General features: G+C 46.6%; 1 protein-coding gene and 1 pseudogene across 1 annotated transcript; both read left to right on the forward strand.

Annotated features, from left to right (window-relative positions):
• The first annotated feature begins 3137 nt into the window (after positions 1-3137).
• Positions 3138-3340, forward strand: LOC138780717 (U2 spliceosomal RNA; annotated as a pseudogene).
• A 1560-nt stretch (positions 3341-4900) lies between these two features.
• On the forward strand, positions 4901-44425 carry WHAMM (WASP homolog associated with actin, golgi membranes and microtubules). Its single transcript, XM_069983576.1, has 10 exons — positions 4901-5532; positions 23760-23933; positions 25045-25195; positions 28082-28251; positions 29915-30080; positions 32740-32918; positions 33351-33437; positions 33564-33659; positions 33794-34229; positions 42546-44425. The coding sequence occupies exons 1-10, from the start codon at positions 4978-4980 to the stop codon at positions 42824-42826; spliced, it is 2295 nt and encodes a 764-aa protein (XP_069839677.1). The 5' UTR covers positions 4901-4977; the 3' UTR covers positions 42827-44425.
• Positions 44426-55718: the final 11293 nt, after the last annotated feature.

Here is a 55718-nt window from a genome sequence, read left to right on the forward strand (position 1 = left end):
CTCCACCAACTATACATTACAGGTATACAGGACCTCCCTCAACTATACACTATAGGTATACAGCCCCCCCAACTATGCACTACAGATATGCGAGACCCCTAAAAACTATACATTGTGGGTATACAGAACCCCTCCAACTATGCACTACAGGTATACACTAATTCCACTGATTAACTCAGATGAAACAATACCTTTAGCTTGGCCTCCTGGGCACCTTAGAACAAATCTAATTAACACACTGACACTTTATACCCGGGCAGCGCCGAGTACATTTTCTAGTCTATATCATAAAAATCAAAGTCTGTCTGTCTGTCTGTCCTTCTGTCTGTCTGTCTGTCCTCTATAGACTTCCAAACGCCTGAACCGTTTGACCCCAAATTTGGCACACAGATACATTGGGTGCCCGGGAAGGTTATTGTGAAGGTCCCGTCCCTGCCAGATGTACAGGAGGGGAGGGGGAGGGGAAAGAGAGGCGCCCCATAGAGATGAATGGGAAAATCTCCTCACTGCAAACACAGGTGATATAATTAGCTGCAGCAGACATGGCAGTTGGAGCCTTAGCAACCAATAGGATTACTGCTTTCATTTTCACAGGGAGCAATGGTTGCTAGGGCAGCTGCCTCACAACATCCACAGTAATAACTGGTAGACCCCCTACTCCATCTATACATTACATGTATATACAGGACCCCCTACTCCATCTATACAGTACATGTATATAGGACCCCCTACTCCATCTATACAGTACATGTATATACAGGACCCCCTACTCCATCCATACAGTACATGTATATACAGGGCACAACAGGTATACCAAACTGTGACTGGGTAACACTGCTACACCAGACCTGACCAATACCGCCATACTGTGCTGGATAACACTGTCATACCAGACCTGACCAATACCGCCATACTGTGACTGGATAACACTGTCATACCAGACCTGACCAATACCGCCATACTGTGACTGGATAACACTGCCAGACCTGACCAATACCGCCATACTGTGACTGGATAACACCTCCATACCAGACCTGACCAATACCACCATACTGTGACTGGATAACACCTCCATACCAGACCTGACCAATACCGCCACACCAGACCTGACCAATACCGCCATACTGTGACTGGATAACACTGCCACACCAGACCTGACCAATACCGCCATACTGTGACTGGATAACACTGTCATACCAGACCTGACTAATACCGCCATACTGTGACTGGATAACACTGTCATATAAGACCTGACCAATACCGCCATACTGTGAATGGATAACACCGCCACACCAGACCTGACCAATACCGCTATACTGTGCTGGATAACACTGTCATACCAGACCTGACCAATACCACCATACTGTGACTGGATAACACTGCTATACTAGACCTGACCAATACCGCCATACTGTGCTGGATAACACTGTCATACCAGACCTGACCAATACCGCCATACTGTGACTGGATAACACTGCCATACCAGACCTGACCAATACCGGCAAACTGTGACTGGGTAACACCGCCACACCAGTCCTGACCAATACCACCATACTGTGACTGGATAACACCATCATATCATACCTGACCAATACTGCCATACTGTGACTGGATAACACCGCTATACCAGACCTGACCAATACCACCATACCGTGACTGGATAACACCGCCACACGAGACCTGACCAATACCGCCATACTGTGACTGGATAACACCCCCATACCAGACATGACCAATACCGACACACTGTGACTGAATAACACTGCCATATGGGTAAATACAACCCTGCAGGTATACAGGACACTAGAGGTATACAGGACCCCAAAACTATACACTACAAGTGCACGGGACCTCCACAAAACTATATACTACAGGTATACAGGACCCCAAACTTTACACTACAGGTATGCAGGACCCCAAAACTATATACTACAGGTATACAGGACCTCCACCAACTATATACTTCAGGTATACAGTACCTCCACCAACTATATACTACAGGTATACAGGACCCCAAACTTTACACTACAGGTATACAGGACCCCAAAACTATACACTACAGGTATACAGGAACTCCACCAACTATATACTACAGGTATATAGGACCCCAAACTATACACTACAGGTATACAGGACCTCAAAACCATACACTACAGGTATACAGGACCTACACCAACTCTATAATACAGGTATACAGCACCTTCACCAACTCTATACTACAAGTATACAGGACCCCAAATATATTACAGGTATACAGGAACTCCACCAGCTATATACTACAGGTATATAGGACCCCAAACTATACACTACAGGTATACAGGACCTCCACCAACTCTATACTATAGTTATACAGGACTCTCAAACTATTTACTACAGTTATAAAGGACGCCCAAAATATATACTACAGGTATACAAGACCTCCACCAATTATACACTACAGGTATCCAGGACCCTCAAACTATAAACTACAGGTATACAAGACCTCCACCAACTATACATTACAGGTATACAGAACCAACTATATACTACAGGTATACAGGACCCCCAAACTATACAGTACAGGTATACAGGACCTTCACCAACTGTACACTGCAGGTATACAGGACCTCCCTCAACTATACACTATAGGTATACAGCCCCCCCAACTATGCACTACAGATATGCAAGACCCCTAAAAACTATACATTGTGGGTATTCAGAACCTCTCCAACTATGCACTACAGGTATACACTAATTCCACTGATTAACTCAGATGAAACAATACCTTTGGCTTGGCCTCCTGGGCACCTTAGAACAAATCTAATTAACACACTGACACTTTATACCCGGGCAGCGCCGGGTACATTTTCTTGTAAGAGATAAAGATGAAGAAAGTTATCTGTGATGTTTATCACTCTCTCCATTTAGGTCTGGGAGACCTTTGTAAATTAAAAAAAACTATTAGAATCAACATAGCTACACTTTCTAGACAACACAGCTCCTTAATATTGTAACTTTAATGACAGTCAACATAGCTGACATAAACATCTGATATAATGTGAATAATCTGCCATAATGGGAAGAGGCAACATAGTCCAATAAAACACAGCGTTATTGAAGCATCTTGTAAAAGCATGTCATAATAAAATCAACCATAGATCGCTTCTCAGCCTTCTTTAGGCTTAGATCATGTGTAGCATCTGTTCTTATCAGTTTGTTTTTTTTAAACGATATTTTATTAGTGGCTTATGTAATATTTGAACATACATATTGAAAATTCATTACATATTCAAAAAGAAAGTCGCTCACAGGCAACAAAGGATTGTATGTTTACAATATCATACAGATACTATGAGCCTTTGTAATAACCTTAAAAGACATATTATCATATACAATACAACATAGTCTTACCAAAAACATAGGTAGAAAAACAGTAACCTATAATATCACCTTAAAACATGGTATAGATGTCAGATATTCAAATATGCTACCAATAGAATGGAGAGAATTGTCTTTTGTTCTTATCAGTTTGCGATATAATACTTTTCCTATCGGGGGACAATATATTAAAGGAGCAGTCCGGCCAAGTACACTTTTTTTTTTTTTTTTTTTTTTTAAAGGCAGGGAACATACCAACCAGTCCTTACTTACCTCTCCCTGTATCTGCCATCCGCCATGCGACTGGCCCTGGGACCCCCGCTGGAATACATTTTCCCTCGAGTTGGGGGAAAATGCCCATCTTAGCTGATGTAGTGGCCGCTTAGCCAATCCGTGACTGCAGTGGTGTTGCTGCCCCACTCACTGACTGGCAGGGGTACTAGAGTGGTGATCCGGCGCTGAAGAGGCATGGGGAGAGGTGAGTTGAGATTATTTGCACATTCATAGAAACATGGAACCTACAGACAGGTAAGCACTGTAGTTGAGTCTTTCCCCACCTGGCATCATGTATAAATATGATGCCGGGAGCAGGAAAGTGGTTGAATCTTTGTGGCACTGTAATGAAGCAGCGGTTTGGCTAGTAGAAGGACAATTCCCCCCACACAGTCTTCCCCAGGAATAGCATACCTGCTGATCCCCCTCCCTTGCATCCTTCCCTGAGAATAAAATCATTGATCCGACCACGGTGAGTGCCAGCTTTCTTCTGTTCACAATGTTTGGATTCTTCTGTCTGCAATGAGTACCGCCGGGATCTACTAATATTACTAGTAACAGGATTCCACTGGATCCACGGGATCCCGGCTGGAGTGTATACTATGTGTATACGCTCCGGACGGGATTCCATAGGCAGCAATGGCAGGTATATTTTCGTATAGATCACGGCCGTTGTACGAAGATATACGTTGTGTGAACATAGCCTAATTACCAGTTTCCATATTCTTCTGGTTTCTGTGTGGACTCAGGACAATATGTTCCAATATGTCTATAATAAGGCTGATGGCAAGATGGCTGATGGTTACAGACTGGCAGGGGATTGAAAACAGCTTTATTTACAATCAGTTGTCCCAAAGACATAGGACACAGGCTGAGAAACAGTACAATAAATAACAGTGTGGGAACATCACACACAGTACATGGCTCACACTATCCACATGCCGCACTACTGCAACATTTATAGGTCTATTCAGTAATTACATGCACCACACTGGGAAATAGTTTAAATATATTAGTCCCTTAAATCAGCCAATTAGAAAACAGATTTCATTTTTGAGAGTGAAAGCAGCGTCCTGATTGGCTGCCATGTGAAGCTCCGCCCCTATTCTGATGAACCTTTCACTGTTTACCTGCTGCGGGTTGTGTATGTATCACTGCAGGGTCACATGACTACACCCCGTGATAGCGGCTCTTACGTCACTCCTCTTGTCTTCTATTACAGGCAGGGGCCAATGAGAAGTGAGGAGGAAAGTCCCGGCCGCCTCGGTCGCTGAGCTCGGGGGTCCCGTGTATGGTTCGGGGCGGGGGCTGTCAGTCCGGAGGTGACAGCCGTGTGCCGGGCCGGCTATGGAGGACAGGATGGACAGTCTGGAGGGCTGGGTGGCGGTGCGGCCCAATCTCTTCCTGGAGCCGGAGCCCTATAAGATGGGCTTCATCGTGGCCTGGAACCAGGTGGACTACAAGTTCGCGGTGACCTGCCACAACCGGACCGCGCAGCGGAGGAAGCGGCGGGAGGGGGAGGACGGGGAGCGGAGCAGCTGGGCCGGCCTCTACACCGTGCAGGACCTGGAGCACATCCACCGGCAGCTGAGCTCCGTGTGCAGCCGCCTGGAGCCCTGCTTCCCCGGCCTCCCGGCCCAGCACCCCGCCGGCAGCCTGTGGACTCTGCTCTTCCCCGATGCCCCGTCCTGGGAGGGCAGCGCCGAGGAGCAGGACGCCGTGTGCCGGGCGCTGGAGAGCTACCTGGGCGCCGCCATAGAGGAGTGCGGCCGCCAGATCGTGCTGGACGTGCTCTTCCCGGAGGACGAGGAGGACGCGGAGAAATACTTCGAGAACCTGCACGAATTCCGCAAGAAGAGCCTGGAGGAGCGGGTGTGCCGGGCCAAGGAGAGCCTGAGGACGGTGCGGTGTGGGGGACGGGGAGACCGGGCATGGGGAAGGGGAGCCTGGAGGAGGGAGTATGCCGGGCCAAGGAGAGCCTGAGGACGGTGCGGTCTGAGGGACGGGGAGACCGGGCATGGGAAAGGGGAGCCTGGAGGAGGGAGTATGCAGGGCCAAGGAGAGCCTGAGGACGGTGCGGTCTGGGGGACGGGGAGACCGGCCCTGGGGAGCCTGGAGGAGGGAGTATGCAGGGCCAAGGAGAGCCTGAGGACGGTGCGGTCTGGGGGACGGGGAGACCGGGCATGGGGAGCCTGGAGGAGGGAGTATGCAGGGCCAAGGAGAGCCTGAGGACGGTGCGGTCTGGGGGACGGGGAGACCGGGCATGGGGAAGGGGAGCCTGGAGGAGGGAGTATGCAGGGCCAAGGAGAGCCTGAGGACGGTGCAGTCTGGGGGACGGGGAGACCGGGCATGGGGAAGGGGAGCCTGGAGGAGGGAGTATGCAGGGCCAAGGAGAGCCTGAGGACGGTGCGGTCTGAGGGACGGGGAGACCGGGCATGGGGAAGGGTAGCCTGGAGGAGGGAGTATGCAGGGCCAAGGAGAGCCTGAGGACGGTGCGGTCTGAGGGACGGGGAGACCGGGCATGGGGAAGGGGAGCCTGGAGGAGGGAGTATGCAGGGCCAAGGAGAGCCTGAGGACGGTGCGGTCCGAGGGACGGGGAGACCGGGCATGGGGAGCCTGGAGGAGGGAGTATGCAGGGCCAAGGAGAGCCTGAGGACGGTGCGGTCTGGAAGATGGAGATCGGGCATGGGGAAGGGGAGCCTGGAGGAGGGAGTATGCAGGGCCAAGGAGAGCCTGAGGACGGTGCGGTCTGGGGGACGGGGAGACCAGGCATGGGGAAGGGGAGCCTGGAGGAGGGAGTATGCAGGGCCAAGGAGAGCCTGAGGACGGTGCGGTCTGAGGGACGGGGAGACCAGGCATGGGGAAGGGGAGCCTGGAGGAGGGAGTATGCAGGGCCAAGGAGAGCCTGAGGACGGTGCGGTCTGAGGGACGGGGAGACCGGGCATGGGGAAGGGGAGCCTGGAGGAGGGAGTATGCAGGGCCAAGGAGAGCCTGAGGACGGTGCGGTCTGAGGGACGGGGAGACCGGGCATGGGGAAGGGGAGCCTGGAGGAGGGAGTATGCAGGGCCAAGGAGAGCCTGAGGACGGTGCGGTCTGGGGAGAGGGAGACCGGGCATGGGGAAGGGGAGCCTGGAGGAGGGCGTATGCAGGGCCAAGGAGAGCCTGAGGACGGTGCAGTCTGGGGGACGGGGAGACCAGGCATGGGGAAGGGGAGCCTGGAGGAGGGAGTATGCAGGGCCAAGGAGAGCCTGAGGACGGTGCGGTCTGAGGGACGGGGAGACCGGACATGGGAAAGGGGAGCCTGGAGGAGGGAGTATGCAGGGCCAAGGAGAGCCTGAGGACGGTGCGGTCTGAGGGACGGGGAGACCGGGCATGGGGAAGGGGAGCCTGGAGGAGGGAGTATGCAGGGCCAAGGAGAGCCTGAGGACGGTGCGGTCTGGGGGACGGGGAGACCGGGCATGGGGAAGGGGAGCCTGGAGGAGGGAGTATGCAGGGCCAAGGAGAGCCTGAGGACGGTGCGGTCTGAGGGACGGGGAGACCGGGCATGGGGAAGGGTAGCCTGGAGGAGGGAGTATGCAGGGCCAAGGAGAGCCTGAGGACGGTGCGGTCTGAGGGACGGGGAGACCGGGCATGGGGAAGGGGAGCCTGGAGGAGGGAGTATGCAGGGCCAAGGAGAGCCTGAGGACGGTGCGGTCTGAGGGACGGGGAGACCGGGCATGGGGAAGGGGAGCCTGGAGGAGGGAGTATGCAGGGCCAAGGAGAGCCTGAGGACGGTGCGGTCTGGGGAGAGGGAGACCGGGCATGGGGAAGGGGAGCCTGGAGGAGGGCGTATGCAGGGCCAAGGAGAGCCTGAGGACGGTGCGGTCTGGGGGACGGGGAGACCAGGCATGGGGAAGGGGAGCCTGGAGGAGGGAGTATGCAGGGCCAAGGAGAGCCTGAGGACGGTGCGGTCTGAGGGACGGGGAGACCGGGCATGGGAAAGGGGAGCCTGGAGGAGGGAGTATGCAGGGCCAAGGAGAGCCTGAGGACGGTGCGGTCTGAGGGACGGGGAGACCGGGCATGGGGAAGGGGAGCCTGGAGGAGGGAGTATGCAGGGCCAAGGAGAGCCTGAGGACGGTGCGGTCTGGGGGACGGGGAGACCAGGCATGGGGAAGGGGAGCCTGGAGGAGGGAGTATGCAGGGCCAAGGAGAGCCTGAGGACGGTGCGGTCTGTGGGACGGGGAGACCGGGCATGGGGAAGGGTAGCCTGGAGGAGGGAGTATGCAGGGCCAAGGAGAGCCTGAGGACGGTGCGGTCTGAGGGACGGGGAGACCGGGCATGGGGAAGGGGAGCCTGGAGGAGGGAGTATGCAGGGCCAAGGAGAGCCTGAGGACGGTGCGGTCCGAGGGACGGGGAGACCGGGCATGGGGAGCCTGGAGGAGGGAGTATGCAGGGCCAAGGAGAGCCTGAGGACGGTGCGGTCTGGAAGATGGAGATCGGGCATGGGGAAGGGGAGCCTGGAGGAGGGAGTATGCAGGGCCAAGGAGAGCCTGAGGACGGTGCGGTCTGGGGGACGGGGAGACCAGGCATGGGGAAGGGGAGCCTGGAGGAGGGAGTATGCAGGGCCAAGGAGAGCCTGAGGACGGTGCGGTCTGGGGGACGGGGAGACCAGGCATGGGGAAGGGGAGCCTGGAGGAGGGAGTATGCAGGGCCAAGGAGAGCCTGAGGACGGTGCGGTCTGAGGGACGGGGAGACCGGGCATGGGGAAGGGGAGCCTGGAGGAGGGAGTATGCAGGGCCAAGGAGAGCCTGAGGACGGTGCGGTCTGTGGGACGGGGAGACCTGGCATGGGGAAGGGGAGCCTGGAGGAGGGAGTATGCAGGGCCAAGGAGAGCCTGAGGACGGTGCGGTCCGAGGGACGGGGAGACCGGGCATGGGGAGCCTGGAGGAGGGAGTATGCAGGGCCAAGGAGAGCCTGAGGACGGTGCGGTCTGGAAGATGGAGATCGGGCATGGGGAAGGGGAGCCTGGAGGAGGGAGTATGCAGGGCCAAGGAGAGCCTGAGGAAAGTGCGGTCTGGGGGACGGGGAGACCGGGCATGGGGAAGGGGAGCCTGGAGGAGGGAGTATGCAGGGCCAAGGAGAGCCTGAGGACGGTGCGGTCTGAGGGACGGGGAGACCGGGCATGGGGAAGGGGAGCCTGGAGGAGGGAGTATGCAGGGCCAAGGAGAGCCTGAGGACGGTGCGGTCTGAGGGACGGGGAGACCGGGCATGGGGAAGGGGAGCCTGGAGGAGAAAGTATGCAGGGGCAAGGAGAGCCTGAGGACGGTGCGGTCTGGGGAGAGGGAGACCGGGCATGGGGAAGGGGAGCCTGGAGGAGGGCGTATGCAGGGCCAAGGAGAGCCTGAGGACGGTGCGGTCTGGGGGACGGGGAGACCGGGCATGGGGAGCCTGGAGGAGGGAGTATGCAGGGCCAAGGAGAGCCTGAGGACGGTGCGGTCTGAGGGACGGGGAGACCGGGCATGGGGAAGGGGAGCCTGGAGGAGGGAGTATGCCGGGCCAAGGAGAGCCTGAGGATGGTGCAGTCTGAGGGACGGGGAGACCGGGCATGGGGAAGGGGAGCCTGGAGGAGGGAGTATGCCGGGCCAAGGAGAGCCTGAGGACGGTGCGGTCTGAGGGACGGGGAGACCGGGCATGGGGACGGGGAGCCTGGAGGAGGGAGTATGCAGGGCCAAGGAGAGCCTGAGGACGGTGCGGTCTGGGGGACGGAGCATGGGGAAGGGGAGCCTGGAGGAGGGAGTATGCAGGGCCAAGGAAAGCCTGAGGACGGTGCGGTCTGGGAGACGGAGCATGGGGAAGGGGAGCCTGGAGGAGGGAGTATTCAGGGCCAAGGAGAGCCTGAGGGACGGGGCATGGGGAGAGGGATACCTGGAGGAGGGAGTATGCAGGGCCAAGGAGAGCCTGAGGACGGTGCGGTCTGGGGGACGGAGCATGGGGAAGGGGAGCCTGGAGGAGGGAGTATGCAGGGCCAAGGAGAGCCTGGGGACGGAGCATGGGGAAGGGGAACCTGGAGGAGGGAGTATGCAGGGCCAAGGAGAGCCTGACGACGGTGCGGTCTGGGGGACGGGGAGACCGAGCATGGGGTAGGGGTGCCTGGAGGAGGGAGTATGCAGGGCCAAGGAGAGCCTGAGGATGGTGCGGTCTGGGGGACGGGGAGACTGGGCATGGAGAAGGGGAGCCTGGAGGAGGGAGTATGCAGGCCAAGGAGAGCCTGAGGACGGTGCGGTCTGGGGGACGGGGAGACCGGGCATGGGGAAGGGGAGCCTGGAGGAGGGAGTATGCAGGGCCAAGGAGAGCCTGAGGATGGTGCGGTCTGGGGGACGGGAGACCGGGCATGGGGAGCCTGGAGGAGGGAGTATGCAGGGCCAAGGAGAGCCTGAGGACTGTGCGGTCTGAGGGACGGGGAGACCGGGCATGGGGAAGGGGAGCCTGGAGGAGGGAGTATGCCGGGCCAAGGAGAGCCTGAGGATGGTGCAGTCTGAGGGACGGGGAGACCGGGCATGGGGAAGGGGAGCCTGGAGGAGGGAGTATGCAGGGCCAAGGAGAGCCTGAGGGATGGGGCATGGGGAGAGGGATACCTGGAGGGGGGAGTATGCAGGGCCAAGGAGAGCCTGAGGACGGTGCGGTCTGGGGGACGGGGAGACCGGGCATGGAGAAGGGGAGCCTGGAGGAGGGAGTATGCAGGGCCAAGGAGAGCCTGAGGACGGTGCGGTCTGGGGGACGGGGAGACCGGGCATGGGGAAGGGGAGCCTGGAGGAGGGAGTATGCAGGGCCAAGGAGAGCCTGAGGACTGTGCGGTCTGGGGAGAGAGAGACCGGGCATGGGGAAGGGGAGCCTGGAGGAGGGAGTATGCCGGGCCAAGGAGAGCCTGAGGATGGTGCGGTCTGGGGGACGGGGAGACTGGGCATGGGGAGCCTGGAGGAGGGAGTATGCAGGGCCAAGGAGAGCCTGAGGACGGTGCGGTCTGGGGGACGGGGAGACCGGGCATGGGGAAGGGGAGCCTGGAGGAGGGAGTATTCAGGGCCAAGGAGAGCCTGAGGACGGTGCAGTCTGGGGGACCGAGCATGGGGAAGGGGAGCCTGGAGGAGGGAGTATGCAGGGCCAAGGAGAGCCTGAGGACGGTGCGGTCTGGGGGACGGGGAGACCGGGCATGGAGAAGGGGAGCCTGGAGGAGGGAGTATGCAGGGCCAAGGAGAGCCTGAGGACGGTGCGGACTGGGGGACGGGGAGCCTGGAGGAGGGAGTATGCAGGGCCAAGGAGAGCCTGAGGACGGTGCGGTCTGGGGGACGGGGAGACCGGGCATGGGGAAGCGGAGCCTGGAGGAGGGAGTATGCAGGGCCAAGGAGAGCCCGAGGATGGTGCGCTCTGGGGGACGGGACATGGGGGAGGGGAGCCTGGAGGAGGGAGTATGCAGGGCCAAGGAGAGCCTGAGGATGGTGCGGTCTGGGGGACGGGACATGGGGAAGGGGAGCCTGGAGGAGGGAGTATGCAGGGCCAAGGAGAGCCAGTGTCTTCCAGGAAGGATGGGGGAGGGGCCATGGGGAAGGGGATCCCCTGGCCCCTCTATGATCTTAAGAATGGGGACCTGACTCTTCCTGTACAATTGTGTGGGACTGGTGCAACATTTTTAGTGGCTAGGATTCCGCAGGTAATGTCCTGTAGGTTTCGTTAAAACAGTAGCATGTATATTACTAGCTCCAACACTTTACAAAAGCAGATCAAGTAAATCAAGCATTAGTGTGAGTACTCTCTTCCCACCAATCCCCTGCTGATGCCGCTCCTGTTGGCGCTTTCTTTACTCAATCCCAATACACTTGCTGAGCAGGCATGAAGTCGCTTAGTGTCTCACAAATGGGAGGACACCCCTCACATTGTTGTAAATATTTTATCTTTTCATGGGACAGCACTGAGGATATAACAGTGTAAATTCGATGAGCCCTCGAAATAACAACCCACAGCCGTTAAGGTCTAAACCACTGGCAACAATTGTGTGTACACCCCTAAGTAAAAATGGCTAAAGTGTCAATATTTTTTGTGGCCACCATTATCTTCCAGCGCTGCCTTAAGGGGCCATTCACCAATCTGCAATATATGATCCGTGCAGGGACTGTATACTGCGGACCAGGCCTTGGAAATCCCAGCATCATAATCATTCATTATGACGCCGGGAGCTTTCAAACTGTTTTAATCTTTGTGTTACAGTTCTGTCACAGTAGCGCAAATATTTAACCCCTTAAGCATCCATGCCGTATGGGTACGTCATGGAATCCTGTCACTTAAGGACCCATGTCATACGGCATGGGTCAAAAGCATTGGTCAAAGCATGTGGGGACCGGCTGCTATATGCAGCCATGTCCTCACTGGTAATGATGGTCTGCCGCACTTACATTAGTGGCAGGAGCTGTGCTCCTGCCACTGACCGATTTGGACTCCGGCAGCGTGACTGCGGGGCTTCTTATCGTTGTATCTGACTGGCGGAGGTCTCTAACATCCTCCGGCAGTCAGATCGGCGATCAATGTATAGAGTCTGCACAGGCAGGCTCTATGCAATGATCGCAGATTACAATGATCAATGCTATGCCATGGCATAGCAAAGATCAGTGTAAGAAATCCAATGTAAAATGTTAGTCTCCTAAGGGGACATAAAAAGTGTAAAAAAAAAAAAAAAAATAGTTTTAAAAAAAGACACCATAGCCCCTCCCCCAATAAAAGTTAAAATCACCCCCATTTCCCATTTTATAAATAAAACACATAAAAATAAATAAACATCATATATACCATCGCTTGCATAATTCTTATTCTATATTTTTCTGATCTAATAAAATAAATCAATATTGTTCCCGCGCGGTAAACGGCGTGAACAAAAAGCGGTAAAAAACGCCAGGATTGATTATTTTTATTACATTTTATTTAAAATGAATAAAAATTGATCAATACATCTCATCTACACAAATATGGTATTAATAAAAACTGGAGATCATGGCGCAAAAAATTACGCCCCATACGTGAAAAAATAGAAATGATATTCACCTCAATAGGGCCATTGTATTCACACCTATTCACGCCAAAAGAAGTTTTACTGTTAATAAAAATAGTAAAACATCAGAAAAGCTATATAACCTGCATATCGCTGTATTCAGACTGACCTATAGAATAAAGATAAATTGTCAGTTTTACAGTAAAGTGCATGACGTAAACACGGAACCCCCCCCACAATTTGCAGAATTGTATTTTTTCCCCCAATTTCACCCCATAAATGATATTTTGGGGGTTCCGTCATACATGGTATGGTAGACCAAAAGGCGCCTTTACAAAGTAAACCTGTTCCTGAAGAAAAACAAGCCCTTACGTGGCCCTGTAGCTGGAAAAATAAGAGTTGTGGTTCTTAGAAGACAAGTAGGAAAAAACGCAAACGTTAAATTGAAAATTGTCCCGGTCCTTAAGGCCATTCTGGGCTCTGTCCTTAAAGGGGCACTCCAGCAATCTTTTTCTTTTCTTTTTTTTAAATCAACTGGTTTCAGAAAGTTATACTGATTTATAAATTACTTCCATTTTAAAACTCTTCCGGTACTTATCAGCTGCTGTATGTTCTGCAGAAAGTGGTTTATTCTTTTTAGTCTGACACCGTGCTCTCTGCTGACATGTCTGTCTGAGACGGGACTTGTCCAGTACAGTAGCAAATCCCCATAGAAAATCTCTCCTCCTGTCTCGGACAGAGATGTCAGCAGAGAGAACTGTGTCAGACTGGAAAAAAAAACACCTCTTCCTGCAGGGCATACAGCAGCTGATAAGTATGATTTTTAAATAGAAGTCAATTACAAATCTATATAACTTTCTGATACCAGTTGATTTAACAGTTTTGTAGCTTCTGGCATCGTTATTCATTATGATTCTGAGGTCTGGTCCATGTATGGACTGTATATTGCAGACGTGGGAATGGCCCCTTAATCTTTTTGCCATGGAGTTTAGTAGAGCTTCACAGGTGGCTGCTGGAATTTCTTGTACTTTTCCATGATACAATGATCACTTATCTCATGGAGACCAGCTAAAGAAGACACTGTAGGCTGCTAGTAAAAGCGTGTAACACAGTAAAGACCTAGGTGCATTGCCCCCTCAGAAATACCGATATGCAAAAATAATCGGTGGAGCCTCATCCCATGTCTGGCGACTCCTAAATGAGGCTCCACTGACTCTTTTTGCATACTTCATGATGACATCACAGAGCTGGGGGGTGTTAAAGACCTTGTGCCCCTCCATTTTCAGTTTGAGGATGGTTCACAGATGCTCAATAGGGATTAAAGTGTCACTGTCGTTCAAATTTTTTTTGCAGAAATCAATAGTCCAGGCGATTTTAAGAAACTTTGTAATTGGGTTTATTAGCCAAAAAATGCATTTTTATATTAAAAAAGCAGTTTGAAGCTTTCCCCCTGTCTTCATGGTTTTCTTATGGAGAGGGGAGAGATGAGGCACCAAAACAGAACAACAAAGAGTTAATTTACAGCTACATCACCAGCTATCTCCTCTGAGGTCAGCACTGACCTCTCTGACCTCTGAATAGGGGCTTTCAGTGGCTGTGTAATCCTTTGTTCTCTGCTATTGGCTAATCTCCCTCCTCCCCCTCTGCTCTCCATAGCTCAGACAGGATTCCTCTGATGTAAAACAGTTGAGATTTCCTGAGTCTGAGCAGTGGATGACAGAAAGGAGAGGAGGGGGAGACCTGGGAAAAGGCTTTTTACATGCAGATAATGTCATATTTGCCTAATAAACCCAATTACAAAGTTTCTTAAAATTGCCTGTACTATTGATTTCTATAAAAAATAAAACGACAGTGACTCTTTAAGTCTGGAGACATGCTTGGCCGGTCCAGCAGTTTCTTAAGCAAGGTAATGGTGGTCTTAGAGGTGTGTTTGGGGTGGTTATCATGCTGGAATACTGCCCTGTGGTTCCTGAAAGGAGAGGATTATGCTCTTGCTATAGTGTCACTCAGAACATGTTGGCATTCATGCTTTACTCAATGATTTGTAGTTCCCCAGAGCCGGCAGCAGTCATGCAGCCCAAAGCATGACACTTCCTCCCACCACCATGCTTGACTGTAGACAAGACACACTTCTCTTTGAACTCCTCAACTGGTTGCCGCCACAAACACTTGACACCTTCTGAACCCAGTGGCCCAGATTTATGGGTGTAAAATATATAGAGGGGAAAACTGCCTACAGCAGCCAATCACAGCTCAGCTTTCATTTTACCAGAGCTGTAAGCTGAGCTGTGATTGGTCGTTATGGGCAGTTTACACCAGGGTATATTTTACACCCTTTCATGAATCTCCTTCAATAAGTTTATTTTAGTCTCATCAGACCACAGGACATGGTTCTAGTAATCCATATCCTTAGTCTGCTTGTCTTCAGTAGGTTTTCTTGTGCTTCATCTATACTGACTGCTAAGGAGCATGGTGATGAGTTGGGCAGGCGCAGCATTCTTGTAACTTCAATTTGTAATAGTTTGGGGGCCAGATTGGAGGACCTCGTGGGCCTGGTGCGGCCCGTGTACCGGACGTTCCCCACCCCTGACCTAGGCCATCATTATGTAGAACAACAGTTCTTTTTTTCAGAGTCCCAGAGAGTTCTTTGCCATGAGGTGCCATGTTAAACTTCCAGTGCTGGTATAAGGGTGCGTTTACACAGAAAGATTTATCTGACAGATTTTGGAAGCCAAAGCCAGGAATGGATTTGAAAAGAGGATAGATCCCAGTCTTTCCTTTATGACCTGATCCCTGTTTATAGTCTGTTCCTGGTTTTGGCTTCAAAGATCTGTCAGATAAATCTGTCTGTGTAAACGCACCATTAGGGCGGGTTCACACTACGGAATTCTCGGGGAAAATGTCCGCGAAATTCCGTCAGCTGTCCGCCCGCACATCTGGGCGCCTTTCCGACGGCCCCATAGACACCATTCTATGGGCCGGCGTATTCCGCTATATGCTGAAAGAAGTGTCAAGTCACTTCTTTCAGCGGATCGTGGAATACGCCGGCCCATAGAATGGTGTCTATGGAGCCGGCGGAAAAGCTCGTGCCCATGCGGGCGGACAGCTGACGGAATACCGCGGACATTGTCCGCGAGAATTCCGTAGTGTGAACCCGCCCTAAGAGAGTGTGAGAGTGATAACACCAAATTTAACACACCTGTGCCCCATTCACACCTGACACATGACATCGGGGCTCACTTTTGTTACCAGGGGTTTAGACATGAATGGCTGTGTATTGTTAATTTGAGGGCACACCTAATTTTACACGGTTATACACACTGTACACTGACTCCTTTACATTGTATCACAGTGTCATATCCTCAGTGTTGTCCCGTGAAAAGTTAGAATTAGATATTTACAAAAATGTCAGGGGTGTGAGATACTGTGTGTTGTCTTCATAAAACACTATGACATCGCCAGCTATTTTTACGTACACTTTGGTTTATGGGTAGCTTCACACATACCGGATTGCAGTAGATTTAATGTATTTACATACTCACAGCTGATTTTTAATTCCGCTGCGAGAAAAGCCCAGCTAACCCAGCGATGCTCAGCTAATATGTTACCTGGCCGTGCTTCCGCTTGCTTTTCAGCCTCCCAGCTCCCTGGTGTCCCGCTCAGTCAATCAGTGCCCTGCCCCGCCGCAGTCACTGATTGGCTGAACAGTACTGGGTTTGGTGGGAAGGGACTTTACATTATTGCAGTGGAATGAAAAATCAGCTGCAAGTATGTAAAGCCATAGAAAATTACTTTACCAGAAATCGCTGTAGATTTTGCTATGAAACTCGCATCGTGAAATTCGCTGTGATGTGTGAAACTACCCTATATGTGTTTGTATTGCGCTTGGTTGCACCCACAACTGCTCTGCCCCTTTCCACAATGCAGTTCTATCTGTAAGCACTCATTTGATGGAAATTTACCACAAAGTCTAGATTTTTAGTTGCATTGTATAAAGTATAGCACACAGTCCCTTAACCCTTTGCCTCCGCAGCCTGTTTTGGCCTTAATGACCAAGCAAATTTTTTATAATCTGACCAGTCTCTCTTTATATCATTATAACTCTGCAATGCTTTAACATATGCTTGCGATTCTTGGATTGTTTTCTCGTGACACATTGTAATTAATGTTATTGTATTTGATTGCCCAATATATTTAGTGTTTGTTGGGAAAAAAATGCAAAATGTAAAAAAATTAAAAAAAAAATTGCATTAGTATGACTTTGAAATTTTCTACTTCTAAAAAAGTTAGTCATACCACAAATATTAGTTACCATGTCACATTAGTAATTTGTCTAGTATGTGCTGGCATGATTTGGTAAACATTTTTTACTTTCTTAGGATGTTACAAAGCTTACAAGTTTATGAGCAATTTTCAAATTTTCGTGAAAATTTCCAAAATCTATTTTTTTAGGGACCAGTTCATTTGTGAAGTGAATTGGAGCAGCCTGTTTGGTATGAACCCTAAAATGTCACCCCATATTAAAAACTGCACCCCTTAAAGATTTTATCGAGAGGTATAGTGAGCATTTTGACCTCACAGGTGTTTGAGAAAAGCGTTTCTTATTAGGACATACAAATAATTATCTTTTTCCATTAGTATTTTCTTTTAGTTTAAAATTTCATATTTTCACAAAGAACAAAGGCAAAAATGAACCCCGAAATTTGTAACACAAGTTCTCCTGAGTACAACAACACCCCATATGTGGGCGTAAACCGCTGTTTGGTCCATGGCAGGGCTCGGAAGGGAAGGAGCGTCCTTTTGCATTTTCAGTGCAGATTTTCATGGAGCCATTTCTGGGTGCAACATGCGCTTGCCGAGTTCACCCCCACATGTGACCCCATTTTGTAAATTACACCCCTCAATGTAATCATCAAGGGGTGTAGTAAGTATAAGGACTCCACTGTTTGAGGAAAGTATCTAGCAGTGGACAATGAAAATGAACATTTAATTTTTTTTCCCAGTAACATTCATTTTTGGCTTGCAATTTAATTTTCACAAGAAAGACAGGGAAATAAGCCATCAAAAAACTTAATACGGTTTTATAGAACAGGTCGCTACGAATGCGGCAATACCAAATATGTATTTTTTTCCTGTTTTTTTTTTTATAATAATACATGCCTTTATTGGGGAAGGATCAAATGGTCACTTTTTATGTTCTAACACTTTATTTTTTTTTTATTTTTACACTTTATTTTATTTGAATTTTTTTCACTTTATTTTTTTGTTCTTCTAGGGGACTTAACACTGCCATTGTTAGATCGCTAGTATAGCACATAGCAGTACATTAGTACTGCTATGTGCTATACCTGTCAGTTTTACACTGACAGCCTGTGAGAGGGAGCCTGCAGCTGGGGGCCAAGTGCACAGCTCAGGCACACATCAGGACCCTGCAATTCCTAGTATGACACATAGCAGTATATCAGTACTGCTATGTACTATACCTGCACTGACAGGTATAGCACATAGCAGTGCTGATGTACTGCTATGTGTCATACTAGGGATCGGAGGGTCCTGATGTGTGCATTAGAGTTGACAGGAGGAGGAGCTTCCCCTGTCACCCATCGGGACCCCCGCAGTGCGATTGCGGGGTCCCGATGTGCTCCTGTTCAATCATGGCCCCCATTCTACTTATGCCAAACATTTACCCTCATACAGTATGTGGCCCCCGTTGTGTGTGCAATCAGGTTAAGAAAAGAAGGGGCTCCCCCTGTCACTCATCGGGACCCCTGCAGTGCGATCGCGGGGTCTCGATGTGTCCCTGAGCCTCCTGATTCATGGCACAAGCAACTGCTGCTACAGAAGCCTGTGAGATCGCGCCGCAGGCTCTGGCAGGCTGTCGGTTTTACACTGACACTTAGCCTGTGAGACAAATCCTGCGGCGCGATCTCACAGGCTTCTGTAGCAGCAGTTGCTTGTGCCATGAATCAGGAGGCTCAGGGACACATCGAGACCCCGCGATCGCACTGCAGGGGTCCCGATGAGTGACAGGGGGAGCCCCTTCTTTTCTTAACCTGATTGCACACACAACGGAGGCCACATACTGTATGGGGGTAAATGTTTGGCATAAGGAGACCAGATGGGGGGGGGGGGGGGCAAAGGGCGGCATGATTTAGTACATACCAAGCTCAGGAACACATCGGGACCCCGCGATCGCACTGCGAGGGTCCCGATGAGTGACAGGGGATCCCTCTCCTCCTGTCAACCTTATAGATTCTGTGGTCAGTACTGACCACGGCATCTATAGGGTTAAACAGACTGGCGGGGCTTGGGTTTGTCTCCTGGCTGTTGTCAGGAGACCCTAGGTCCTGTAGGCGGCCGGGAGCAGTACACATCACCGCGCGATTTTGCGTGGTGCATGTTTACATTCATGACGTCCTGGGACGTCATAATGCGTTAAGTACTGGCTTTTCATGACGTCCCAGGACGTCATATTGGGGCAAGGGGTTAAAGATAGTAGGCGTGACCTGGGCCGGCCAAGTTAGCTGTCACTTTAACCAGGTGCACATGGTTATCACTAGAGATAAACCTGTTTTCTTGTTTTGTTTCTCTTTAAAGCAACTCTGTACCCACAATCGGCCCCCCCCCCCCCCCCCCAAACCACTTGTACCGTCAGCTGCTTTAATCCAAGGTCTGTCCTGGGGTCCGTTCAGCAGAGGATTCAGTTTTTGTCATAAAAAAATACTTTTATACTTGCAGCCCTGTGTCAAATTGGTGTGGCCTAGAGTACCCATGCCCTAGGATTGCACCACCCCCTCCCCGCCCTCTTCATCATTAGGAATGCCACTGGCATGTTTTCTACTATTCATCACCTGTGTGAGCAGTGTTCAGACAAATGAGGAATAGAAGAAATTCTGCCAGGGCCATTCCTAATGGTAAAAAAGGTGGGAAGGAGGGATGGGGAGGCGGTGCAAGGTTAGGGCATAGACACTTAAGGGCCACGGCAATTTGACACAGGGCTGCAAGTGTAAAAGTTGTTTGTTAGGACAATAACTGCATCACCTGCCGAATGGACCCCAGGACAGATCTTGCATTAAAGCAGCTATCCGAAGGTACAAGTGGTTTGGGGAGGGCAGATTGTGGGTACAGAGTCACTTTAGTCTTTACCCCTGCTGCAGGCTGGCAGAAATACATACCAATGATGATTGGTGTCCCACGGCGGGGCTTTGTTCCAGTCCTACAGCACCGATCGGATCCCGCTGCTGCCCACTTGACTGTTTCAGCTCTGCAGCTCAGGAGGCCGGAAGTCAGGGTCTCCAGTACATCTCTTTGAGAGCGCTCAAATACAGATGCATTGAATAGACCTGTAGAAAAAAAGAGGGGTCAGAAAAGCTGCGACTTCTAGGGATGAGTGAACCGGCTGAGGTTCAGGTTCGTATGAACCTAAACTATCGGCTTCTGGTTCCCGCTGTCTTCCCGCTCCGTGGAGAGGGTGGATACAACCTTGACGACCTCCTGGAAAACTGGGATATAGCCATAGGCTGTATCCCAGTTTTTTAGGCGGTCCTCAGGCTGTATCCACCCGCTCCACGGAGCGGGAATCAGAAGCCGATAGTTTAGGTTCATACGAACCCGAACCTCAGCCGATTCGCTCATCCATAGCGACTTCACCGCCAGCGGGATCCAAGCGGCGCCGTAGGACCGAAACGAAGCCTCGCCGCTGGACACCGTTCATCATTGGTAAGTATTTGTGCCAGCCTGCAGCCGGGGAATAAATGGCATTTATGCAGAACAGTTTCTATCATGTTTTCTATCCTAAAAAGTGGACTTTTGCACATTATGAGAACTAACAATTCAGTATTGAACTGTAGTAGCAAATACACAAAGTACAATATGTTCTGTACATCTACTGTACCACAAGTACAAAGTACCTTACAGTCTTGTATAGGTAGTGTACTGTATATGTAACACTGGTAGAGTACATTACATGTAGTGTAAAGGTATACTAGTATCTTACAGTCTTGTACAGTACATGTAACACAGGTAGAGTTCAGTACAGTACATGTAGTGTAAAGGTATACCAGTACCTTACAGTCTTGTACAGTAAATGTAGTGTAAAGGTATACCAGTACCTTTGTCTTTTACAGGTAGAGTACAGTACATGTAGTGTTAGGTATACCAGTACCTTTGTCTTGTACAGGTAGAGTACAGTACATGTAGTGTAAAGGTATACCAGTACCTTTGTCTTGTACAGGTAGAGTACAGTACATGTAGTGTTAGGTATACCAGTACCTTAGTCTTGTACAGGTAGAGTACAGTACATGTAGTGTTAGGTATACCAGTACCTTACAGTCTTGTACAGTAAATGTAGTGTAAAGGTACTGGTATACCTAACACTACATGTACTGTACGCTACCTGTACAAGACTAAGGTACTGGTATACCTAACACTACATGTACTGTACTCTACCTGTACAAGACTAAGGTACTGGTATACCTAACACTACATGTACTGTACGCTACCTGTACAAGACTTAGGTACTGGTATACCTAACACTACATGCACTGTACTCTACCTGTACAAGACTAAGGTACTGGTATACCTAACACTACATGTACTGTACTCTACCTGTACAAGACTAAGGTACTGGTATACCTAACACTACATGTAGTGTTAGGTATACCAGTACCTTAGTCTTGTACAGGTAGAGTACAGTACATGTAGTGTTAGGTATACCAGTACCTTAGTCTTGTACAGGTAGAGTACAGTACATGTAGTGTTAGGTATACCAGTACCTTAGTCTTGTACAGGTAGCGTACAGTACATGTAGTGTTAGGTATACCAGTACCTTAGTCTTGTACAGTTAGAGTACAGTACATGTAGTGTTAGGTATACCAGTACCTTAGTCTTGTACAGGTAGAGTACAGTACATGTAGTGTTAGGTATACCAGTACCTTAGTCTTGTACAGGTAGAGTACAGTACATGTAGTGTTAGGTATACCAGTACCTTAGTCTTGTACAGGTAGAGTACAGTGCATGTAGTGTTAGGTATACCAGTACCTTAGTCTTGTACAGGTAGCATACAGTACATGTAGTGTTAGGTATACCAGTACCTTAGTCTTGTACAGGTAGAGTACAGTACATGTAGTGTTAGGTATACCAGTACCTTAGTCTTGTACAGGTAGAGTACAGTACATGTAGTGTTAGGTATACCAGTACCTTAGTCTTGTACAGGTAGAGTACAGTGCATGTAGTGTTAGGTATACCAGTACCTTAGTCTTGTACAGGTAGAGTACAGTGCATGTAGTGTTAGGTATACCAGTACCTTAGTCTTGTACAGGTAGAGTACAGTGCATGTAGTGTTAGGTATACCAGTACCTTAGTCTTGTACAGGTAGCATACAGTACATGTAGTATTAGGTATACCAGTACCTTAGTCTTGTACAGGTAGCGTACAGTACATGTAGTGTTAGGTATACCAGTACCTTAGTCTTGTACAGGTAGAGTACAGTACATGTAGTGTTAGGTATACCAGTACCTTAGTCTTGTACAGGTAGAGTACAGTACATGTAGTGTTAGGTATACCAGTACCTTAGTCTTGTACAGGTAGAGTACAGTACATGTAGTGTTAGGTATACCAGTACCTTAGTCTTGTACAGGTAGAGTACAGTGCATGTAGTGTTAGGTATACCAGTACCTTAGTCTTGTACAGGTAGAGCACAGTGCATGTAGTGTTAGGTATACCAGTACCTTAGTCTTGTACAGGTAGAGTACAGTACATGTAGTGTTAAGTATACCAGTACCTTAGTCTTGTACAGGTAGAGTACAGTACATGTAGTGTTAGGTATACCAGTACCTTAGTCTTGTACAGGTAGAGTACAGTACATGCAGTGTTAGGTATACCAGTACCTTAGTCTTGTACAGGTAGAGTACAGTGCATGTAGTGTTAGGTATACCAGTACCTTAGTCTTGTACAGGTAGAGTACAGTACATGTAGTGTTAGGTATACCAGTACCTTAGTCTTGTACAGGTAGCGTACAGTACATGTAGTGTTAGGTATACCAGTACCTTAGTCTTGTACAGGTAGAGTACAGTACATGTAGTGTTAGGTATACCAGTACCTTAGTCTTGTACAGGTAGAGTACAGTGCATGTAGTGTTAGGTATACCAGTACCTTAGTCTTGTACAGGTAGAGAACAGTACATGTAGTGTTAGGTATACCAGTACCTTAGTCTTGTACAGGTAGAGTACAGTACATGTAGTGTTAGGTATACCAGTACCTTAGTCTTGTACAGGTAGAGTACAGTACATGTAGTGTTAGGTATACCAGTACCTTAGTCTTGTACAGGTAGAGTTCAGTGCATGTAGTGTTAGGTATACCAGTACCTTAGTCTTGTACAGGTAGAGTACAGTGCATGTAGTGTTAGGTATACCAGTACCTTAGTCTTGTACAGGTAGAGTACAGTGCATGTAGTGTTAGGTATACCAGTACCTTAGTCTTGTACAGGTAGAGTACAGTACATGTAGTGTTAGGTATACCAGTACCTTAGTCTTGTACAGGTAGAGTACAGTACATGTAGTGTTAGGTATACCAGTACCTTAGTCTTGTACAGGTAGAGTACAGTACATGTAGTGTTAGGTATACCAGTACCTTAGTCTTGTACAGGTAGCATACAGTACATGTAACACAGAATAATGCAGTACAGTACATGGAGTGTACTGTACCGCTAAAGGCAATACTAGACAGTCTTTACAGCCAGACAGTGCACGCATAGCAGTACAGTGATGGCCTTGGATACATATGTTCTGTACTAGTTATAAGCGCTATAGATTTTAGTAATGTCTGTGGCGTTGTTAGTTGAATGTGATTTCCAGATGACCCAGGGAAGAACATTGTAAACTAGAATATTGTAACGAGGCCATCACTATGTATAGCTGCCGGGTTTTTCTCTATGGGAGTAAAAACAAAAACACTTTTTGATGACCGCAAGATCCAACCGTGTAAACTTGTTGCCTTCCCAGATGAGTTATACTAAAGTCTTTCTGTGTAGCACAACCCTTACAACATTCCCTGTTATGACGCAGAATCCAATAGGCATAAGTTGCTCCAGTATTTATTTTCTTTTCCTTTTTTTTAGATTCTTCATCAGCACAAAAACGCAGATAAAATGATCTCTTTACTTAAAGTTTATGAGGAAGAAGATGAAGCTTTTATGGAATTAGTTACCGTGGCAACCCAATTCCACCAATACTTGCTGCAGCCTTTCAGGGATATGAGGGAGCTTGCAATATTATACAAGCTGGAAATACTGGTAGGGAATTACTTCTTTTATCTGTTTTTAAGCTTTTTCTATTGGAAATCCTCAAGGGCTTTGTTTACACAGTACTTTGAACCAATTATAGTCAAAGTGATTTATACTCGCAATTGTATCAGTCCAAATGCAGCCGCGGCTTATTGAATTTCAAATCTACAATGCACATTTACTCTTATCTAAGACAATCCCATCATCTTAGTGACGTGGTCTGAGAGACAGATGCTGCGTCACCGAGACTAATGCTTTTAGCAAAACCCCAGGGATTACAGAATATCATTCGGCTTATTTACCACAAGTGTCAGTGTTACGTTACACCTAGTCTGTGTCTAATTTTACTTTTATTCTGATCTAAAATGATAGAACATGTTATTGCCGCTTGTATTAGAGCGCAAATTCTAAATATGGCATCCATTATGCCAGCTGTGTTCTAATTTCTGAGATAATGGATGTCCCATTGGAAAATTGTCACAAATTATGCAAAAGTAAACGCATAAAATACCTGTTCTTACTCAGACAAGGTAATCATCTGAGCTATCATCACGATTAGTGGAGGGGATTACACACCAGCTCACAAAATGGACAAGTGGAAGAGAAATCTTGGAGGGCAGCTCACCCAGGCTGGATAGAGAAGAGTAGATATAAGGAGAATTACATGGGCTTTGTACAAGTATAGAAAATAAACAGAGCTCATACAGCAAAAAGTAATGTTTTTAATAACTGCCTATGAAAAATATATATGCAATATATATTTATTCACTATTCTAAGTACAATGCAAAAATAAAAAATGCTTTATAGAGGTATCCATGACTTATGTTTTGTTGAGCGAGCAGTTGGAAGAGTTTCATAGTGGTTACCATAGTATACTAACACACTTCAAGCTTCTCGTGGTCTATATCGGTTGGTTATGCCATCATTTATGGTCACTGGGGATCTGATGGGTTCTTGACAGACCAGAGAATGAAGGAGCCGCAGCCCTGTGTTTGCAGATAATGTCAGAAGTATTTGTCATCCATGGGCTCCAGTGTTAAAATGTATTTTTGGCATAGAATACTTTTGTTTATGTACAACTTGGCATAAATTTGTATTTATTTATTTTTTTGTCTGCAGAAGTCATTGGAAATTGATGATTTAGGCCCAAAACGCATAGAGGCTTTGAAAAAGGAGGCTGATAAATGGAATACAACTGCAGAAGAGGCTGAGCGCTCTATACAGAATATCACTGTGAATTATTTCAAGGAGACTTCAAAAGCACTGGCTGGTAGGAAAAGAGTAGTGGGTTCAAAAATAAACTATTTGAGGGAGATTTATCAAACATGGTGTAAAGTGAAACTGGCTCTGTTGCCCCTAGCAACCAATCAGATTCCACCTTTCATTTTCCAAAGAATCTGTGAGGAATGAAAAGTGGAATCTGGTTGCTAGCGGCAACTGAGTCAGTTTCACTTTACACCATGGTTGATAAATCTCCTCTTATGTCTACAAACAATTGAACGTGGTCGAGTTGTTATTGAAATTTATGTTGGTTTTAAAGTGGTTTTCTTGCACAATTAAAATAAATTTGTATGCATAAAATGCAGTACTCACCTCACCTTCTGCTGCTGCTATTCCAGTGCTTGTGTTTCTGCTGATCCCTACAATTTTACACAAAAACATTGATAAATTCTCACTGAAGTCTGCATAGCAATTATGTAATAAAAAGTGTCATGTACACATAGCATAATAGACAGGAATAGTGCTACTACTCACGTGTACACACACACCAGCTTATCCTGAAAAGTCATCTTATAAAAGCAGTAGGCTTTAAAGGAAAAGTCTGGGTTCTGACTTTTTTTTTTTTTTTTCTTCTCTTCAAAAGAGCATGACGTGTCATGCCTACTCAACCAGTCAGCAGCCAATGTAAGACACTGATACGGCCGCTGACTGGCTCAGTGGGCCTGACACGTCACAACCCAGGTCCCCAGTCAGGCCAGGAAGAGGCCAGAGGACCCCAGCACGGGGTTCGAGGAGTTAGGTACATGTTGTTATGTTCAGCCACCTCCTCCCAGACTCTTTTGTTCAAAAAAAAAAAAAAAAAGGTCAGAGGCCCGACTTCTCCCTTAAATGTCAGCTTATTTTCAGCTCTAAGGGTTACAGAGTTTTTTTTTCTTTGCCACTCCTTTCTCTTAAAATACTGATGACAGTGAGGACCGATGACCTAGTTGGCTGTGGGTTTGTTGTTCACATATTTCATTGCACCTATATAGCCAACAGATTTAGCACAGTGCCTATGATTGTGACATTTTTACCCGTTGTGCCACTCACTATTGTAGGGAATGTTAGGGTGGCTTCACACAAAAACTTCAGGAAAAAAAACTGCTGTGATTTTTGCTGTATAAAAAGCATGTGAGCAAGCCAGTACTGAAAACATGAGTCCTGGACATGCAGGAGTCAATGTGTTGCCTGGAGTCTTTCTTTAGATTACTGATAGGAGTCCATTTTAATGCTTACACAACAGATAATGTAATAGCATCCAAGGTGTGTTTAGATGGGTTCTGATTAGACATGGTCCGAACCCTCCGAGGTTCGGGTTCATATGAACCCGAACGCTCGGCATCAGATTCCCGCTGTCTGGCTATGGCTATATCCCAGTTTTCCAGGCGGTCCTCCCGCTGGATCCGCCCGCTGCATGGAGCGGGCAGACAGCGGGAATCATTACCGAGAGTTTGGGTTCGTATGAACCCGAACCGAACTCTGTTCGGACCATCCCTAGTTCTGATAAAACGTTTGTGATTTATTTTTTATTTTTTTTTGTGCAATGTGGAAGTACTCCATTTCCACACTGAAAAAAAAATCCTCATGGATTATAAATTTTGCTGTAGATTTTATGTGGCATATTTGTTAAAAATTTGGCTGCAAACTTTCACTTGTAAGTACAGATGAGCGAATTTACAGTAGGAATGAATTGAATCAGTTCGCTCCTATTTGCATTCTGCTCATCAGGCTGCGGGCTTTGAAGTCTGCTCCATTCTGTGCCGCTCTTTCCTGGGTGCTGGCTGCATCCAGTCCTGGGAAACTTCTCCCAGTTTCCCAGGACTGGATCCATCTTTTCCCAGCTCCTTGGGAGGAGCAGCACAGAGTGGAACAGACTTTAAAGCCTGCAGCCTGATGAGCAGAATGCAGATAGGAGCGAACTGATTCGATTCATTCCTACTGTAAATTCACTCATCACTACAATACAATTTTTTATTGCAAAAGTAGCTGCCACCAACATGATTGGCATGCTGCAGGAAAGTAGGCACAGGAGGCGGGTCACCTGTCAAAATCCGGTCTACCTGCTCCTGTACCAAGTATACAGTGTGCTTCACACTTCACTTAACATTTTCTGGGTTTAGTGTAGAGCGCCTGTGACGTGTGTGATAACTAGGGTGGATTTCTAGAGGGATTTGCACTGAATTTGTATTTAGTCACTGCCCCATGGGCTCTTTTCTTTGCAAAAGGAAGCACAGTAATGCCATATGCTGCCTCCATATGCATTGAAGTAATAATATCTAAATTATATGGCATCTGATGGAACATATTGAATCCATAGAAAATACTTTATATGCTATTACATAAAATCAAAGGCAAAGAGAACAGTAGGATGCCATGTTACCACTATGTGCATACTGTACTCGTGCATGAATACAGGACACTGTTCCCATCTTTAGGGTAGCATGTTTGTTGCCCTTTATTTCCCCATTAGAATTGCGGGCATTATAATGCAGTTAATGCTATGAGAATGCTAAATTCTTCTCTTAGGCATTTATGGATCATCTTGATATTACCAAGATGGCAGATCTAGAAATACAGGCAGTCCTAATATGAGCAAATAAAGCTTTACTGATTCAAGGTGGCTGGCCCTCTGTATTGTAGTCTATGCGTTCATGACTTCTTCTGTAACTCTCATAGACTTTATTGGAAAGGGATGCATACAACTGTGGTCACCTCCAGTAAATTTTGCGGGGAAAAGCACCTTTTTTAAGTGCATATGAATTATATGACCCCTTTCTTACCAATAAGTGATACCTCCATTCTGTGGTTATTCCATAAAGATGGCTATAAGACATTGTTAAACAGTGTTAAGCCTTGTGTGTTCCAGTAATAGTGATAATCTGTATCTTTATAACAGCAATGCAAAAACACATGGAGTTGGATGGAAAGAGATTTGGACAAGCTACTTGGGCTTCAGCAATACCTAGACTGGAGAGGATCAAGTCCATGTTGGCTAAGGAAAGCCTTCAGCATATGAGATCTAAGGAGCTGTGTTTGAAGCAGAAGAGGGCAGATATCAAGCAAAGTGTAAGCTCTTTTAGAAGTATTTTTGTAGATTTTCTTATAGATTCCTTCCCTGTCAGGGATGAAAAGATAAATGATGGTGCTTGCTAATCCGATCTTAGCATATTACTGAGGAGAAATGATACTTCTCGTCTGCCATTCCTCCTGTATGCCTCTCACAGGGCTTGATACGAGTTGGTGACTATCTGCGAGTTTAGACTTTTATCTTGTGGCTAGTACAGAACATAAGGGACATATGATGTAAAAGTGGTTGTGCAGAAAGCATTCTGCTCCCCAACACTCACTTCCTGCTTTTCCACGTCTCAGAGATAGGAGGGGTCAGGTGTATATCTGGTGAAAGCACTCATACTCAACATCACCAGTTTTGTGCTTGTGCCATCTGCTGCTTACCACGTAACCCCTTTTAACTAACATCCTGCAGAACACAATTTTAACTCCTTAGTGACCAAGCGGTTTAAATGGTCATAGCACTTGCATTTCTTCGCCTCCAGACCCAGGAGCTCATACTTTTTGTGATACCAATTGTGTTTTGCAATGACAGACTTAATTTCTATAAAACATGCTACAAAAAAAAAAAAAAGTTTTGCAGTAAAATTGAAAGAAAAGCAATTTTTATTACTTTTTCTTCAACACTAATTTGTCTCCCTAGGGGACTCCTATGACCAATACACTGATTGTTCATAGGGATCAATGCAGTTCATATGTACTGCATTCATCTATATATTCTGGGATCCATTACTAAGGGCTACTGAAGGCTCGGGATCAGCGTTGTTACGTTGCTGAGGCCCGGCCCAGTAGGTATAACAGATCGGCTTCTCAGGATCGCTTTTTAACGGGATGTAAATGCTGCTGTCAGTTTTGACCGTGGCATTTAATGGCTGATTGGCCACGCCGACTAATAGCCATGGTCCCCACCTGCTTTCAGCCGCGGCATGGTACAGAGAGGGTCACGTTATAAGCCCTCTCTGTACCCCCTTAGGGACGAAGTACCAGGTACATCATGGCTCCTTAAGGGGTTAAATGCATATGAGTGATTCTGGCTATGGCTATTAGCTATGTGTTTCATTTTCAGAAATAAGGTAAAAGGTAGTTAAAATTTAGCAGGAAAAAATATAAACTTAATTTTTAAACTGTAACAGTAATTGCTAGAGGTAATGTAAGAAGATTGAAGGTGTTACCAAGTGTAGCAGTGCCTTACTGTCCAGTTTTAAGTAAAAGTGATGTACCAGATATATTAAGAGGCACAAGCTATGAACTGGAGTACTGTAGGTCACTGACTTAATTTATTATGCCACTTCTGGTGTAATTCATATACCTATTACCTGTAGAAGAAGCAGACAGAAGAAGAGCGGAGAAGAATGGCACAGTGTACTATATTTGTAATAGATTTTGTGTGGTGTATAAATTATATCCCAGGAGCGTTTGAGTGATAAGAGGAACTATGTACTCTGCTGCAATTGTGTTTATTGTTCAGTATATAAAAAACAGACTATATGGACATTGCATGATGACCTGGCCCTCTCCTCTGCAAGTGGTGGTTATGGTAACTCCGTCCCTATGTATAGTGTTGGAGTATTCTTAGAATGAAATATCATTGCACTGTGCACCATTCAGAACAGAATGACATTTAGAAAGAGAAAGTCACAGTCTACACTTGATCCCACAGATGGAAAATCTGAGTAATACTGATGGGGCTGTTACATGGCTGGATCGGCTGGAGTTGCAGTTCTACGAGACACAGCTAGAACTATATGATGTTCAATTTGAGATCCTGAAACATGAAGAAATGTTGCTAATAACTGAACTAAACACGTTACGAAGGCAAATGAAAGGTAATTCTGGTCTCCACTCTTCTAATGTGAGCTAGCATGTTTGTACTGTAAATAGCAGTGGTAAACAATTATGCCATGTATAGTGGCAAAACATATGCTTCTGGCATATGTTACACACATTATACACTATCAATATGTTCAGTGTGTTCTTTTGTTAAGGGTATGTAACACAGAGTGAACTTCTCAACATAGGGTAAAATATTTACCCCCCCCCCCCTCCTCAACACACACACATTTTGGCATAAGTATGTCAAGGGCATAAGTTGTTTGGGTACCTTGGCATACATTTTTTTGCCAAGGTTATACCATGGGTATTGCCACCATCCTTCTGCTCTCTGTTATCATGTTTGGGGGGAAAAAACAAAACTTCTGGCAGTTAACCCTTCACATGCTGTGATCAAACCTGATTTCAACTTTGTACAAGCCTTATTTCCAGATCATTTTCCTCCATCCTCAGCGCCATTTTCTGTAAATTCTCACTTCATTATTTACGTAGAATTAGGCATTTTGATGCACTGGGGGTGGGACTATTACCCTCAATTCACTAAGCCGCCCCATGTCATGAATATAGGGGCGGCATTCTATAGTGACCTTAATCTGAAGAGTGCTTGACAAATAGTCAAGGAAAGGCGTGGGCCAGCAGGGCAGATCGGTGTGGAGGGGATGGAAGTCCCGCCCCCAGTGCACCAAGAAACCTAATTTGCGTATTTAATAACATGATGCTCAACCAAAATGAAGAATGAAGAAAATGACCCTGTTCTCAACTTCTTCTGCCCTGTGGAAACATAACTCCAGGTTAGAGTCTTCTATATGCAAGGATAATAGTGGGGTTTTCGAATAGGGTGTATTTTATATGAGAGGCCCTTCTGAGGTCTGAATGTGGGATATATTATACACAGGACCCCTGATACTGGGGTCCTAGTATGGGGTATGATATCTACCTCATAATCAGCCCCCTGTAAAATGTCTCCCTTAGTTAGACCACAGAATCAGACACAGTAATAAGTAATCAGACCCCCAGTCTCTGCCCCCTTGTGTAATACATACCCAAGTATAGGTAAGCATGTATAATATATGGGGTTAATGAAGAAGTTCACCGGCACTACTCCTATATTATGGTATGCGTATAGTTAGGGGGACGTATAATGGGCTGATGCCGATCAGCAACAGAGGTGCTCCTCATAAGCAAAAGACACATACATCTACACAGTAAGTAAGTAGAAAAAAAGCTGAGGGCACTCACTCGTGTGTTGCAAAATTTCTTTATTCCAAGGTCAAATTAAAAAGCTCCATCAGACACATCTTGCTAGAGCAGACGCCATACCGTTTCACAGCGTGGTTATGATGGTCAAACGCATGAAATGGACCATGTATAATATATAGTACAACATTTTGCACTAGTATACACATACTAGCATGCACACACACAGTCACATACAGAGTTACCCACTTCACTGCAATCTTTCTATTTCCTCTCCAATTAATCCAGCTTTTTCTCTGAATATTGAGGACCTTTGAATGACATGATCACACGTCTTGCTTTTGCAATAAGAATGTGGACATAAGCTGCATAATACATTTGTGTTTGTTGGGTGGCCGCATATCATATTTCTGTCCCTACATATATTGAGGGCTGACCTGTAGAGGGCCCCCCTCCCTTCTCACTGTCAGGCAGCTCTTCACACTGATCTAAACACATAGGGTTGTCAGGCAGGGGAGCCAGCTCACTCCCCAGGCCCAGCCAGCACTCCATTGCTTGTGCAGTGTTGTCGCCACTTTAGGAGCGGAGCCGTGGCTGGTAACTGAGGCCTAGGGCATACAACAGTGGGAATAGAAAAATGGAAAAAGAAAAGAATCCAACTTCTACAAGGATAAATATATTCTATACATTGAGAATACGCTTTTATTTTGGGTCGTTGGTAAATAATTAGGTCGTCTGGTGGAATAATTTATTTCTTATTTTTGTGTGTCCCTCTAAAATTAAAGGGAACCAAGCACTCCAAAAATGCTGGGAAGTTATATTTACGGTGTAATGAAGCCCCTGTATTGTTTCCAATCGTGTAACTGACACCTATGAGCTTTGCACATGGCCCCCGAAAACAAAGTTTGTAAATATCCAGTAACGTATGTAAATTACCCTCACCTGGTCATGTGGGCGTTCCTCAGCGCTGACCTTGTCACCGATGGCGTGTTTGAGTTAGCTGTAATCCTACCTCTCTGGAAGCGTTAGTGCCCAGAGATGGCCTGTCTGGGCGTGATTCTCAATGCAGGAGCCTGCTGCATGTTAGAGCGGCTGTCCCTGATTGCTGATGCTCCTAGAGAGGTAGGAATACATCAGTTACTAGTTCAGCGCTGAGGAACGCCCACATGACTAGTTAAGGGTAATTTGCATATGGCGCCGACGAACTTCGTTTTTGGGGGGTGCAAAGCTCATAGGTGTCTGTTACATGTTTTGAAACAGTGCAGGGGGCATCATTTCACCATATGTATAGCTTACTCTGCATATTTGGTTCCCTTTAAATCAAAGAGTTTGTGGGTCAAGGAAGCTGTGGCGCAAACATAACTGTAAACATGAAATTAAAGTGGTTTTTTTTGTACGTTGAGTATTTGCTGTGATTTAAATCTTTACCAATTTGTAGTATACGCCTTTTAATTGCAGAAAAAGAGGAGGAGGTTGTCTATTATGACACGTGTGAAGATCCTCAGGAGCTACAGACATTTGAGCAGTCCAATAACATCCACAGTTCATCATACCCAACGCTCAGAAGGAAGGCACAGCAGCTGGAGACAAAGCGGGGGACTATCTGTTCAAGACGAGCATTGCTGAGGCACAAAAAAGTATGTTACGTCAAATTATACCCCCCCCCTCCAAACACTAGCTGGGAATACAACCATGTTACCTAGTGAAAACCAGTGATTAGTAGATGGAATTCACTAATCGGTAAAGTTGTGCTAAAATAATACCCACTACACTATTGCTGTGTGGAGCAATGTTCTGCAGCAGCTCTGAGCAGGACATGGGCAGGAGTGCTAGTAAGTAAGCAGGGTGAGAGGGCTGTGATAAACAGCTGAGGGAAATTCTGGGAATTGTAGTACTCAGCAACTGCTTACCCAGGGAGCACAGTGATTATCTGGCCTAGAAAGAGACCCATTGGTTTCAGAAGTACCTCTGCAGTATTTTTTTTTATTTTTTTTTGTATTTATTTTGTTATCGGACATCTGAATACCCCTTAGAGTCTAAGTGTTTTGTGGTCATTCCATTACTTTTAGGATCAGTGCATAGAGACACAAGAGCTGAAACTACAGCAGTACCAGGAAACACAGAGGCGGCTTGAGCAGCATCACTCTGTACAGATGGTGAGTATAGTCTATGAATAGTTTATTTTCTGATTCCACGCCAGACCTCTGCGCTAGCGAAGGCTTCTGTACCATTTTAACCAGTGTGTGGGAGACACTTTAACAGCGCTCTTTGTGTTCCGACAGAGAAGAGACAAGAAAAAAGAAGAGGAAAAAAAGAAAAAAGAATGGGTCGATCAGGAACGTCAAAAAACACTACAGAGATTAAAAAGCTTTAAAGATGTGAGTGTTAAATTGCAGCATTCAAGTTGTGCGCAGTCATGTTCTGCTGAATAGAATGAAAAATTATGAAGTGAAGGCAAGAACATATTTGTTAATGGAAACTTTCTGGTTTTTCTTTTAACTTCATTTTTTAGAAAAAAGAATCTCATGTTGTGCTGAAAACCTCTCGAATACAGTCACATTTACCTATTAAATCCAGTGACAGCTTAAAACCCTCTGAGGATGCAAAGGGGCCCAAGAGTGGTTCAGCAGACATCCCTGTCCAGATTATTGTTCAGAAAGGAAGTTCTGACTATGGATTGTCCAGTGGAGACCTTTCCAAGCATAGTCCTTTTCCACCGCCACCTACTATTCCTCCACCACCCCCACCTCCTCCTCTTCCTCCAGCAGCACCTCCCCCTCCTCCTCCCCCGCCTTTACCACCACGGACTTGTCTACTGGAAAATCCACCTAGCCTACTTTATTCTCATGAGCCAGAAAAACTACTTGAAGATCAAGTGTTGAAAGGTGGAAAGTCTGAAAATCAAAGTACACCCGGAAAATTAAAAGCCCAATTGAACCAACATTCAGGTAAGAAAATATTGTTTACTATGATATACAGTGTTACCTGCTGTTCACAAGTCACCTTGTCATCTGCTGAGGCATGGCACCCCACTCTTCTCATAGGGAGGCTCTCACATCATTTAGGTTCTGTGGTAAAGAGTCACAAGCCTCTACATGGCGACTCTGCTGATCCCATAGGTTTTCTATGGGATTCAGGTCTGGAGAATGAGCAGGCCATTTCTTTTGAGGTACCCCGGTCTCCAGCAGCCACTCCCTAATGATGTGCGCTGGAGCATTGCTATCCATAAAAATATATTTAGGCCTGTGTTGTTCATGCAAAAGTAATGACTAGATTAATGATATGAATGGTAGAGTGACAAACAAGTTTAGGGCATTCCTGTATTGGTTACACGCACCTGCCCACACTGTAACACCACTGCCAGCACCACAAGCTTTAGAGCGTAGATGAAGGAGTACTTATCTGCCACCGCTGTAGTTTCCCCATTGATCGGTGCAGTATTTACCAGTCTCTCTCTCAAGGAAATGTCATTACAAACAGCTGCATTCTCTGAATTGCTGTGGTGTTTAACCCTTAGACGACCCAGGGCGTATAGTTACGCCATGGAAGTCTGTCCCCAGACGACCTAGGGCGTAACTGTACGCCCTGGGTGTTTCTCACGCTATGAAGCGTGCTCCGGAGCGGAGCGCGCTTCATAGCAGGTGGGGGCCGGCTGCAATCAGCAGCCGGGACCTCACCGGTAATGACACGCTGCAGCGATCGCGCTGCCGCGTGTCATTAACTCCTTAAGGGAGTCCCCTGTCACTTACCGATCGGGACCCCCGCAGTGTGACTGCGGGGGTCCCGATCGGTAAAACGGGCCGCCGGAGCTCTCTCACCTGCCTCCGCGCGGTCCGATCGCCGCTCTGGTCACTGAGCCTGCACAGGCAGGCTCAATGAGCAGAGCGCCGATAACACTGATCAATGCTATGCCTATGGCATAGCATTCATCAGTGTAGAAATCAAAGTAATGTATGTACAAGTCCCCCAAAGGGACTTCAAATGTGTAAAAAAAAAAAAGTTAAAAACACTAACACACTACCCCAAAACCCCTCCCCCAATAAAAGTTGAAATCACCCCCCTTTCCCATTATATAAATAAAACATATAAAAATAAATAAATAGATAAACATATAATATACCGTAGCGTGCGTAATTGTCCGATCTATTAAAATATAACAAGCGTCATTGCGAACGGTAAACGGCGTACACGAAAAGGGAAAAAAGTGCGCGGATTACCGATTTTATGTTACATTATATATATAAAATAATTAATAAAAAGTGATCAAAACGTCCGATCTTCACAAATATGGTATTAATAAAAACTAGAGATCATGGCGGAAAAAATGACACCCCATACAGTAGGGCTGGGCGGTATACCGTGAAAATACCGATACCGTCTCTGGCGTCGGTAAACCGACCTCAACTGCGCCAGGACGGTATTTGCGGTATTTCAGTGCTGCACATGTGTCATAGGACTCCCCGTCCCGCCATGCCTGACAGAGCGCCCCCCAACGGCCCCTGCCCGCTCGTCCCTCAGTGCGCCCTGCACCAGCGTATCTCTCCCCCACCCTACCCGCCGGACAGGCGCTGACCCGCTCCACATACCCGGGAGTGAGTGGCCGGGGGTACATAAACTGTATCTCCTCCTCCCCCTGCCACCCCGCTCAGCATCGGTACGCTTGTGGCCCCGTCGGACGTTTGCACAGGCAGATCCCGGTCTCTGGAGGAGGAGACCGCAGCATCATGTGATGGCGTCCCTGCTGGTGCTGGAGCTGAATAGCGGGATCTAGGGCCGCAGTGCAGATCCCCGATCCCGCTATTCAGCTCCAGCACCCGCAGAGACGCCATCACATGATGCTGCGGTCTCCTCCTCCAGGTACCGGGATCTGCCTGTATGAACGTCCGACGGGGCCACAAGCGTACCGATGCTGAGCGGGGTGGCAGGGGGAGGAGGAGATACAGTTTATGTCCCCCCCTCTTCTGCCCAGATCCCCCAGCTGCTCCCCCCCCCCCACTTCTGCCCAGACTCTTCCCCCCCCCCAGCTGCTTCCCCCCCCTTCTGCCCACATCCCCACCAGCTGCTTCCCCCCCACTTCTGCCCACATCCCCACCAGCTGCTTCCCCCCCACTTCTGCCCACATCCCCACCAGCTGCTTCCCCCCCCACTTCTGCCCAGATCCCTACCAGCTGCTTCCCCCCCACTTCTGCCCAGATCCCCACCAGCTGCTTCCCCCCCACTTCTGCCCAGATCCCCACCAGCTGCTTCCCCCCCACTTCTGCCCAGATCCCCACCAGCTGCTTCCCCCCCACTTCTGCCCAGATCCCCACCAGCTGCTTCCCCCCCACTTCTGCCCAGACTCCCCCCCCCCCACTTCTGCCCAGATCCCCACCAGCTGCTTCCCCCCCACTTCTGCCCAGACTCCCCCCCAGCTGCTCCCCCCCCACTTCTGCCCAGATCCCCACCAGCTGCTTCCCCCCCACTTCTGCCCAGATCCCCACCAGCTGCTTCCCCCCCCACTTCTGCCCAGATCCCCACTTCTGCCCAGATCCCCACCAGCTGCTTCCCCCCCCACTTCTGCCCAGACTCCCCCCCCCCCACTTCTGCCCAGATCCCCACCAGCTGCTTCCCCCCCCCACTTCTGCCCACATCCCCACCAGCTGCTTCCCCCCCCACTTCTGCCCAGATCCCTACCAGCTGCTTCCCCCCCCACTTCTGCCCAGATCCCCACCAGCTGCTTCCCCCCCACTTCTGCCCAGATCCCCACCAGCTGCTTCCCCCCCCCCACTTCTGCCCAGATCCCCACCAGCTGCTTCCCCCCCACTTCTGCCCAGATCCCCACCAGCTGCTTCCCCCCCCACTTCTGCCCAGATCCCTACCAGCTGCTTCCCCCCCACTTCTGCCCAGATCCCCACCAGCTGCATCCCCCCACTTCTGCCCAGATCCCCACCAGCTGCTTCCCCCCCACTTCTGCCCAGATCCCCACCAGCTGCTTCCCCCCCACTTCTGCCCAGACTCCCCCCCCCCCCCCCCACACTTCTGCCCAGATCCCCACCAGCTGCTTCCCCCCCCACTTCTGCCCAGACTCCCCCCCAGCTGCTCCCCCCCCACTTCTGCCCAGATCCCCACCAGCTGCTTCCCCCCCCCACTTCTGCCCAGATCCCCACCAGCTGCTTCCCCCCCCACTTCTGCCCAGATCCCCACTTCTGCCCAGATCCCCACCAGCTGCTTCCCCCCCCCCCACTTCTGCCCAGACTCCCCCCCCCCCCACTTCTGCCCAGATCCCCACCAGCTGCTTCCCCCCCCACTTCTGCCCAGACTCCCCCCCAGCTGCTCCCCCCCCCCACTTCTGCCCAGATCCCCACCAGCTGCTTCCCCCCCCCCACTTCTGCCCAGATCCCCACTTCTGCCCAGATCCCCACCAGCTGCTTCCCCCCCCACTTCTGCCCAGATCCCCACCAGCTGCTTCCCCCCCCCACTTCTGCCCAGATCCCCACCAGCTGCTTCCCCCCCCCCCACTTCTGCCCAGATCCCCACCAGCTGCTTCCCCCCCCACTTCTGCCCAGATCCCCACCAGCTGCTCCCCCCCCCACTTCTGCCAGATCCCCACCAGCTGCTTCCCCCCCCCACTTCTGCCCAGATCCCCACCAGCTGCTTCCCCCCCCCCCACTTCTGCCCAGATCCCCACCAGCTGCTTCCCCCCCCCCACTTCTGCCCAGATCCCCCCCAGCTGCTTCCCCCCCCCCACTTCTGCCCACATCCCCCCAGCTGCTTCCCCCCCCCCACTTCTGCCCAGATCTCCCCCTCCCACTTCTGCCCAGATCCCCCCCAGCTGCTCCCCCCCCCACTTCTGCCCAGATCTCCCCCTCCCACTTCTGCCCAGATCACCACCAGCTGCTTCCCCCCCCCCTCCACTTCTGCCCAGATCACCACCAGCTGCTTCCCCCCCCCTTCTGCCCACATCCCCCCCAGCTGCTTCCCCCCCACTTCTGCTCCCCCCCCCCCCACTTCTGCCCAGATCTCCCCCTCCCACTTCTGCCCAAATCCCCCCCCTTCTGCCTAGATCCCCCCCCCTGCCCAGATACCCCCAACTATCTCTTGTAGTCCTATAATACACATGAATGTTCAGCTTAGCTGAGTGTGCATGTGTTATTAATGGAAAATCTGCATAGCTGTATACCTGTATATACATATCTTGTAGTGTGTGTGCATAAATACATAAATAATACTGCCACTACAGGACTTGTATATTTGAGTATACAGCTATCTATACACTACAGGATGTGTATATACAGGTATACAGCCATGTACATACTACAGGACGTGTATATACAGGTATACAGCTACGTTCATACTACAGGACGTGTATATACAGGTATACAGCTATGTACACACTATCGGATGTATATATACTGGTATAGGGCTATGTACACAGTACAGGACATGTATACAGCTATGTAGCTGTATACCTGTATATACACGTCCTGTAGTGGCTGTATACCTGTATATACACGTCCTGTAGTGTGTACATAGCTGTATACCTGTATATACAGATACTGTACTGTGTACATAGCTGTATACCTGTGTATACATATTCTGTAGTGGTTGTATATCTGTATATACACGTCCAGGTCTCTGCTGAGACCCCTAATAATGACAAATAATGATAAGGACAATAGCCTATATGGCTATTTTTATACTCTTATTAAAACAAAATATCACAGGGTTTTCACGGTCAAGTGGGTGTGGCTTGTAAAAGGGGTGTGGCTTACATAAGGGGTGTGTCATAATTATCGCTCAGTTATCGTTACCGCGGCTACATGTACGATTAACCGCGATAATGATTTAGGCCAATATCGCCCAGCCCTACCATACAGCCCCGTAGGTGAAAAAATAAAACCGTTATAAGCGTCACAATAGTCCCATTTTATTTATAATTAATTGCCAAAAAAAAGGATTTCAATCCCGGGCTCTCTGCCCCTGGTCAGGAAAGGCCTGCTCAGGCATTTTCTGGGGGCGGCCAGGGCGGTCATTCCAAGATATTGGAAGCAGTCCTGTTCCCCCTCTCGAGTGGAGTTGGTGGAAACTCTCAACAAGATCAGACGCATGGAGGAACTGGTGGCGGATGACTCGGACAAACCTGCCCTCTTTGATAAGGTCTGGTTTGCTTGGGATGCTTTTAGAGCTACCCCTGATTTGCAGGCCTGGCTGGGGTAGGTTCCAGCTGGTATGGTCCCTCATTCCTTTCCCCATTCCCTCCCTCCCCCCCTTTTATGTCCTTCCTGCCTCCCCCCTTCCCTCTTCTGTCCCTGCTTCTTTTCTCTCCTCTCTCTTTTCCCCTCTCTTTTTCTTACACCTCTGACGGGCTCCCTGCCCGCTTTTTCTTTCTGTCTTTCTTCTATGTTTACTTAAGTTTCTCCAATATAATGTGATGCCCTATATGATGTTCAGTGGTGCTTCACCTGTCAGTCTTCCGATGTGCAGATAGACCCTTCCTCACTTTTTTCAAGGGCTTGTCATTTAGTTACTCCACGTCTTGGAGTTGAAGTCTCAGAACTCTGTTGGAAGATTTGCCCTTTCTATGGGTGAATGATATTATGCTTTCCTATTGGATCACACTCCCGGGACTGTCTTCCTATGTGATTAGTACTATGTTTATGGAGCATCTGACTATGTTTATTTTCTTGCCGTGTTGCAAGGGCTCACCCTCATCTGAGTACATGTTCATGTTTTGGACGTCACTTAGTCCTGCTGTATTTCTTAACTGTTTTTTCTGCTTTAATAAAAACGATTTACCACAAAAAAAAGGATTTCATTTAAAAAAAATATATAACATTAGAGAATCTGTGTAACCTGGATATGGTTGTGTTCGGACTGACCTATAGAGTAATGGTATCATGTCGCTTTTACCATATAGTGCATTACGTAGACACAGGAACCCCCCAAACGTTACCATATGGCATTCTTTTTTACGATTTCACCTATTTATATCTTCATAAATAATATATTTGGAATTCCATCATACATGTTATGGTAAAATGAATGACGCCATTACAAAGTACAACTATTCCTGTAACAAATAAGCCCTTACATGGCTTGTAGATAGAAAACTGAGAGTGCTAGAGCTCTTAGAAGGGGAGGAGGGAAAAACGGAAACACTAAGATCAAAATTTGCGCGGTCCACTGGGTCATTTTGGGCCTGGTCCTCAAAGGGTTAAGAGAAAACATAGCTTAAATGGGTTATGTAGGGTTAGAATAACATAGCTATATTCTTCCAGAAACAGCTCCACGCTTGTCATCCACTTATATGTGGTATTGCAGCTTAGTTGAGTTAGTCAGTGAAGCTCAGCCCCATGCCCCACACACCACCTAAGGACAGGTGTGGCATTGTTTTTGTAAGAAAGCTGCAATGTTTTTTGTATTCTGGATGACATTTTTTTTAAGCTAAGCACTGGCATGGGGAAGTGCCATCTGGATGGTTCCTATTAGATTCCCCCTGCTTGGCTCTGGCTAATTGATAAGTTTGTGTGGTCTTTAAGTATAAGGAGAGATGATTCGATCAATCTGACCTGGCAGGGTGATTCTGATATGGATTAGGTCAGAGATGAAGGGAATGACTTTATGTGTCCCCCGAAATTAAGTGTTAGGTACCTTTTAACACTCACAGATATCTGACAGATTTTTGAAGCCAAACCCAGGAACAGACTATAAACAGGGAACAGGTCATAAAGGAAAGACTGAGATTTCTCCATTTTTTTTTTTTAAATCTATTACTGGCTTTTGCTTCAAAAATCCGTCAGATATCTGTGTGTAAAAGGATAGGGCTGGGCAATTAATTGAATTAATTTGCACCTGGGAAAACTGACGATTTGATTTTTTGCCACTTTACAAAGTATAGAAGGATGAGGCACTCACAGCCTGTTTCGTGTGCGTCACTGTACACTTCCTCCCGGCTCGGAGGGCAGAGAGGAAGTGTGCAGTGACGCACACGAAACAGGCTGTCGCCCATCCACATGTCTATGTCTGGTTACCTGCATTAATGTGAAATAAACGTTGTTTCTGCTTTTAAGACGACAAGCATGGTGGGTGCCTCATAGAGATGAGCGAACCTGGAGCATGCTCGAGTCCATCCAAACCCGAACTTTCGGCATTTGATTAGCGGTGGCTGCTGAAGTTGGATAAAGCCCTAAGGCTATGTGGAAAACATGGATATAGTCATTGGCTGTATCCATGTTTTCTAGACAACCATAGAGCTTTATCCAAGTTCAGCAGCCACCGCTAATCAAATACCGAACGTTCGGTTCGGATCGACTCGAACCCGGTCCGCTCATCTCTAGTGCCTCATCCTTCTATACTTTGTGAAGTGACTATAGATGAACTTTTATGGACTATTGAGCACCACCAATTGTCAGTACGGTCTTTTGGGCAGTGTTCAGAAGGTCCAGTTCCCCTGCGGTAGTGCCAAGATATGTTCTTGTGGCATTGCATTTCATTTTTTGCTAAAGTCTTCTGGAGGATGCATGAAAGTATTGTCTGCTCTTTAACCATGGACATGTATGCCCTATCGGCTGATGACCTCTGACCTCCACACCAGTCCAGCACATTTTTCTTAACTTGCAAACACAGACTCAGAACAGAGGTGGTCATTGCAGGAGCCAATGAGGCATACATGTCCTGTCTTCTGGTCTTTAACCCTTTCTATGCTGCAGCATGTAAGTGATGCAGAGCTTAAATGCTTTGACTCACTTACACGCTGCAGCACAGAGAGAGTTAAAGGCCAGAACACTACAAGGGACGATCTCCTAAGGAGCACTTAGGGTATGTTCACACTATGGAATCGGCATAGAATTTCAAGCGGATCTTGCGCAGCGGATTCTGCTTGTCCCATTGATTTAGTGGGATTTCTCAAGCTTAATCCACCATCCACTTAAAATTCCTCGCTGATTCCGTAGTGTGAACATACCCTGACAGTTAAATATAGTGCACTGAAAGAGCAGAGGCAGGATGCTGCCTGCTGCCACAAGTGTGTTATTTTGGTCAGCATTTTTTCAACCAAAACCAGGGAGTTGATGAAATGGTTGGTTTCATATAGGCTGTATCCATGTTTTCCAGGACTCCCTAGGGCTGCATCTAATTTCTTCAACCACCGGTATTCTAATGCTGAACAGTCTCTACTCTAAATGCATGTATAGGCAAAACTACTTGACTTGACACCACACAAGTAATACAAATTGATGAAAACTTCACCTCACATAAAGAACATGTTTATTCTATATCTTGCTTAGGTTCTATGGAAGAGGTGTTGGCATCACTGAAACGAAGTGAGAACCTTCTCCGTAGGGTGGCACCACCACAGGCTTCAGTCACCGATGTAAGAGACAATATATTAATAGCCATAAGACAGGGAGTAAAACTGAAGAAAGTACAAAAAGATCCTGTGGATAAAGAGCCTGAAAATGAACTGGAGCGAAGTATAAGAGCCGCTATGCTGAGGATGAAGAAAGTGTCTGCTGACTCAGATGACGATGAGAAAAGTGAAAATATCAGTGGTGACTGGGACAATTAAAGGGGCATGCACATATATCTGGTTTATGAAGGATGACCTTACTTTACACCAGTTTTACCATTTTAAATTAATTTGATCAGCTGTGATTGCTTTGGGACATCAAATAGCTATTGGTGTACACTCGCTTGGCCAGAAGACGCATAACATGGGAGCATGATCACCCCTATGCCTATCCAAACAGTATTCTCCTATCTGTTCTAGCTCCTTTATGTTCAGCAACAAGTTCTGTTTACTACTGAGATGCATATAAGAAGTTGCGAAGCTCAGAAGTCTTCCTTATGCATTTTTTCTTCCTATAAAAAGATCTGGAAATATTTTTATAATTTAGATACCTATGGTATGTCTTCAGCTCATTATAAATCTTAAGTCATCATTAAAGGGCTGTCTGATACAACTGTTTTTCAGTTTTGATTATATAATATACGCATTTAGTAAGACTTAAGATTCATAAAATGTGATTTCAATGTGATTTTTTTGTTGACTAGATAATCATAGCTATTGTATTTAAAGGTAATAGGTCATCAGAACATGACATATTGTTTAAAATTTTTATGTTTTAATTTTTCCATTTTATTATAGTTAATAATAATCCTGATGTCTTGCAGTTTTCAGTCTGGCCACTAAGCCTTATCATAAAATATCACTTCCTGTTCTGTAGGGAGAACATTTCAGCAGTCTCATGATTCTCATATGAAGGATGAGGTTACACCAGAATATAGATAAGTTTGGGTCAGGCCATTTACAGTAGGTGATGTCGGACCATGTCTACGCGGCTACTGTAAAGTATGTCTCTAAAATGCTGTTAATGGAGCAAAAGCTGTGGCAATATGACATATGAAAATGAATGCAACGTATTTGTAACATTCACTGGAATTTCTTATCCTACAAGAAAGCACTTTATTTAATGCATGTGCCTATATTGCACAGGCACTTGTGCCATTCATTAACTTGTGTACTGAATGTAGAATTCTGACAGACTTTATGAGCAATGGAGGAAACTTGTGTATCCCTGTGGATGTCCTACACTACTATTGGTTCACGTTCTCAAAAGTCTGTTTCATAGCTGTAATGCGGCTGCAATTCAACATCTGTTTTGCAACATCTAGTTGCTATCTAACAAATAAATAAAAAAAGTACACAGTCACATATATATATATATATATATAATATATATATATATATATATATATGATATTTATTTCTTTAGTAGAAATCCACCAGTTGTTCAGTTTGTGGAGATTTAACCATTTGCATTACATAACATAGCTTCTGTGAACTTGGCTTAAAACATGACCACTTCCACTCTGGTCGATTATTTTTATACATTTTTAAGTTTGATAATGAGTGAATCTCCAGCACATTCAGGTTCGTCTATATCTAAGGGCACGACATTTGATTACCAGTGTTTTCCATGACTCCCTAGGCTGCATCCAACAACTTAAGCCAGCGGTAATTAAATGTTGAGCATTCGGGTTCGTACAAACCCAAGCATGCTTGAGGTTTGCATATCCCTAATAATGAGGAGATATTTGTGAATGTGTCTACAAGCAAAGATACGTTAACATGTTATAAATCTGTGCTCAAACTGGACAGGCTTTTTTTATTTGCTACTGAAATGTCTTGATAAGGACTAAGTGATTGATGTAGTAAAATGTAGCATTTTCAAAAATACAGACAGGCGTATTCTGTAGTATATCTGTGCACATATAAATGCCAAAATAAAAATGGTACCAAAATGAATGGTGCTGTCCAGTGTGTTGTCCTAAATGGTGCCCATATATCTAAGAAAAAGAAAAGAAAAAAATCTCCTGCTCCAATAAAAAGAGAAAAATCCAAGTTTAAGTCCACATGAAAACTTCACAGATGGACATCGAAATCCATAAAATAACTCCTACATGTTTCGGAGACAAGCTCCTTAGGGCCCTATTCCACGGGCCTGATCAACAGGGTAAACAAGTGCCGATCTGCTAGATCAGTGCTCCTTTACTGGGCCTATTCCACGGCCTGAAGGTCGTTTAGTGAGGGCTGCAGGGACATTGTTACCGATGTCCTTGCAGCATCATACATTACCTAGCAGGGCTTCTCCTCCGCTCCGTCTTCCTCCCCGGGTCCCGCGGCGCAGCATCAACTCAAGCGGCCTGAATGAGCTGTCAGACCGCTCAGCCAATCACTGGCCGCGGGGGTCCCGGCCAGTGATTGGCCGAGCGGTCTGACAGCTCAGTCAGGCCGCACCGAAGCTGATGCTGCGCCGCGGGACCCGGGGAGGAAGACGGAGCGGAGGAGAAGCCCTGCTTGGAACTGTACGCTGCTTCCCAAATCGTCGATCGCCCGCCGTGTACCGCTATTCCACGAAGCACTGTGCGGTGGGTGACCGATGATTTTAGGTTTGGGCCTAAATAAACGATCAGCCAATGACACGATCATCGGCTGATTGGTTTCTCTATTCCACCGAGTGATAATCGGCCGATTATCGCTCCGTTGAGTAGGCCCTTTAGTCAGTGCCTTGACTAGGGAGCTTGTCTCCGAAATGCATAGTTGTTGTTTTAGGGATGTCGATGTCCATCTGTGAAGTTTTTATGTGGACTTAATAAGCTTGGAAATTTTTTGTATTGGAGCTGGGCCCTCTACAGTCTCCGTGCACCATATAGGATATGTGCCTGCAGTTTCCTATTGTTCATGGATGTGCTGACACATCAATGCCATTGTGCAAATCTTTTATCCATATATCTAATGCATGAATTGAAAGTGCCCAAGCTCACATTGTACTATTTATGTATTTAATAGCTCCCCTAGTACCCATATACTGCCATACTGTAACTTATCCAGAGTACATATTTCTCACATTTTATTCTAAAGTTGTGCTCAAAAGTATACATACCCTGGCAGAATTTTGCTTTCTTTGTTTTGTTTTTTTCCAGATAATATGAATGATAACACAAACTTTTTTTTTTCCGTTAGTGGTTGGGTGAAAGCCTTTATTGTCAAACTACTGTGTCTTCTTTTTAAAATCATAAAGACAACCACAAACCCCAATTGACCCTAATCAAAAGGTTACATACCCTGGTGATTTTGGTCTATTAAAGGGGTACTCCAGCGGGGGGGGGGGGGGGCACTTTTTTGCTGGGACTGGGGAGGAGGTGGCCGAGGGAAAAAGACATCCACTCACCTCCCCAGTTCCAGCGGCGGGTCCCGCATCGCGGCGCTCTGGTAGGCGGTTCGGGTGTCTGATGCGGGCCCGAGATGTGACGTCTCAGGTCCGCTCAGCCACTCGGTGAAGGAGGCGGGATCCGTTTCAAGTCCGCTCAGGATCCCGCCTCTGTCACTGAGTGGCTGAGCGGACCTGAGACGTATCGTCTCGGGCCCGTGTCAGACACCCGGAAGCGATGCGGGACCCGCTGCTAGAATTGGGGAGGAGAGTGGACGTCTTTTCCCTCGGCCACCTCCTCCCCGGTCCAAGCAAAAAAGTGCCCCTGCGCTGGAGTGCCCCTTTAACATGCACATGGGTTTGAATGGCTACTAAAGGTAACATCTGTGATGTGGTTGCTTGTAATCTGTGTGTGCATAAAAGCTGAGTGAGTTTCTGGGATGCAGACAGACTCTTGCATCCCTTATCCAGCCACTGTTTCTAGACTGAGAGTCATGGCTGTAAAGCACGGAGGTGGATCTCTGAGGTTTTGGGGATGTGTGAGCTACAAAGGCACAGGAAACTTGGTCCGCAGTTGAAGGAAAGATGAATGTAGCACGTTATCAGCAAATACTGGAGGCAAATTTGCAATCATCAGCCCGGAAGCTGCGCATGGGATGTACTTGGACATTCCAACATGACGATCCAAATCACAAGGCCAAGTCAACCTGTCATTGGCTACAGCAGAACAAAGTGAAGGTTCTGGATGGGCCATCTCAGTCTCCTGACAATATCATTGAGCCACTGTGGGGAAATCTCAAGCGCGCAGTTCATGCAAGACAGCCCAGGAATTTACAGGAACTGGAGGCTTTTTGCCAAAAAGAATGGGCATCTTTACCATCTGAGACAATAAGAGCCTCATCTACAACTTCCCTAAAAGACTTCAAGCTGTCATTGATGTTAGAGGGCGCAATCCATAATATTAAAGGGATTATTCAGGTAACAAAAACAATATTCTAAATGATCCCCCTTCCCAATACCACCCTATGTCTAATGTACATGTATAACCTATCTTGCACCCTTTCCGTTCTAAAATCAGACTCTGTGTCCACTGTGACAACATGATGTCTGTTGACTTGCACCTGTTCACTGCTATTGAAAGTGCTGCTTCAATAGACTTACTTGTGTGCCTGAGCCTAGGTAATATGTCCCTTGTGTCCCTGAGCCTCTGTAATATGAAAAGTTAGTTCTATCTCTGCTTGCTGTCAGTACATACTGGGGTGATGTGATGCGATGCGAAATCAGTGAAAAATAACAGTCCTGTTTACTGTGCAATAGTAATGACAGCAGTGGGCAGGAAAGAAAGCAAAGAGGGCGAGTACGCAAACAGGCCAATCAGGGAGATGCATGATGGGAAATTGTAGTTTACTGGCCGGCGCCATTTCGGATATAGATTGGCTTTTTAAAGAGGGTCATCCAGTGCTACAAAAGCATGCCACTTTCTTTCAGAGAGAACATGACTCTTGTCTCCAGTTCAGGTGCAATTAGGCTCCATTCACTTCAATGGAACTGAGCAGCAAAACCCCTTTAAGAACCAGGGGTATGTAAATCCGCCCGCAAGTTTGCTAAATGAATGTATTTGCAAAACTATTAAACTCGACAAGTTCTACAAGTATAACTGTTAGTTGAGATGAAAATACCCCTTGCATCCTATAGCGTCAGCTGTTTGCCATCACAATATACTAGTAGCATGGGCCTTGCAAAATAATAAGCTCCTTCAAAGGATGTTTGTTAGAGAAATCTGGATGTGTACCGTTACTGATGAATTACCTTGTGGAGTTAAGGAAGCAGATCAAAGCAGACCTTCACTTGACTATCTAAAATGTCAGCAGCTTTGAGAGACATGCAAGGTGTAAATTGCCACAGTAAACACATCAGTTTCATATCTGCTTTTTACTGGCAAGTTTTTTTGTCTACGCATAATCACTTGGATGGAGCTGATAGTGTGAAATAACCTTATTATGCATCATCTAGGCTGAGGCGCTCTGTGTCCCTTGAAGCTATGCATTTGGCTATACATCAAGTGTAACCTTTCATGTGTGTCACTCAGTGGCATTTGTCATACATAGCTTTTAATCCAAGATCTGTCCTGCGGTCCGTTTGGCAGGTGATGCAGTTATTGTCATAAAAAAATTAATTTTAAAATTGCAGCTCTGTGCCCTACGGGCGTATCTGTGGCCCTAACTTTGCACCACCCCTCCGTCCCTCCTCCCCACCCTCTTCATCATTAGGAATGCCACTGGAACATTTGCTCCTGTTTGAATATTGCACAGGTGTCCTAATGATCCAGCCCATGTGCTGTGGTAACACAGGTGGGGAGGAGGGACGGAGGGGTGGTGCAAAGTTAGAGCACAGATACTCCCATAGGGCACGGAGCATCACCTGCCAAACGGACGGCAGGACAGATCTTGGATTAAAGCAGCTATCCAAAGGTACAAGTGGTTTGGGGGGGTATTGTGGTATCTGTTGGGATTGTTCACAGAGAGTATTTTTTAACACATTATTCAGGTTTTGACACTAAAGCACGCAGTGGATAGGGTAATATATACAGTACCACGTGAATGTCAAGGTGTGGCTGATCAGAGGTCACATGACCCAGATGTGGTAGTGAAATGTGTGGATGCAGTCTTCAGTTACAGTAAAATACTTTTTTTTTTTTTTTAACATTTTGAGTCACAGCACTTGTTGCCATTTTTATAGTTGAGTCACTTGGCCTTCTCTATGTTAAAGTGACTGTATCACCAGGCCCACGCTGAAGCACTGGAGGCGGGCTGACCCATCCTTAGTGGAAGAAACCCCAGCCCCTACATGACGTGACTCCATTAGAATGAATGGAACCCTACCCATGGAGGGGCGGGGGTTTCCTCCCACTAAGGGTGGGTCGGCCCGCCTCCAGTGCTTCAGCCTGGGCCTGGTGGTACAGTCACTTTAAAGGTACAGCTTTATGGCCAAAATTCTCTTTAAGAACATCACTTCTGGCCACACTTCTACACACAGTCTACCTTGGTCCCATTAATTGTTTGCCAGTTCATAGCTGATGGCCGAGACATCTTTTAATCTGCATCGGATATATCTGGTTAATCATATAGCAGACTATAATCCTACAGAATCCATGACTTTGTGCAGGTGTACACCGAATATTAATTTGATTTAGATATTTTTTTCATTCACTTTGCATTTTGTTAATTGATAAAAATAGTAACACTTCTATTACTAAAGCGTCGTACTTTGCAGCATTTCTTTCCACATCTTCAAGTCTTTTCCTGTATCTGTTTATCTCTGCTTTTCCTATTTCTGTAGAATGTGATGTCATGAAACAAAGATTCCTCAATGAACACAGATTAATGTTTGGCATTAGAGGCACCTTCCAGTGCTAGTCACCTAAAGGCCCTATTCCACCAACAGATCTGACGACGGATTATCGGCCAAAGATTAGAAGCCAAACCCAGGAGTGGATTTGAAAAGAGGAGAAATCCAGTCTTTCCTTTATGACCTGTTCTCTGATTATAGTCTGTTCCTGGTTTGGCTTCAAATCTTTGGCAGATAATCTGTCGTCAGATCTGTTGGTGAATAGGGCCTTTAGAAGCAGACCATTTGTCTTATTGACCAGCCACCTAGGCAGAAGGACAATGTTACAATGCCATAGGCTGTATCCATGTTTTCCAGAACTCCCTAGAGCTGCATCCATCTTTTGCAGCCACCGGTGACCAAATGTTGCATGCTCGAGATTCGCTCATCTTTACTTATTGACAATTTGCTAAACATTAGTGTAAATGGAGTTTTATTAGGGCACTTTATTCACAGCTGCAAGACTTGGACCCTCCATGATTCTACTGAATCAAACATATCTCCATCATTTTCTATGTTGATCTTTGTTCAAACCAGTGATACAATGAAGGGTTTAAGGTATGTGGCCATAAACCAGACATTGTTATGGATGTCATAATGTAATGTAATACTAGTACAGATTACTCATTTCACTCAGTGGAAAGTCCATACGATACAAGACTAAAATACTCCCATACCAGCGCCATCTTTTCTTCAGGACATCACAGTGGGAAGCTGCTTGATATATTTATGTAGTAAAATGTTTTTGGGCTTCACAATTGCTGTTGACATGCTATAAATGTCCTCCACACTGACTTGTTCACCATTTAGCCTTGTATAATTGATAGGTGTTCTCTTCTGGCATTCACAAATACCTGCAGAGTTTAGCAGCTTATGCCAAGTCTAACTCTATACTTATCCAGCAACAAAATGTTCCTTTAGCTAAAAAAAAAAAAAAAAAAAAAAATTACATTGTAATTAAACTGTGATTTCCAACTCCGGTGATTTTAAGGCAGAATTGGCATTGGATATCTGAGAAGGGACTCCAGCTAAGAGTCTGAATTGAAGCCATTAGATGTATCAGAAGTTATTCGAGAGTGGAACAATGGCTTCACTCGAGATGAAGGAAATCAGAAATGAGGGGGTAGAAGTGTAGGGACTGTGTGGGGGTTGTCAATGAGTTTGATGAAATTAAAATGCATCACTAATTTTAATCAGCGATGTGTAGGCAATAAAAGCTTCTAGAAAATGGCAATGTGTAAATAAATATCCAGTGTTAACTGTATACTAACAAATAGAAAAAGTGCATCATATGTGGCTGTAATGTGGTATCATCTCTTTTTCCTTGTTATGTGAAACCTCTCCAGAAGACTACCCCTACTCCAGACTAGACTATGGATTTTAAGTCTACCATCCATTATGCATAGTGGCTCTATTCCTCCAGATCACACGCACAGAAGACTCCTTTTCAATGCAATTCTGTGTAGTCTTCTCAAAGAGGTTTCACTGTGTAGATTATCTCATTATATTACCTAGATTCATGGATTGTGATGTCTATTTCATTTAAGTATATTACAGACAATAAAAATATAGGTCTAGGTTGTTAGCTCATGTGTTGGAAAAAAATGATACACCCAAACTGATAGCTCCTAATATAAGGAGGATGTATACGAACCGCACATGGCTGCTGTGTGAATTGGATGCTACCAAGAGTTTTGACAGCATCCAATGGACTTATGGCAGTGTTAGACTGGGTGTTTGGCCCTAACTTTGTGTTGCCACTAGAGATTAGCAAATTCACAGTACAAATGAAACAAAGCGCTTTGTTAGCTCAGTAGTCGGCTTATCAGCCTGCTGCCTTTTAACTCCATGCTGCTCGCCTCTAGGGGTATCCCACAGGATATGCCATAAGTGTCCCCTAAATGCAGGTCCCAACTCTTAGACCCGCATCTATCTTCAGATCAAGAGCTCCCAACTAGAGATGATCGAACATCAGAAAGTCTTAGGTTCTATCAAACTCGAACCTTGTCGAACCTTCCGCATTTGATTCCCGATGCCTTCCTAGTCCGTGGGGAAGGAGGAGACAGCCAGGGTACCGCCTGGAATTCTGGTATTCAGCCTATTACCTAGCCTGAATCCCGGAATTCCAGGCGGTACCCGGGCTGTCTTCTCCTTCCCCACAGACCGAGAAGGTATCGGGAATCAAATGCAGAAGGTTTGACAAGGTTCGAGTTCGATAGAATCTAACTTCAACCTGACTTCAATGTAGGTTGCGCAAAAAGCATAGCCCACACCATGAAAAGGCTGAAAATAGGTGCAGGTCTCAAAGGTGGGACCTGCATCTAAGGTGCATAAGTGTCGCAGATAAGTATACCCTTTTAAGTTAGGATAGGGCTGATGCACAAAACTCATTGAAGCAGTGGATGTCTCCAGGGCAACACAAACGTTTGGCATCTGATGTGTCTGCACACAAGTTTTAAAGCGACTCTGTACCCACAATCTGACCCCCTCAAAACCAGTGCCCTAACTTTGCACCGTCCCTCCTCCCCACCCTCCTCATCATTAGGAATGCTCCAGGCAGATTGCCTCCTATTCCCCACCTGTGGCAGCCTGGCACATGGGCTGGATCAGTAAGACACCTGTGCAATGTTCAGCATGGAGAAAATGTTCCAGTGGCATTCCTAATGATGAAGAGGGTGGGGAGAAGGGACGGAGGGGTGGGGCAAAGTTAAGGCACAGATACTCCCGTTTGGCACGGGCTGCAAGTTTAAAAGTAGTTTTTTAGGACAATAACAGCTATGTGAAGGTACAAGCGGTTTGGGGGGGGGTCAAATTGTGGGTACAGAGTCACTTTAAAGGTTGCACTGTGACAGGTACACTTTAATATTGAGCATTAACCTCAAACCATGAGCAGGGGTTGTCTAGTAAGGCTAGGTTCACACTACGCATATTTCAGTCAGTATTGTGGTCCTCATATTGCAACCAAAACCAGGAGTGGATTAAAAAACAAGGTCTGTTCACACAATGGTGAAATTGAGTGGATGGCCGCCATTTAATGGCAAATATTTGCTATTATTTTAAAACAACGGCTGTTATATTGAAATAATGGCCGTTTTTTTACTGTTATACGGCGGCCATCCACTCAATTTCACCATTGTGTAAACAGATCCTTTCTGTGTTTTTAATCCACTCCTGGTTTTGGTTGCAATATGAGGACCACAATACTGACTGAAATATACATAGTGTGAACCCAGCCTAAAGAATATATCTGGTGAGCAAACTGTTGAATGGTGTCCATTGAGCAGAATTCCTGTCCAAGTAATGCACTGATATGTCAGGTCTGCCAGATCAGAAGCCTCTCTTAGGGTATGTGCATACTGAGGAATAGGTGAGGAATTTTAAGCAGAATCCACTTTTAATTTCCGCTTGAAATTTCACCCATAAAATTTTAACAGAGCAATGTCCCATTATGTTGAATGTGATTTCCGCTCTGTTTTTCACATCACAGAATTTTCCAGCAGAATTTTCTGTCTGGGATCTGCTTTCTCTGCCCAAAGAATGACATGTCTACTAGAGGAATCCTATAGAGTCGATGGGGCTTAAATTCTGCTTGCATTCTGCTCCTATTCTGCTGCCAGAGCTAAATAGGCGAGGAATTTCAAGCAGAAAACTTTTCTCTTCAGTTTCCTTGCCTATTCCTCTTAATGTGCACATACCCTAACAGAGCTGTTTTTCTGGTCTGGCACATAGAGTAGTCCCAGTAAAGGCACCCTCTATGATGACTATAAGCATGGGGACTGTCATATTGAGACAATCTCTTCCAGCTCTTCACAATACTATAGCTTAGCTTTTACCAAAGCTTGCTAAGCTATAAAACCTAAACTGTTAACGGTTTGCTGTGAGAAAAACAGATAGTATGGGTTTTTAGGCATATTGATAAATCTGGGCCATGGTATTAACCCCTAAGCTGAGTAGTTTTAGAAGTTGTTGTCAAAGTGGTTCAGAAGGTTCAGTGACCATGAAAATCTGAAGCAGCGCACTGCATGCCATAAGTGGGCTCTCCCTTGGCTGGTGTTTGAGTCTATGTATATTATATACTTACTTCAACACTCCGCATAAACTGATAAAATATTTACATGTGGTTAGAGCAAAGTAATCTAATATGACTACTTTAAAGAGGCTAATACTACAGGGAATGGGAAATATTAAAACTGTAAATAAAAGCTCAATTTTCATACTTCATTCAAATCAAAGCTTCCAGACTGCTTATCCGCTAAACATAGAATGTAAATATGTGCATACTGGAGGAAATACGCTGCCGCTATTTGTTGGCTTTCAGTTGAGCTGTTGTGAAGGTAGTTCTGTAAACTGTATTAAGTTCTTAGTAAATACTTACAAGAAGTGTACCAGGGCGTTCTATGGTCACAGAGGCGGAAAAAAAGTTGTGTGCTTCCTATTTTGAAATACAGACACTAAAGTACATGAATATTCTTGGGTTATGTATGTATGATGTATGTATGTATGTATGTTCTCAATATGACATTTTGTACAATTATGCATCCATATATCAGTTAAGGAAACAAACCTTTACAGGAAATAAGACAATCTGATCACATTAATTGTATACCCTGCACTGTGATTGCTATGGTCCATACTAATGCATCATAAATACTGGAAAAGGTGGACCCCAGGGAGAATCCAGGATGAGATGTGAGATATGTAGTCAATAGTATGTCAATAGAATAGAGTAAATATGTACACTGGATCAAATAGTAATAGTAAATTTACTCTGGATAGCAGCAATGGATCCCTAAGGAGTCATATAACACTCAGGTACAAGACAGAAGTTACCTACTTAATAAGTAGGAAGTATTTCAAGTTTTACAGGTTTGTATATCTATAGACTTATATCCAGTCAATTCCCTCTAGGTTGGTATAGATACAGAAAAGAAAGTTGTTAGAACAGATGACCACCTGCTCATTTAAAGGGACCCTATCAGCCTTTTCATGCTGCCCGGACCGCATCAGGAATGAGGAAACCAGTCATCAGGGCAGTCTCTGGAGGCTAATCTCTGCCTGCATATAGTAACACATCTCTAGCACTGTATGTATAGGGAGAGCTGTGTTGCTTTAACTAGTTGTTAGTATATACAGTGGTTCTTGCAACCTCTGGCTTTTGAAGATGAGGGTTTTGTCACGTACAGTATACACTTTAACATCGAAGGGTATGTGCACACTGAGGAATTCTTGAGGAATTGTAAAGGAAAGTTTTCTGCCTGAAATTCCTCCCTCCGAAAACGACTCATACAGTAACGATCTGCTGCTGTCGCTCCGTGGAATAGGAGCTGTGGCAGCAGACCGCTGTTATATGCTATGGGCTGCCCGGATAATCTAGCGATCACCCGGGCCCCCCCACACACAGCTCCCCCCGCGCCCCGCCCCCGGGACTCACCTGCTTGCTGCTGCCACGTGTAATAGCGGCGGCACCAAGCGGGGAACGAGGCGCAAATGAGCACTGACGGCGCTCGTTTGCTCCTCATAGTCGCTTTATGGAATAGGGGCTTAAGTGTACCTGTCTCTGAAATTTCTGTTTAGAAATCACAGGGGTTGTGGTCACAAACAACAACCACAGCAAGTGAAGACATCTGTTCATCATGCAGGTTATATATCAACTGAGGGCAATTACTGAGGCTAATTATATTATCAACTATGCATGCTTACCAGGAGACAATGCTCTATGTTATACAACAATTCTGTCACTGTGTTGTTACAAAGTGGCTGAATGTGAATGTGTGGTAGCTGTAAACATGTCCAGTGAAGGGAGACACCTAGTGGCCATATGTATAGCGCATTCAACCCATTAGTGGCCACCAATAGGCTTTTTCATGGCGGTCACTAATAGGTTTTATTTCCGATAAAATAAATTTTTTTTTTTTTTTTTTTTTTTTTCTAGTATCCCTCCAAAAAGGTTAATAAAAAGTATCAATAAGTTCAAGAATCTGAAAATAAAAAGAAAGAGTTGTCCTGCAAAAAACAAGACCTATGGCTACATGGGCAAAAATAAAACAACGGTAGGTGGCAATGAAAAATATATGAAAAATGCTTGGTCATTAACCCCTTAATGGTGCATGATGGGTATACCCGTCATGCGGCTGTTAAGGGGAAGCAGAGAGGGCTCCCGGTGTGAGCCCTCTCTGCAGCCCGCGGTCCTCGGTTGCTATGTGCAGCCAGGGACTGCAGGTATTAGCCGCTGCGGCCGGCTAATTAACTATTCAACTGCAGCTGTCAAAGCTGACAGCTGCATTTGAATACTGTATGTGGCCCCTGTCCCTGGTGTCTAGTGGGGCATCTCCCCCCGCGATGAGATCGCGGAGCGGAGAT

This window comes from Dendropsophus ebraccatus, chromosome 1 (genome assembly GCF_027789765.1).
Source record: "Dendropsophus ebraccatus isolate aDenEbr1 chromosome 1, aDenEbr1.pat, whole genome shotgun sequence".
NCBI lineage: Eukaryota > Metazoa > Chordata > Amphibia > Anura > Hylidae > Dendropsophus > Dendropsophus ebraccatus.

Coding starts and splice junctions, on each gene's coding strand:
- WHAMM (XM_069983576.1), top strand. CDS start 4,978: ATGGAGGACAGGATGGACAGTCTGGAGGGCTGGGTGGCGGTGCGGCCC. Junction 25,196..28,081: donor GACTTCAAAAGCACTGGCTG/GTAGGAAAAGAG, acceptor TCTTTATAACAG/CAATGCAAAAACACATGGAG. Junction 34,230..42,545: donor CCAATTGAACCAACATTCAG/GTAAGAAAATAT, acceptor TATCTTGCTTAG/GTTCTATGGAAGAGGTGTTG.